At 38.1% G+C, this 72,089-nt stretch overlaps 1 protein-coding gene across 1 annotated transcript; it reads right to left on the reverse strand.

Annotated features, from left to right (window-relative positions):
• Positions 1 to 19,670: 19,670 nt before the first annotated feature.
• On the reverse strand, positions 19,671 to 20,339 carry LOC145140958 (small ribosomal subunit protein uS9-like). The gene has a single exon (XM_079074329.1). The coding sequence runs from the start codon at positions 20,260 to 20,262 to the stop codon at positions 19,822 to 19,824; it is 441 nt and encodes a 146-aa protein (XP_078930455.1). The 5' UTR covers positions 20,263 to 20,339; the 3' UTR covers positions 19,671 to 19,821.
• Positions 20,340 to 72,089: the final 51,750 nt, after the last annotated feature.

A 72,089-nucleotide genomic window follows, 5' to 3' on the forward strand; every position in this document is an offset into this window, starting at 1 on the left:
GCTTTACCTCCAGTTGTGTACAGTTACGTTAGGAGTTGTACAACTGCAAAGGAGGTCTGCAACAATCTGAAAGATAAGTTTCAAGGAAGTGAGAAGACGAAAATCAATTCAGTCAAACAGTGTTTGGTTGAGCTGAAAGTTTCAGACAAAAAGAAGGTGAAACAATCGAAGTCTACTATGATCGACTGAACGAGTTAATCTATCGTTGTAATCGCTATGGAATTACCAGGACTTCAATGAAATTCAATCTCATCTTTGTGATGGGTCTTCGAAAAGAATGGAGAAGTGTAAGTATGATGGTGAAGAATCAGCAAAGTTTTGATACATCAACTCTCAATGATTTGTACAATCAGTTGAAAACACACGAAACTGAGGTTAATGAAATTGCTGAAGAGACGAAGCTAAATTTGGGAGGTCCATTGGCACTTGTGTCAAAGATATCTGAGAAAGAAGCAGAAAATGGTGATTCTGAGGAAGAAGAAGGATTCATCATGAATTTGGATGATGAGGCAATAGCTTTTTACTCGAATAATCGTGTTAAGAAGTTTTTCAAAAAGCCGTTCAATCCGAAAACTAAGCTTGCTGAGGTAAAAGGAAGTGTTGTGAGTAAAACTGCTGATGAGGAGAAAAAGAAAGTTGAGAAGAAAGATTCGAAAATGTCTGAAGGAAAGATTGAGAAAAAGCTGAAAGGTGATGTTGGAATAGATTGTCATTATTGCAACGGTGCTAATCATCTTGCGAATGACTGTATGCTTCGGAAGAAGGATGAGAGGAAGAATAAAGTCAAGGATGAGGCGTATTATGCAGAGAGGCTTGAGGAGGTTCGTGCGAAAGCCAAGAATTTGTCATTGGTTGCAAAGGGTGAACATGAGGATGAAGATGGAACTTATCAAATCTGGTCATCCGGATCAAACGATGAAGAAATGAGAAATCCAACACATGGAGCGATGTATGCGAAAATGGAGGGGATTCAGATGATGAGGAATTCGAAGTGAAAGGACAATGCTTCGTATCCAAAACGGCAGACAAATCTCCAATGACAACAAAGGTACGTAAAATTCTCGAATCTTTTAATATTCCTACACATTCTTATGATTATGAACTAATATCTTTTGATGAGACGGTTACTTATTTTGATTCAATTGTTGTGTCTGCTAGCAATGAGGCCAGCAAATTGTCCATGGAGTTATTAGAGACCAAAAAGAGATTAGACTTGAAAATAAGCAAAATTGAATGTTTGGAATTACAAATAACAAATATTATGTGTGATAGGGATACTTTAACGAGTGAAGTCAAATTTTTGCTAGCACAAAGAAACATTTATTGTAATTCTGCTAAAAGACTTTATGGCAAATTAACTGATTTACATCATTCATGTGACATAAGTAAAGAGCAACATAGAAAATTACTACCTTTTCTAGCATTCGAAAGAGCTAAGGTAGATAATATTTCGTATGATTGTGAGCAAATAATAGCTGATTTTGACAAAGTTCCTGATGATAGATATAAATATGGAATTGTCAAAATTGATGAATGTCTTGATGCGAATGAATTAGTTAACATAGTGAATGATACTTTGACTAAATCTGAACAAATTCAAATTTTGAAAAAGACTGAGAATTCAACATCTGATTCTCAATCTAATTTTGCTGATATTGAAGATAATTCTGACAATATTAGTGAAATTAGTGAACTTGAGGATGTTGATTGTTCCCAGTTGCCTGTTGTTAATGTTGCATCTACATTTAAAGGAAAAGAAATAGTTAAGGATTTGATGGTTGAGAAAGAAATTGATATACCTTCAACTTCGAAAGTTTGTGATATGAACTTCGTGGATATCAAAGACAGTCAAACTGATGATAGCGATGATGAAAATGAAGAGAAAATTTCGAAGGAAAAGAAATCTTCAAAGGATGAAGAAACTCCACGAATAGTGGTTAATCAGGTGTATGGTGATACACAAAAGTTCGAACAAGTAAAGACTGAAAAAGGTGAACATTACCTTGAAACAAATACTGTGGTTTATCCAAATTTCAAGTGTACAGATGATGTCATTTTTCCAAATCAAGTTTTCGTAACAACTGGAAATGTTGAGAATATCAAACCATAATTAAAGAAATTAGTTGAGGAGGATAATTCAAAAACAACTGATGAAGGTTTTTTCGCAAATCAAAGCACAGTTGAAAACAACTTAACAAATAATTCGTACGTGTTTCAACGTCAAAAACCACAAAGAAAATGGGTTGAAAAGTCAAAAATTGAAAAAGAGAATTCAAAACAAGTTATAAAGAAAAATGAAAATGTTGTCAAACTAAACTCCAAGGAATTCAAAGATCAAATTGACAGATTTTCGAAAGAAAACAACATTTCAAAAAGACAAGCAAGAAAGAAAATATTTCGGCAAAATGTTGAGTCTCAAAAGATGTATGAATCACAATCACCCAAAAATGTTTTCAAAGCTAAAAATTCCTCTTTTTCAACAAAACCTCAACATTCATCTCAATCAAATCATTCAAAGTCAGAAGTGAAAAAACAACCAAGGTTTTCGAAAGTTTCAGAAACTAATATTCCAAAAAAAATTTCAAATAACTCAAATCCAGATCAAAAATTTCTTCAAAGTCAACATTTTAAATCAACAGTTGATAAATCATATGCTCAATCTTTTATAACAAAACCAAAAGTTGATTTTGTTCCTCAAAAGCCAAATTTTCCAAATCAAATGAAGAAAGAAACTACGAAAATTTCACGAGAAAAAGGAATGACTTCAAGGAAGAATATTGATCATTGGCTTGAAGGCAAAGGAAAGATGTATCATTCGAATACATTTTCAAAGGAGCAAATTCACGAAGCATATGAGAAGTATGTGTATACTTCATCAAACGGCAGTTCATCTTCTAAGGATTCGAACATATCAGTCAAAGCTTGGAAACCAGTAATAAAAGCAAAGAATGTTCACTCACAAACTCAGAATTCGAAGGGTAATGTCAGTGAACAATCGAAACAATCAAAAACTTATGTTTCGGTTCCTTTAAATGAAGATGTAAACTTAATTGATAGTCTCAAAACCAAAGTTTGTGATTGGGTTAAAAGTTCTTCATTTCATTCGAAATTGAAATCTAATTTCCAAGGACCCAAAAAGCCTTGGGTACCTAAATTTTTCCATTGATTGTAGGTACTATGTGACGAGCAATATGATAATAAATGGTACATCGATAGTGGTTGCTCTCGTCACATGACTGGGAAGAAGGAGAATTTACGTGATTTTCGAAGTCTAAAAAATGTTGGAGTTGTGAAGTTTGGGAACAATCAAAAATGTCAAGTCAAAGGGTATGGGAAGATCACGAACGGACAATTCACAGTGAATCGTGTGGCGTATGTTGAAGGTCTTCAACATAACTTGATAAGTGTTTCCCAACTTGTTGTGGGCACTGGCAATCAAGTTCTTTTTACCGAAGAAGGAAGTGTTATTTCGAATGTCAACACAAAAGAAGTGTTACTGAAATCCAAAAGGAAAGGTGACATGTTCACTTTGGACATCAATCCGATAGTAGGGAAACCTGCTATATGTCTTCTTTCGAAAGCAACATCAGACTTAAGTTGGCTTTGGCATCGAAGACTCTCTCATCTCAATTTGCGAAACATCAATAAACTAGTGGTACAAGATTTGGTAAGAGGTTTACCTGTACTTAAATTTGACAATGATTCTTTATGTGCAGCTTGTGAAGTTGGAAAGCAACATAAACAAGGTCATCCAATTATGATAGATTCGAAAATTGTTGCACCTTTGGAGCTCTTACATATTGATTTGTGTGGTCCTTCAACCGTTTCAACTCTCAACAAGAAAAGGTACATTTTAGTTATTGTTGATGACTTTTCCAGATTTACGTGGGTTTATTTTCTCAGGCTTAAATCCGAAGTTGCACAAATCATCATTGACTTTATCAAAAAGATGGAAACAACATTGAAGAAGATTGTTCGAAAAATTAAGAGTGATCATGGAACGGAATTTAAGAACAAGGTTTTTGATTCATTTGTGGTGGACAAAGGAATTTCGCATAACTTTTCATCTCCATACACACCACAACAAAATGGTGTTGTTGAACGAAGAAATAGGTCTCTATGCGAAGCGGCAAGGACTATGTTGGCATATGCGAATCTTCCACAATACCTTTGGGTTGAAGCAGTATCCACCGCATGTTTCACTCAAAACAGATCTTTCATTCATCGTCGTTTTAACATTACTCCATATGAAATTCTCAACAATCGAAAACCTAACGTAAAATTTTTTCATGTTTTCGGATGCAGGTGCTTCATTATGAATCTCAAGGATAATCTTACGAAATTTCAAGCTAAAGCAGATGAAGGGATTTTCTTGGTATATTCGCATAATTCAGTCGCATATCGTGTGTTGAATAAAAGAACACGAAAAGTTGAAGAAACTTTTAATCTAACATTTGATGATTACTACATTAAACAAACTACCTCACAGTTTGAAAATCATCCTATTCTGAAAAACATACAAGATGAATCTAAATCCTCACAAACCTTAGATATTGATTATGATTTAATTTTTGGAATTTCAGATCATGCTGTTGATGCTGAAATAAATGCAAATGATAATCATCTCTCTGAACTAACGAAGCTTACTGATGATTCAACATCAACTTCTCCAGAGAAAGGCGAAAGTTTGCAACACAATCCAGTGGAGGGGGAGCACTTGGATTCGAATACTTTAGATGAGGAAGAGCATTCTTTCGAGGGGGAGAAAGAAAGATTGAATGCCGATGTTGAGGGGGAGCATTAGAAAACATTGAGAATAATAATGATTTTGATGATGTTTGTTCGATTGCAGGTTCAGAGAATGATGATATATACGAAGATGCACCTTTGGAATTTGATCCAGCATATCCGCCAACGGAAAAATGGACAAGAGATCATCCGAAGAATCAAGTGATTAGGAATCCACAAGAGGGTGTTTTAACAAGAGCTCAAGTTCGTGCAAAGAATGAGGTATTGAATACTCATCAAGAATTTTGCATGTTCAATGTTTTCATCTCTAAAATTGAACCAAAAACAGTTAAGGTTGCAATGGAACACTCAGATTGGGTTGTTGCAATGCAATCTGAATTGTCTGAATTTGAACGAAACAAGGTTTGGAGATTAATTCCTAAACCTGAAAATGTTTCGATTGTCGGGTTAAAATGGATTTTTAAAAATAAAACCGACAAAGATGGAAATATTGTTCGAAACAAAGCCAGACTTGTTGTTAAAGGATATTCACAACAAGAAGGAATCGACTATGAAGAAACTTTTGCCCCTGTCGCAAGACTCGAGGCAGTTCGTATATTTCTGGCTTATGCAGCTCACAAAGATTTTGATGTTTATCAAATGGACGTAAAGTGTGCATTTTTAAATGGAGAGCTTGAAGAAACAGTTTGCGTGGAACAACCCCCAGGTTTTATAAATGAGGAATTTCCAAATCATGTTTATATTTTAGATAAGGCAGTTTATGGTTTGAAACAAGCACCACGAGCATGGTATGCAACTCTTACTTCATTTTTGAAACAATCTAAATTTAAACAAGGATCTGTTGATCCCACATTATTTCGAAAGAAAGTTAGGGATCATCTAATGTTTGTTCAAATTTATGTTGATGATATTATTTTTGGCTCAACTGACCCTTCTTTATCTAGAGAATTCGAAGATCTGATGAAAAGCAAGCTTGAAATGAGCATGATGGGAAAAATCAATAATTTTCTTGGACTGAATATTCGTCAAAACAGAGAAGGGATTTTTATTAATCAGGAAAAATATACGAAAAATATGCTAGAAAAGTTTGGATTGACGAATAGCACAAAGCTACGAGTTTCAATGGCAACTGGCATAAAATTGACACCTTCGTTAGATAAACCTGCAGTTGACATAACTCTTTATAGGAGCATGATTGGTTCATTACTTTATCTTACAGCAAGTAGACCTGATATCATGTTTTCTGTGTGTAATTGTGCAAGATATCAGTCTAATCCACGAGAACCACATCTCACTGCTGTGAAGAATATATTTCGTTATCTTAAAGGAACAATTTCGTAAGGATTGTGGTATCCTTCGAAAACTGGGTTCTTTGTACAAGCATATTCGGATGCAGACTTGGGTGGGTGTAATCTTGATCGAAAAAGCACAGGTGGTGGATGTCAATTTCTAGATGGCAAATTGGTGAGCTGGCAATCGAAAAAGCAAACATGTGTATCCATTTCAACAGCTGAAGCAGAATATGTGGCTGCTGCTGCTTGCACTTTACAAATTATATGGATTCAAAGTCAATTGCGTGATTATGCAATCAATATGAAAAAGATTCCATTATATTGTGATTCTCAAAGTGCAATAAGAATTTGTCATAATTCTGTGCAGCATTCGAAGACTAAACATATAGCACTTCGTTATCATTTCATCAAAGATCACGTGGAGGATGGAAATATTGAAGTACATTTCGTGAAAACAACTGATCAGTTAGCTGATATTTTCACGAAACCTTTAGATGAAAAATCTCTTGTGAAAATTATAGAAGGACTTGGAATGATCGATGGAAGTTCTGTTCCATGTGAAAAAGGCGAATGATGAATGACCAGGAATGATTCAGAGGCGCTGAATGAAGGACAAGGCAATATCCGTCATCATTCAAAGGTTACTGTTCATAGTCAACGCTTCGACCCCTTCGAATTCGTAAATTTGTCACTTATTTTAAGGGTTGATTCAGAGGTTACTGTTCATAGTCAACGCTTCGACCCCTTCGAATTCGTACATTTGTCACTTATAAGGGGATGATAAAATTTTGTATTTTTGCAACAATTACAGTTTATTTTCAATTTTCGAAAAATTAAAAAATCCAAACAGATTTTCTTTTGTTTTGTCATTCAATTTTCAAAAAATCAAAAATCCAAAAAGATTTTCTTTTGTTTTGTCATTCAATTTTCCAAAAATTAAAAATCCAAAAAAAAAAAGATTTTCTTTTGTTTTGTCATTCAATTTTCGAAAAATTAAAAATCCAAAAAGATTTTCTTTTGTTTTGTCATTCAATTTTCGAAAAATTAAAAAAAACAAATCCAAAAAGATTTTTGTTTGTTCTGTCTCTACTTTCAAAAAATTCAAAACAACAAAAATAGTTTGAATCTTATTTCTTTTTAGTATTTTGTTGCAGAACATCATGAAGATATACAGTGGATTATGCTTGCAGTTCTAGGGTCAGGTACATTTTTTTCGTATGAATCAATACATTTTTCATCACTTGAACTAGCTAAGTTGTCCCTAGAAGCATGCTGCTGCATGTTGTCCAAAAGCCTCCAATGACTCGATGTGTGTGTACGAAAGCGTTAATGAAATTATTCATACGAAAATTTCTTCCCAATCAGGCTTATATTCACATTAGTCTCTGAGCTACCTGACTCTTCTCAAAATGAGTTAAGAGTTTACTGTTTGGTCCAAAAATAACAGAGGTACTTTTCATGTCTTACATCAATCTTTTTCACCTATAGAGTTCTTACACGATCACACACAAATACATATGTCCGAGGGGTCTCTGATCAAACCCATCGAGACTTAGATATATCAAAAATCTGTGTTTATGATCTGAAATCATGAGACCGTGATGAAAGTGAAACCCAATTTTCAATATACTTTTAAGGAATTGACGGGGAACAATGTTCCAGATTTTCACGAAACATTTGTTTCAGTACCAAAATTCGAAACTCCAAATCATATTCATTTCTAATGAGTGGTCTTGATCAAACATTCGAAAACCATGATGTTTGTTACCCAACAAGATCCAACACAAATTTTTTTCTTGAATATGATTTCCGTGTGAGTTTCATTCGAAAGTCCATGTCACTTAAAATTTTCAAAACACACTTATCACTGACTACACTGGTTAAACAAGTAATTTCTATTACAATTTCTCACCTTATGTTTAGGATGATATGTAACGAATTTTTTTTCCTACCCACGAAGCATTATAAAAGAAACCCTTCGATACTTATCAACAAGTACTCGATTGTAATTCACGGGAACATACACAAGCTGTTGATCATTTTTCTTAATGATTAACAAAGCAATCTTTGCCCAGGATTTCATCTGCTTTTGTGTCAAATTGAAATTTTAACATCACAATATCCCAAATTTTTCTTATCTTTGTTTCTTGTCTACATTCTTTGGAACACTGCACTCACGAAATCCTTGAGGTTCTGAGTAATACCAACTCAGGCTGATGATTTCAAACATCTGGCATATGACTTCGCTTTTCATCCCAAAAGTGAAAGAGCCTTGCTTCCATACGAAGGGTTCTGACGGTTACAATCATCATGGGGATAACAATAAAGGCTGTCTATAAATGACGTATGGTATTCTGTCCGATTTTCAAGGAGATGTGACAGCTACTTTTTGACGCATGGCTACTTTTACGCAGTAATGGTCCGATTTTCAAGGTGCTACGTCGGATATCATTAAATACCTATCCTACTTCAAATTCAAACTTCAAGGTTACATATAAAAGGGCATTCAAGGGTTCATTATTAGTTTACGCGATCAAAAAGAACAATTCCCAAATTCTCTGATCTTCAAAATCTTCAAACCCTAACAATGGCGACTTCTGCTCATGTTGATTCTCATACCACTAAAGATGCCTCTTCATTACCAATAATGAAGATTCAAGCAACAAACTATCACTTGGAGGGTGATGTTTCTCAATACCCGGAAGAATTGAAGATGCTAATCGTTGCCTTGAAGAACTCTGTTTTGTCTAAGGCAATGTTCAGTTCATTATTTGTTCCAATGTCCTGGCTTTCTCAAGCAGGATCAACTGCTACTTACAACAAAGCTCTGATACCAATTGTAGAGACATAAGAACATGGTTTGGCATGCGGAATTAAAGTTTGCACAATGAACATGGTGATTTGGGTGTTCAAGAGATGTATTGATTGTATATGGTGTTACACAAAAAGGATCTAGATCTAGACTACATAAATAACACACACTTACACACTCACTTTTACATCTCTCAAGCACACCTCTACAAGTGGACTAAACCCACCTTATATAGAGGTGTTTACATGTCTCTCTCTCACTCTCTATCTCTCATTAACACATGGGTCTAAAGGCTAATGCACCACATGCAAGTGGGTCTACAAGAGTCAAACCATTACAAAGTCATACATGAAGAACTTTGCACCCCAATAACTTATCTTAATAAAAAAAATCCTAAATATGCCACTTGTATGTTTTGTTTTTTTTTTTTTTTTAATTTTCAATTTTTTTCACCTATCTCCTAGAAATTAGACATGTCCTTTATTGCTATTATTTTCCTGCTTATTTGATCTATTTTCTTGGCAATTACTTTCTTCTTCCTAAATTTCACATATCCGGTGTTTGGTTCCTAAAATTCATACTGGAATTGATTATGCATTAAAAATTTGAAATCAAGTTTCTTTCCTCCTATTCTTTGGCAATTACTTTCTTCTCCCTAACACCTAGTTCCCGAGTTGTAGCAGAGAAAAGAAAAAAAAAGATAAAACAAAGTAAGGAGGGAAAAGAAGTGAAAGGAAACGAAAAGAAATTTCTCTTTTTTGTTCCCGAGTTGGAGAGAAGTGGAAGAAAAATTAAACATTTTGTTCTTTCTATCCAAATCCTTCCATATCGGATGGAAAGTTAGGAGGAAAAGTGATCCTTTCATTTCCTTCCAGTACCTTCGTTTAATGAAACTTGGGAACACCAATTTCTTTCACTTTCTTCTCACTTCCCCCCCCCCCCCCATTTCCTTTCTTTTCTCATGTTAATTTGAACTTAGGAATGGGGTGTAAATCTCGCATATTTGGTGTCCCGTTCCTAAAAATGATATCAATGGGGTGTAAATCTCGCATATTTGGTGTCCCGTTCCTAAAAATGATATCGCCACCATCAACGTTGATACCTACTACCACTTTCGTCAACTCCATTAACCACCTCTAGTACCCTTTAAACCACCCTTATCATCACCATTGTTTTCTCTTCACTACATAAACGAGAAAACACACACACACACACACCGCAACTCAGAAGCCAGATGCATCAGGTATGGTTTCTGCTTCCATTTTCTTAGTCCCACATTTTGGCTCAATTTAGTTTTGGTTGTTGCTTTGTTGTCCTCTAGGTTTCATAAATTTCGGGCTTTAAATGGAAACATAACTATAAGGGGGTTGATGGATCCACGAAGAGAAAAGGCAATAATGGATCCCTAAAATTAGATGTCAAAAGTGTACAACCAAAAGAAGGGACATTGGTGGAGAAAATTCAAATATATTGTGGCAATAATGTTCAAGTTGTCAAAGTTGGGAAAATGTGGTGGCAAAATTCAAAAGGAGGTTTTTGTGTTGTTTATGTCAAAATGTAAAAGTTTTTAGTACAAGGACGAAAAGTGTCAAACTCATTAAACATTTGTGCAAAAACACCAAAATGTAAAACTTTTGACTGCAAGGACTAAAAGTGTCAAAGTCACTAAAGATTTGTGGCAAAAACCTAGAGGCACAAAAACTTAATCAAAACACAAAAATGTAAAAGTTTTGACTTTAGGGACGAAAAGTGTCAAATTCACCAAAGATTTGTGGCAAAAACCTAAAAACCAAATAATTACTCTTGCTAAGGTCCTTGTGATTATATATATATATATATATATATATATATATATATATATATATATATATATATATATATATATATATATATATATAATGAGTTAATTTTCAAGCTCAACCAACCCATTTTCAAAATAAAAAGTAGATGAATAAGAATCTTGAGAAAGTCTTTATTTGTCTATCATTATAGACAATCTTATTTATATTATCTATGGAATTCGAACTTGAACTCTATTTACGATTCAGTATTTCTATATAATCAGCTCTTCTTATTTCTATTGATTTAGGTCTAGCCTGGTTTTTTTTATTTATTTATTTTTATCACCTCTTGATAGAAAATTTCCATATATTTTTATATCTACGATTTACATATACAACATATATCACTGTTAAAAGGAGAATTTGTTAGTATTTTTGTGATTTTTAGTTATTTTAATTCAAAAAATAAATAAATAAGATTTGGATTGCACCATATATAAGAAAGAGTATACAATAATGATGTATTTGTCGAATCAAATACCATGGTCTAATAATCTAGTATTCTTATTAGTTAATTTTACTATTAGTTTGGAATTTTGTGAAAAAGTTTGATTTCCTATTTGATCCCTTTGAACCATCAGATGTATTCATTAAAAAGAATCGATTCAATACATTTCTTATATACCTATGGGTGTTGGGTTTGAATCAAATTTCGGATCAATCTATATTGATTTTCTGCCTCCATTATGTTGCTAGCAAATACCATTATTTTTAGTTTTGGCTCTTTTAAATCATTCCCGCAGGAGATCCGAACCCTTTTTTTTCTGATCATTCGAAACAAAAAAAGAGAGATATCGAAGTCATTTTGATTAGGGGTGTAAACGAACCGAGTCGAGCCCGAGCCTGACCAAGCTCGAGCTCGATTCGAACCTTAAAATGAAGCTCGAGCTCGGCTCGTGAACAATTTAGTGAGCTCGCGAGCCTAAACGAGCCTATATATATATATATATATATATATATATATATATATATATATATATATATATATATATTCAATCGAGAAATTTTTTTAATGCGAGAACATTTGAGAACAAATTTGAACCACTCATTTAAAAAAAAGTAGTATTTATTTCTTTAATAATTTATATATTATTTATTAATATTATAAAAAATAAAAAGATAACCCAGGCATCCCACCCTCACACCCCACACACCACGCCCCTATGTTATATTTTCATTTTTTAGAATATTACATTTCAATGCACCACCAAGCTGTCGAACCACCACCTACCGTCGTCGGACCGTCACCCGCCGTTGCCGGAGCGCCACTCGTCGTCGCCGGAGCACCACCGCATCGAATCTTCGTGAAATTCCGCCGCGAACCACCTCCAATCGTCTCTTCTTTCCTAAACCAACTCAATCTACTACTCCTCTTCCTCCGCCGGAAAGGTACCTCTCTGGATTCTACGTTGTCGCCTCCTTCTCATCTTCTTTCCGGTCTCGTTTTTTATCACTAGATCTGGTTTCATCCACCTCCATGAGTCACCGGATCTAGATTAGAAGTCGAAATCAATCCACCAGATCTGGTTTCCGATCTCCACAAAACATATCACAAATCCGAAGAAATGTCCATCGAAATGAAATATAGTAGGAGGTGTGGAGGAGGTAAGGTAGGAGGTCCGGTTCCTAGACGAGTTATAGAACATCACGGCTGAAGGTGGCGGTGACGATGAGTTTGAAAAGACTCCGCCACCAGTGGTAGTTTGCTACCTCCCATCTCGTTGTAGAGTGAGCCTGAGGGTGGCCACCGGTCGACATGTTTCATCGGATCTGAAATAAGGCCACACATTTGAAGTAAGGGTTGGACCACTATCATCGGAGAGGAAGGCGTCACCGGAAAGGAGGATCGTTCACCTGAATAATGTTTGTGAATGGATTGATGAAATTGAAGGTGTATCCATGAGAGAAGCTTCAAGGAGATGGCCGGCAAACAAATATGTTGTCTTCACATGTGTTATTTAATCACATCACTAATTTCCTCTTAAAAAGAATGTATTAATGGACAGATTGTTAGGATAGTTGACTCCATTTGGAGTTTTCCATCGTGATATGTCGGTTTCTTTCACAGTGAAGTAAGTATTTTGAAAAGTGAGAATTGAAATTGATTGGAGTTTAAAATTGAGTTCTTTATCACGAAAATTCAGATAAAGTAAATAGAGAGTAGTAGGTTTTCTGATAAATTGGGGTTGTCATATATTTTGTCATTATCCATTTTTTATGTATTATAAGTTTATAAGTGAGTTTTGATAATATGTCTATGTTTTTGCTATCTTAATCCGTTACCTTCGACAAAAAAAATTCAAGTTTTATTTCTCTTTAAAACCTCCTATGCCCTTTTTCTTTATCTATCTTTTTATCTTTTGGTTTTTGGTGTTTTAGAAAGTTATAATTTACAAATTAACATTTAAAATTCCATTATTTCATATATCTTAATTTAATTTAAATTATAATCGCTTTTGCTTTGCTTTTTATTTGATTTTCAAATTTAACTATTTCATTTGAATTATTTATTATAGAATAAATTTTCCTAATATTTTTTTGGATATTCTGTACAATTTTTTCCTACGAATTGTTTTTTTTTATAAAAAAATAGTCTCCTTTACAACTTTATTTCTCGTGTATTTTTTATAAACAATACACGAGAAAAATTATTAAGTCGATAACATGAAAAATGACAGATATAAATCATATTTGACTAAATATATAAATTCACATAAATTAAATAATATTGAATCAAAACGTTAAATAGATATTGAAAACAATTTTTTCCCACAAAAATCATATGTGATTAACTACCTATAATCGCATTTGATTAAATACATGAGATAAATTATTGAATCGAGACGCGAAAACGAAAATTTTCCATATAAATCATATATGATTAAATATATAAAAAATCACACGTGATTAAATACTCAACAAAAAATGATGTCATTAAATATATATAAAGTCACATGTGATTAAATACAAAAAAAAAAATGAATTGGTAATTCATGTTAATTAGATACATATAATTACATGTGATTAAATCCTATGTGATTAGATATATAAACTCATGTGTGATTAAATACATATAATCACATATTATTAATCACATACGATTTAATCACATATGATTAAATACATATAATCACATGTGATTTTATCACATCTGATATATGTATCTAATCACATATGATTTACCATGTATTTAATCACATATGATTTATATATTTAATCACATATAATTATATGTGATTTATATGGACAAAATTCATGTCCGCGGTTTTTATTAGATACAGATAATCACATATTATTAAATACACGAGACCAACTAATGAATCGAAAACACAAAAATAAAACTTGTCCACATAAATCCTATGTGATTAAATACATATAATCACATGTAAGTATATGTATTTAATCACATATGATTTATTTGGACTATGTTCACTTTTGTGTTTTTGATTCAATAGTTGGTCTCAGGTAATTAAATACGTGTGATTATATGTATTTAATCACATATGATTTATATGCAAAAGATTCGTTTTCGCGTTCTGGATTTAATAGTTGTTCTTTGTCCACATTAATTGTATATGATTAAATACATATAACGACATGTGATTAAATACATGAAAAAAATTGTTGAATAGAAAATGTGAAAACAAATATTGTCAATATAAATCACATGTGATTAGATACATCATAAATATAATCACATGTGATTATATATACAAGATTAACTATTGAATCAAAAACAAGAAAACAACCGTTGAATAGAAAACACGAATGCAAATAGTTTCCACATAAATCATATGTTATTAGATACATATAGTCACATATGATTAAATACACGAGACCAAATATAAAACTGAAAACGAAAAAATAAATATTGTCCACATAAATCATATGTGATTAAATACATGTAATCACATGTAATTATATGTAACTAATCACATATGATTTATTTGGAGAATATTCATTTTCACTTTCTCGATTAAATAATTTTTCTCTTGTATTTAATTAGTTATGATTATATGTATCTAATCACATATGATTTATAAGGACAAAAAAGAATATTTTCTATATAAATCATATGTTATTAGATACATATAATCACATGTGATTATATACAAGAGAATAACCATTAAATCAAAAACATGAAAACAAATCTTTGTCCACATTAATCATATGTTATTAAATACATATAATCAGATATGATTAAATACATGAGAAATTTTTTTGAATGAAAAACATGAAAACGAATCTTGTTTTTATAAATCATATGTGATGAGATACATATAATCGCACATGATTATATGTGACTATATGTATCTAATCACACATAATTTATGTGGAAAATATTCATTGTCGCGTTCTAGATTCAGTTGTTGTTCTTGTGTGTTTAATTACATGAGATTATATGTATCTAATCATATATGATTTATATCGACAATATTCGTTTTCACATTCTCGTTCAATAGTTGCTCTTGTACATTTAGTCACATATGATTTATGTACACAAGATTCATTTTCGCATTTTCGATTCGATAGTTTTTCTTTTTCCACATTAATCATATGTGATTACATACATCCAATCACATATGATTAATTACATGAGAAAAAATATTGAATAAAAAATGCAAAAACGAATATTATCAATATAAATCATATGTGATTTGATACATATAATCACGTGTGATTAAGTACATGAGTACAACTATTGAATCAAGAAAGAAATAATGAACTTGTCCATATAAATCATATGTGATTAGGTACATATAATCACATGTGATTATATGTATTTAATCACATATGATTTATGTGAAAAAAAAATTGTTTTCACGTTTTTTATTCTATAAATCATATATGATGAAATATATATAATCACATGTAATTATATACACAAGAACAACTATTGAATTGAGAACATTAAAACAAATTTATGTTCACATTAATCATATGTGATTAAATACTTATAATCACAAGTGATTAAATATATGAGAAAAATTATTGAAACGAAAACTCAAAAATTAATATTGTTCATATAAATCATATGTGATTGGATACATATAATCACATGTGATTATATGTATCTAATCACATATGATTAAAGTTGAAAAAAAAATAATTATTGAATCGAGAACGCAATAATGACATATGTGATTAAATATATCTAATCACATGTGATTATATGTATCTAATCACATGATTTATATGGAAGAAAAAGAATATTGTCCATATAAATCATATGTGATTAAATAAAAATAGTCACATGTGATTCTATACAGATAAGCACGAGTGGTGGTGGTGTGTAGTGATGTTTGGTGGTGGTAGGTGGTAGTTGGTGATGGTGGTGAAAGGTGGTGGGGGTGACATGTGGGGTGGTGATTATAGTGGGTGGAAGGTGGTGGTGGCGAGCGGTGGTGATGGGTGGTGGAGACGGGTGAAGGTGATAGGTGGTGGTAGGTGGGTGGTGCTTGGTTGTGAGGGTGGTGATGGTGTATGGTGGCGGTGGCGGGTGGTTGTGATGAGCGATGAAGGTGGGTGGTGGCCGGTGGTTGTCGGTGGTCGGTGGTGATGGTTGGTGGTGGTGGGGTGGGGTGGTGGAGGTGGGTGGTGGTTGGTGGTAATGGCGGGTGGTGATGATAGGTAGTGGTGGTCGGTGGTGATGGGCGGTGGTGGTGGGGGTGGTGGAGGTGGGTCATGGAGATAGGTGTTGGTGATGGGTGGTGGGTGGTGGTTAGTGGTAATGACAGGTGGTGGTCATAATGGTGGATATTAGGTGGGTGGTAGTGATGGGTGCTGGAGGTGGGCGGTAGTGGTTTTGGTGGGTGGTAGGTGGGGTTGATGGGGGCGAGTGGTGGTGGCGGGTGGTGGTTGTCGGTGGTGATGGATAGTGGTGGTGGGTGGTTGGTGGTGGTGATGGGTGGTGGTGGCGAGTGGTGGTGATGGGTGGTTGTAGGTGGTAGTGGCGGGTGGTGGTCATAATGATGGGTAGTTGCTAGGTGGTAGTGATGGGTGGTGGTTGTAGTGGGTGGTGGTGATGATGGTGAGTGGTGGGTGAGGGTGATGGTGGCGGGTGGTGGTGGTCGGTGGTGATGGGTGGTGGGTGGTGGTAGTGGAAGGTAGTTGTCATAGTGGTGGGTGAGTGGTAGTGATAGGTGGTGGAGGTGGACAGTGGTGGGTGGGTGGGTTGTGGTTATGGTGGGTGGTGGTGGCGGGTGGTGGTGATGGTGGCGGGTGGTGGTGATGGGTGGTGGCGGTGGATGATGGTCATGGTTGGCGATGGCGGATGGTGGTGATGATGTTGGGTGGTGGGTACGTGTGGTGGTGATGGGTAGTGGAGGTGGGTGGCGGTGACGGTGACGGTTGGTGGTGGTGGATAGTATTGTTTGGGTGGTGAGTGGTGTTGGTTAGTGGATTTTTTTTAATTTTTTTACTTATTTTTTTATTTATATTAATATTATTTGATTATTATAATTTAAAAAAATTGTGTGGTCAAAATTTGTTCTCAAATGTTCTCGCGATAAGAAATGTTCTCGATTGAATACTCCCCTATTATATATATATATATATATATATATATATATATATATATATATATATATATATATATATATATATATATATATATATATATGGTGAGTTCAATAGAGAACCATAATTAACAAGGAACCAAAGAACCAATCGTGAGCATCAGAAATCATAATTATCAACGGCCAATGAAATAGATGTACACTTTTACATTGGACGCACGCACACCGGATTATACCAAAAAATTCACTTTCTTACCAAAAACCCACATCTTTTTTTTGTTTAAAATTTTTTTTATGCCACATTTTTTATAAATAAAAAACCCGAATATACCGTTGTTCTCGATTTTTCGTCATCTTTCCATAGAGATCTATGTTGATATATAAAAAACGAACTTTTTTTTTTCTCGAAAAAAACTCACTTCATTTTGTTAGTTTTTTCAATATTTAAGTTTATTTTTATAAAAAAAAAACTATTTATACCAAAAATATTATTTTTTTGTATTCTATTAATAAACATCAACACCGGAAAAAAAAAAATCGAACAGTGTAGATTTACACTAAGAATTTAAACTGTAAATATTTCAATTTTTAACATTCACAATGTGAAAAAGTTCGAACAATTCAGATTCACATTGTGAATCTGACTTACTATTATGCACACTGTGAATCTGACTTACTATTATGCACACTGTAAATCTGAGAAGGTTCACAAAAAAAAAAAAAAAAAAAAAAAACCTCGATCAGTGTAGATTCACACTGTGAATCTCAACTGTAAATATTTCAATTTTTAACATTCACAATGTGAAAAAGCTCCGATCAGTTCAGATTCACACTGTGAATCTGACTTAGTATTATGCACACTGTAAATCTTAGAAGGTTTACAATGTGAATCTGAACAAGTTCACAATATGAATATGAACAAGTTCTCTATAAAAAAATAGACCTTAACTTTTCAAAAAAGAAAAAGAAGTGAGTTTTTTTCGAAAAAAAAATCGTTTTTTATATATCATCATTATCTCCTTGGAAAGAGGACGAAAAATCGTGAACAACGGTATACTCGGTTTTTTTTTCCGAAAAAAAAACATGGCCTAAAAAAATTTTAATCGAAAAAAAAGAAGTGAGTTTTGTTATAATCCGGTGCATGTGCGTCCATTGTAAAAGTCTACAACTCTTCATTTTGCCGTTGATCACTTTAAATTTCGACGTTTTGGATTGGTTCCTTATTTAATAATGGTTCTCTATTGAACTTATATATATATATATATATATATATATATATATATATATATATATATATATATATATATATATGTGCTTGTTTAGGCTCGCGAGTCCACTAATTGAAGCTCGGCTCGAGCTCATTTAATAAACGAGCCTCATATTTAAGCTCGAGCTCGGCTCGGGCTTGTTTAATTGGATCTCAAGTCGAGCTTTTAACGAGCCGATCCCGAGTAGCTCGGCTCACTTACACTCCTAATTTTGATGATTCAAGAATTAGCAATTATATTCCAAAATGATATGGTGTGTAAAATGTGGAATGAAATAGGTATTTACTTAAATTGTTTAGTTAATGCCGAAGAACATTAATCTTTCTACCTTTAAATTGTTTAGTTAATGCCTAAGAACAACGGATTTCATATCCTGAGTAATAAAAACGATAAGAGGATTCATACATAAATTTATAATTGTTCTGATTTGATATTTTGAAACCTTTCATTTCTCAAAAATTGCAATAAATACAAATTTATGATGCCTGGCCTTTAAAGATTTGCTTAATATTCTATCCCTCTCAGTAGTTTTACTTTGATGTTTTTTGGTTTTCACTTTTCACAAACTTAAACTCAAAAGATTCATTCATTACTTTGGAAATAAGCATTTGTTATCATCATAGACAAATAGATGTGAATCACATCTCCTTTGAAGTTGTAGTTCCTTCATATTTGAAGTTGTAGTTCCTTCATATTTGAAGGAGGAAGAAAAAAAAATTATAGTCAAGTTGATATCTAACCTATTCACTAGAAGTTAGATAAACTTTTAGCTTCAAATTTGATAACCTTTTTTTAATATATTTGAAATATCTAAATATGGTTTCCCAAAAACATCTCATTTTGTTTTTTGGGTTTATAAAGGAATAGCAAATGTTGTTCCATTTTGTTTTTTAGGGTTATATAGAAATTTTTGTTTGCAATATATATCAATTATTACCCCCCAAAAACTTATATTAATCTTTCAGTTCATAGTTTAACATAACCAAGTGGAATAACACAAATGACAAACATAATCCAAGCATCAATTTGAAAAGGATGAAGTAACAAATTTAACAATTAAAAACACTGATTTACCACAGATCAATGCCAAAACTATATTTGCATCCTCTTTCACACCAAAACACAAAAAACTGATGACATAATCCAAGAAACTCAATCATATATCTAGATAATGACATAAAGATGATGCATAGCTATAGAAGGGTGAGACATTTCTTAAAGAAAAACCAACAGGTATCCATCCATACATGATCAATATATAGTCTAACACAAAAATTCAAAGGTAACTTAACATCAAAAGCATAAAACTTTAGAGAAGACAATGAGATTACTTTAATTTGTTTAACGGTATGATTTCTGGAACCTAGCACGAGCACCACGTCCACCAAACTTCTTCGGCTCGCATCTTCTTGGATCAGCAACGAGAAGGGTTCTATCGTACCTCACAAGAATATCCTTAATCTCCTTCTTCTGCTCTTCGTCAACAAACTTCTGGTAGTAAGCTACAAGCGCTTTAGAAATGCTCTGACGAATAGCGTAAATCTGAGAGGTGTGACCACCACCTTTGACGCGAATCCTCATGTCAACGCCGGCAAATTTGTGGCGACCGAGAAGGAGGATTGGTTCGAACGCCTTGTAACGGAGGATCTCCGGCTGAACCAGTTCGATAGGAACTCCATTGATCTTGATTAGGCCACGGCCTGCTTTGCAGTGGGTGACGGCCACCGCTGTCTTCTTTCTGCCGAAGCATTGGACGGAATTCGGTGGAGCTGTGGCAGCCATTTTTGCAGAGAAACCTAGTTTGATCTCGGAACAGGAGAAAGATATTGGAGGCGAGATTTGGGACTAAGGGTTGTATTTGGTGCAATTAGGGTTTTTAAAATGAATATTGGGCCTCTTTAGCTTCAAGGACCGGTTTATTTTTGGCCCATTTTGGCATTACTCAAACTGTCTCGCATATTTAGGAGAATAATTTAGTTGTTCGGAATTAGAATATCTCTTTTTTGGAAATATCATGTAACAATGTATTATTAAACTATATGATAAGTAATTAGATAAAAGATTTTTTTGGAAAGGTTAACTTTTTTAACAAGGTTTTCAGATCAACTTTTGTTTATCGACTGACTTCGGTTGCAAGCATATTACATAAAAGGAACTTTAAGAATATAATGGTTGAAGTAAGTTTTATTATTTGAAGTAGGTTATAATCGGTAGACACCACGAGTGGGAAAGAAAAACATTATAAATAGATCATAAGTGTAACGATTGATCGATGATTAAAATTAATTTATTAAATTACAAACATAGATATTTTGCTAATAATTTTATAATGATATAATGAATAGTTCAAATTAATATGTACACTGGTTTGAATGTTCGATAGACGTTTTGTATTTGTAGATATTTGATGAAATCATGATATTTACTTCTTTTCGTACTATTTAAAATTTGTCATCTTCGTAAAGACACCCCTTACCTGGTATAGCAAGGTTGCGATTATGGGTAAAATGAACAGTTAACATTATTTATAAGGTAGAATGTTATAACCGGTTCATAGTATCTATCATTTTTAAAATAGTCTGCTATAACCTACGAAAAAGTCACATAAATAAAAAGAGTAAACATGTACTATTTATGCAATCAGTTGGGGGTAAAATATACATGGCACAAGAAAATCATATAATTGGCTCCTAATTTTAGCATTGTACTGTGAAAATTCATTGCTACAACACAACATAAATATGAAGATATAGAAAATTACCTGTTTAATTTGCATGAATGTTGTCTTTGAAGATGATAGGCAAATCAGAAGAGGTTGAAAACAAAAACTTAAAATTCATTAAGAGCGGAAAAAAGAATCAAATACCTTTTGTCACACCCTAAAACCGGAACGGCGGAAACGTTCGGGGGTGGAGGACGTCATGTTTAGTATCACAAGACATGCATCATAGTAATCAAAGTAATAAACAACCATTTCATTTAGAAAGAAAGTGTTTACAAAGTATGTGTTCACAAAACATAGAGTACATAAGCAAATAACAAAATAAGACTTGAAGTTATACTGCTCCATCTTCTGAATTCCCAGTGCGCGTACCTGTCTACTGGTCTCCTGAGAATACAAGTTATTTTGAAAGAGTTGATCAGAAATTAAGGTGGTGAGTTCATAAGATTTTAGTGATGTAGTAAGTAATAAGAAAGTTTGTAGAAAGTTGTAGTAAGTTGTAGTAAGTTCTGTTTAGAAAAGTTTGTCTGTTCCTCCAGAAAATCCTATATTTCCTGCTTTGATGAAAGATAAGTAAAAATGACTCTACAGTCCTTTCTATGAGTATTAAATGGATACAAGTTATATAAAACCCAGAGTAAACAAACAATTGATTGTGTGTATCTACCCTAAGCCCACAACCAAACAAGGAACAGGGAATGAGGCGGAAGGCACACATTCCATTGGTTGTTAGATCATCGTTGTATATAACCCTGGCGTATTCAGTTGGTACTCACGGAGTTAACTGTAATAGTTCCTTTATATTTGATGAAAAGATTCTTTAAGAAAACCCTTATTTCTTATTATAAAAATGGTAACCACAGTGACTCCTTCTATAATTACTTAGTTTATACTAGCTATATATAATCTAATATCGAACAGATAGTTAATTGTGTGAATCTTCCCTAAGCCCACAACCAAACAAGGAACAGGGAATGAGGCGGAAAGCACACATCCAACTACCTATCGGATATTAATTATATATAACCTTGATGTATAAACTAAGGTATTATAGGATTAACCCTAAGGTGCTTTAAGTTATACTGGTTTAATAAAATGGATTAAACCCTTTACTGGTTAAGTTTCTAGTTTTGAATACCAAATGTTCTATTTGAAAAGTATGTTTTGTACTAGAAAGTTGTGTATTGAATTAATGTCCTATGACCTGGCCCATACCTGGTACCCCTTATGATTACTTGGTGTATACGGAATATATATATATATATATATATATATATATATATATATATATATATAGCTAAGATCGAATAAATAGTAGGCTGGGTGATCTGCTCTAAGCCCACAACCAAACAAGGAACAGGAAATGAAGAGGAAAGCACACATCCTACTACTTGTCGGATCCGATTAATATATATATATATATATATATATATATATATATATATATATATATATCCCTGAATGCATACACTAAGGAATCATAAAGTTAGCATTATAGGCCCCCTTTCTACTGAATGTACTAGACTCGACTGTTCTGTTTGTCGTTTGTAAAATGTAAGTTTTCCCTAGTTTATAACTATCTTGACTCGAAAATAGTTTGCATTAACTTTCAAGTGGAACTGTCACAAAATGAAAGTAATAGGAAAATATAAGTACCCAGTTGTCTTTTGAATTGACATCCTGACGTACTGATTACCTTAAAACATGTTTGTTTTAGTAAGGTCATAATGTGAAGGCTAGTACCCATACTATACGCTCTCCCTGTCAAGAGATTCTGGGAACCAAACGCGACTTCCGCAACCCAGTTGCTAGGCCGTATAATCCACATTAAGGTTATGTGATCATGTATACCCAATATAACTATCACCTTTTGTTTAGAAAAATGAGTTAGTGATTCATTGGTATAGTTAGATCCTGTAGTTGTCCCATGCTATAGCACCTTATTATGTTTGTTCTGTTATATTATCTTAGTATGTTCTTGTTATAGTATCTTAGTATGTTCTCGTTATAGTATCTTAGTATGTTCTCGTTATAGTATCTTAGTATCTTCTCTTGTTATAGCATCTTAGTAATCTCTAGTATCTAGCATGAACTGAAACCCCTAAACTATACCCCTTATAGTTTACTAGTATTTTACTTGAACTGTTATTGAAAAGACTCATTTTCTACCAAGTTATGCTTGTACTTTAAAAACGGAGTTTTGTTAAACTATAAAGTAACATAACTTTAAAAGAGTTTTTGAAGTGTTTTGATCACTTATAAAAGACATAAGCAATCTTTTGAAAGATGTTTATAACAAGCAGCTACACAATTATCATTGTGTTCAACTTGTATCCCCCCCCTAAATCATTTAAAACAGTTTAAAAGATTCATTACGGGGTATGAACTCACCTGATGTGGGTGATTCAACGAATATGCGCGTAAGGATGAGAAGTTCCACGAATGAAGTCCCGAGACACAACAAGTCCTAAATGACATATAATGGCATAAATATAGTGTTTAGAAGCAACCAAATGCAAGGAAACACCTCACGGGACTAGGAAACACTTTGACCAAGTGTTGGAATCACATGTGATTGATCAAGGGAGAGTTCACGGCCACCAATGGAGTTTACAGCCATGAGTTTACGGCCAAGGGAGTTTACGGCCGTAAACTCATGGTAAAAGGTGCACAAGAGGGTGTTTGAATGCTAGGGAAACTTGAGGGACCATTGCTCTACACATGGATGAGAAAAACCAACTTAATGGAGGGTGTTGAGGTGTTTACGGCCACACCATAAACTCTATGGCCGTAAACTCACAAAATGTACTTATTTTGGGTCTTAATGGCAAGGAGTTTCAAAGGTTAGAGTGTTCTAAGGGTTAGCAAGGGTATAGAAGTGTTTAAGGCTCAAAACACCACAATTACAAGGGTTTACGACCAAGGTGTAAACTCCTGGCCGTAAACTCTCTTTGATGACGAGTTTGATGAAGTTTTAAGGCTATGATCTAGTGTTTAACATGCACTACTAGATGATAGATGGAAGGAATCACTTACATTTTGAGGGTTTTGAAGCAAGATCCTATGATACTTGAGAGAGTTTTCGAGTTCCAAGCCTTGGAAATGGAAAAAGTGAAGAAAATGGTCCAAGCTTCATACTTATAGGCTGGAGTTTACGGCCAGGAGTTTACACCTTGGCCGTAAACTTCTCATTTGAGGGTTTATGGCTTGCTTAATGGTTTGGAACTTTAGCTGAACCATTCATACACTTAATCCTTAAGTGTACTTGGTTAAAACTCCTTAGAATGACCCTTAACAATGCTATAAGTCATTAGAAATGAGTCTGACTCACGGTTGAATTGAATGGCTGAACTTACAAGGCAAAAAATTTCGGGTTGTCACACCTTTGCAATTTTTCTGTGAGCATTCGTTTAAATTTTGAAATTTGAAAATGCTATATATTAGCCTACATTTTATGCAAACTATTAATCTGATTAATATGAGTAAATAAGATATTTATTTTGTTCGATATACCTTCTAAATTAAACATGTGTGTTTCAATCATGTTTCAATTAGAAAACCACGAAAGCAACCACCATCATATGGGCAAAACAGTAAAAAAAAGCATAAAACACTCCAAAGCAGCCACAATCAAACGATTCATGTAATCTGCATGGATTATGGCAACCTATTTGGTGATTATGGAATCTGTGAGGTTAGAGGTATCTCTTATGCGTCATTCTCCATGGTAGTAAGCATTCACCATTACTCAAATCTCTAAAATTCCTTTAAAATAAAAATATGTAACAACTACTTTTTGGATGTTTCTATTATCGGGATAGCGGGTGGTAAATGGATCGAGTAAAGGTCATGGGCTTTTAAGGAATAGAGTTTAGACCCTATCAGACGTATAAGAGGTATCTATTATGTGTCATTCTCCATGGTAGTAAGCATTCACCATTACTCAAATCTCTAAAATTCCTTTAAAATAAAAATATGTAACACCTACTTTTTGGATGTTTCTATTATCGGGATAGCGGGTGGTAAATGGATCGAGTAAAGGTCTTGGGCTTTTAAGGAATAGAGTTTAGACCCTATCGGATGTTGACAATGTTGGGTTAAGTGATTAAAGCTATCGAATTATGCTTCGAAGAAAAAGGGTAAAATGAGAAAAGTTATATATTGGGTTTCTTGCATGGATTATGGTTTTAGTTCGCAATGTATTAAGCCAAAAGTAATTATATAGGGTTGTGGGGCTCGTCAATACATTTTCGTGCATATAAAGATCGTCAAAAACAAAGTTGAAACAAAGAAGTTATGACACTTTGAAGTTGGAGTGGAATTTGGGGAAAAACCGTTCTCACGAGGTGACAGGAAGGCTGTCACGAGGTGAAAACTATACACCCCAAGCCCATGGAATTTTTAGGATTTTCAAGGTATTTAAAGGTAAGGATTCATGTTTAGGGGTATTTTCTTAGCCTCCATTATATCCAAAACCCCTTAGGAGACCCTAGCCTCCCTTTACTACTTTGAGCCTCCCTTCTTCTCTCTCATCTATTTTTGGAGATCTTCGTGGATTTTGGAAAGAAGCTCTTTCAATATGGAGTTTTGGAACCTTGCTTAAGAAGATCTCAGCTTCCAACTATCTTATGGACCTTGGGTATGATTTAAGTTTCCACCTTTATGATTATAAGTTGCTAGATCTAGATTCTAAGCTTGTTTTGGTCCATTAAATGAAGATTGTGTTGTGGGATGTGATAAAGTTTGCAACTTTACAATTCTACCATGTCACAAGAGTATTTTGGTCTATGGATATGATCTTTTGGGCACCATGCTTGAAGTTAGGATCTTATTTTGGTCATTTTGACCTAGCTTATGTTTAAGACATGCATTGGACAAACATGTCTAAATAAACAATGATTTTTATGGTTTTGTAGAATGGATAAAGCCTTTTGGAACATTGGAATTAATGACTTAATGGATTAAGGACTTAAACCATTAGGAGTATGCGTCAAATTGTGGTCACGTTGGGACTTGGAGAGTGTCATGATGTGACGATGAAGGATCCCATGATTATCTTGCCATTTTGTGTTCACGACGTGACCAACGAGGGTTCACATCGTGGTGCGTTCTCACGACGTGACCAAGGGTTGGTCATAACGGGAGGGTCGACTGTTAGTATTGTTGGTTGTTGACTTTGAATTTGAACATTGACTTTTGGCATGGGTTGACGTTTGGTCAAACTAAGGGTTTAGAGTTTAGACTGAGAGGGTACTATTTATTACTGTTAGGTGGATCAGTCTTTTTTGGGTGAGAGTTGTGGTGTTTACCTACTACTTGCGAGGTGAGTCTTCTCACTATACTTACATGTGTGGTGGTATATGCATGTTGACCGGCTAGGTTTTATTTGTTAGTTTATGTTATATGTGAAATGATTTGTTGATAACTCTTGGATTGCTGTAAGTCCATGGGACAGATGATAGTGCCCAGGGTTGCTGATAACATGTGAGGTGTGCTGTTAATCCACCGGGCATGCTGTTAGCCCATTAGGACCACTTATAGCTCCAGACTTTGCTGATATCCTTTAGCTGATTATTATGATGTGTTGTATGTGGTATTTTTCGGAACTCACTAAGCTTTGTGCTTACAGTTGTGGATAAAATATTTTGCAGGTACTCATCAGATTATGAAGGCATGATTGTACACATATATCAACAACTTTATAAATCGAGATTCTGTATTGTCTTCATTATAACTCTAATTTCTGAATAATGGTTGATGAACAAATGATTTATCCTGAATGTAACTTTATTAAAAATGGATGTTATATTATGTTATAAAAAAATTAGTCTGGGTTTTTGAGAGGTTACAAGTTGGTATCAGAGCCCTGGTTTGAGGGATTTGGATGAACATTCGTGGGATCCCAAACTCAAACTATGGAACTGAGAGTTTTACTAAGCATTTTTAGAAAAAAATTCATTTCAAGAGAAGAAAAGATAAAATGCGATGTGTTCAATCATCCAGAGCTTGTAACGTGATTTCCCAAAATATCCATACTTGCTTTATATATTGTGATTGACTCATTATATGTATTATAGTATGATGTGTATGTTATAAGATAGGCTAAAGATCTACTTAGGGTTGCATGCTAGAGTGCCTGCTAGGAGAGATGCCTTTATGTATGTGGTATGTCAGCTGCTAGTGATGAATGTATAGGCCAAGGATCCTCAGGAATTATGTGTTAGAATTCCCTGGTCTTTATGATGCCTTTTGCCTATTGGATTTTCTGCTTGATTGCTGCTTGCTTTGTGCTATGTGAAACTTATATTAATGTTAGTTAGCTATTAAGCCAATATGTTATGTTACATTCCAAAATAATTAAATAGTTTTAGAATGTTTGATTTAGCCTATTGTACAACTCTTGTTTGAGTCCAACCGTGGTAGTGCATGATCTTTCAGTCGAAGGGTTGTTTAATCCTTGCTACATGTAATTATATCCGTAAGATAGCTAGTTGACATTGGTAGAAGTTTCTTTCATAACTAATGGCAGGGTGGGGGTGAGTATTCTTAGTGATCTCGGGGGAGTGCTAGAGTGTGTTCATGGGAGCACTTGTGAACGAGGAAGTCTAAGTTGGGAATCTAGGCAGTTTGTGATGGCTTTCTAATCTTTTGGGTGTGCTGATACACCTGGAAGTGATAGGGTATCTAGAAAAACATTTTAGTGCATGCTCATATGTGAGAAGAATCCTAGAGGAAGAGAGTCTAGGATGAGTGGTAGTGTGTGCCTGTAGTGGCACGGGTATCTGAGATTGATAGTGGTCTGGTGTAGCGACTTAGGGACTTTGAGACACTTCTTGGCACACGTATGGATAAGTGTAGAAGGTAGTACGGTCCTATATTACTAAAAGCACAAGATCCATACACGGATCAAGAAGGGTCGAAAAGGTTTCTAAGAAGCTAGTGGAGGGTAGATAGTGTAGTATAACAATAGCATTAATTGTAGTCATCCCCGTCATTGTCGGCCTGTCGGCTATGATTGTGCAGAATGAGATCGGTAATCGTTTGGGACTGAGTGTCCATGGCAGTTTGGGTCTGGTTGGTGCAGACGTGTGATGTTTAGCTGATTCAAAGACATCAAGGGCATTGCTCGAAGTAGTGTCAGTCTGAGTCGCGGGACTCAAGAAGGAAGTTGTGGTGATGATCAACTCGAGGATTGCAACCTGAAGCTAAGTGGTTAGCCTATGGAAAGGGATTTTATGAAATGGGGTTGTGTTTTCCTGCCTCCCATGCTCAAGGTATGAGAGATTGGTTGTGGGTCAGTCGATGGTTAAGATAGGATATGGTGATCTCCTCATCGGTTCTGCTGAAGGAATTGAATTTTGGTTCGCGGTAAATTGTCTTTGTATCACAACGAAGGAATATTTAAGACTAGGTGGTTCTTTTGGTTCGATGGCCAAAGTGAAGGCCATGTAACAGGTGGAATATGTAATGCATATTCTGGGAGATCGGGTGTATCTGGGGAGACATCGAATTGATCCTGTTCGGGGCAGAAGAGTTATGTGGAGGTGTTGAGTTTGTCAGAGTTGTGTTTTGAGCATCTATAAGGGGATTCTTGAAGTTTCAAGGGGAGGATGAGATTGTGGATCAACTCTCCAAGTGTAAGGTTTCTTGTGCGTAAGTTCAGTGCGGAAGGTGCTAAGTCTATCCAATGGTGTTCTGTCCAATTTCGCTAAGTTTAATTGGCGATGCTGGGAGAAAGGTCTCTGAAGTCTCCATTAGAGATTTGGAGATTTATTTTTCTAAGGATCATCTTGCATTATGATATGCATCCTAAGAGTCAAGTCGGGTATGTTCATGGTTAATTCGGTCTGAGGCTTTTGATAGGTTTTACATGTAATAATGCAGGAAATACCTTAAACACCTAAGGGTACATGCAACCTAATTGGATCTATGTTATAAATCTATTGAAGCAACATACCATTGAACAACAAAATTCTAAACCCTAGTTAAAATCGAAATTCACAAGGATGATAACATACCTCTGATTTGTTATTGTAAACAAACCCTTTGATCAATCTAATAGTCTCTTGAAAACTAGCTTCAATTGTGTGCAAGCCTCTAATGGTTCACACCTACTACACAAGAACCGTAGAAGATTTAGAAGAGAGGGAAGAAGTAGGCAATTTTCGGCTATGATATGTCTAATTGCATTGGCCGAAAATTCCAAGCCATAAGGCTCTATTTATAGCTGATTAGGAAACACCTAGAAACCCTAATTTGAACATAAAATAATATTATTTCAAATAAGGTAATTATCTAGTTCCTTAATTATCTTTATGAAGGCCTCTAGAAGACTCCAAAGGAGCCTCCAAATCGTCCCACACAGGAGGGTTCTAGAACCTGTCCTTTGCTTAATTTTTGAACAATTACAGCTATAGTCCTTCAACTTTTAATTAATTCTAATTAATGAAGAATTAATTCCAAATTAATTCTAAATTAATTATAACTATTTGTAATTAATATATTAGTCATATAGTATAATAATAAAATATTTATATCTCTCTAAATCAATCTAGACAATTTCTTGGTTATGAAGGCAACCTAAAAAGGACTTTACTTTTATTCATCAACATCATACCAATTTAGTTAGGACCTTAGACACCTTAATCCAACAGTATCGCACTTGGATAAGTCGTTAATTATAATTGCTCGTATAACTCCGAATAACCAGTAACGAGTGTTTTCAAGACACTACCAGACTCTGTTGGTCCTAATATAAGTGATCACCTATTCCTTAGTTCTTCTCGATATCGTATGAACATAAGACATGGATTAGAATCAATCTCTTGTCCAAGATTCTATTTCCCGATAATCTCGTTTTGTGATGACGTCATAAGACTACCAATCAAACACATCAATGTAGTTCTGGTTGGGCCTAACACTATAATGTCAACATCAAAACACTGAGGGCCCCAAAGATATCACTTTTCCTATTAAGGCAAAAGGAATGAATAAACTTCAACTATAAAATCATACAATTTTACTCATCGAGTCATACATGGAATTACACTTTATAGCACCCAGTTACGAGATGCGTTGGAGTAAACTGATGTGAAACCAATTCGTAAAATATGACTTAAATATATATGTTTTAAGAATAAAGGATATTAGCATCTTAGAATTACTTGTGATTAAATCCATGAAGTAAACTCTAAGCGTGGGTTTAACCAATACTCAAAATCTTTATTTCTAAGTACTCATGAATTCTGTAGCAATCCAAATGTAATGTCCGGTCTCTATGGACAATCTACAAACAATTCATGATAGTTTTAAATCAATACTTACTTCCACAGTATGACCGACTGTGGTACTTCGAATAACTTAATATTCAGGAAGTAAAACATGCAAAGCGAAACACAATAATAAACTAATTGACAAATAACATCATACACATTGAATATAAAGAAATATCTATTTAATTAATCACTATTCAATTACAATTTTAATTGCTATATAGTTTCAAAATAACATCAACACTAACATTTAAAATCTAATATCATCTCTCAGTCCAATGCTCCTAGCATGCTCAAAGTGCTTGACCTTGCTCAGACCCTTCGTGAGAGGATCAACAAGATTCTCTTCCAATGATACAAGATTTACCATGAGTGCGCCTTGTTCAACCTTATGTCTAATATAGTGATATTTCCTCTCGATGTGCCTAGAGCTACCATGATCTTTAGGTTCTTTTGTCAAAGCTACTTTACCCTTGTTGTCATAAAAAATCTCCATTGGTTCTTGGATTGATGGAACGACTCCAAGATCCCCAATAAAATTCTTTAACCATTAGCCTCCTTTGCTGCCTCGCTTGCTGCGATATACTCTGATTAACAAGTAAAGTCATCCACCGTTTGTTGCTTGGAACTTTCCAAGTTACCGCTCCACCATTTAATCATAAAACCCAACCAGATTGAGAATAATTGTTATCTCGTTCTGTTTGAAAACTGGTGTCACTATATCCACTCACCTTAAGTTCATCTTTGTCATAAAAAACTAAGATCATATGTTTTGTTTTTTCGTAAATACTTAAGAATGGTCTTCATTGCTATCCAATGAGCTAAACCGGGATTTCCTTAATATATTCTAACCATGCTTAAAGCATACGCCATATCATGTCGAGTACATGTCATAACATACATGATCGATCCTATAGCCGAAGCATATTGAAGTGAGATAGAATCGAGTAACAAATACGTAACCAATCAAAGAAAACATAAAGAACACATCATGTAAATAAGATCTGATTGGATCGTATTTGTCTGTAAAGAGTACAAGAAGTTGAGAGTGTTTACAAACAATGAAGAGCACAAAAGTTACTCTCAACTCTAATACTTACCCTATTTATAGGGTGTTATAGACTCAACATAAAATACAAGGTCTATACATTCTATTTTGAATTTGAATGTGCCTTGTAAATACATATAGAGTCGAAACCACTGGGATTTCAAATCCTTATAGAATCATTTTATTTCGACTCCTCACTATCTACATTTCGACCCTTACAATCTCCCTCTTAGTGAGAGCAGTCAAAATTATGCCAAAAGCTTCAAAAGTATATAGAAGTACATTGTGAACCTCCATATACCACAAAATCGTCTTTCGAATCTCTGCCTTATCTTAAACTTCATTCCTCTTGCAGTTGCTGATGCAAATAAGGATATTGGTATATTGAGTATTCATATACCTCTCTAAATCACAAACTTGAAACAAGAATTTTGTTAATCTCCCATTCTTTTTCTTCCCACGAAATACTACTCCAAGTGGTTGATGTATAATCTCCCCATCTTCATACTTGTCAATATTGATCTTCCCCTTCAGCAAAGATTGAGGAACTTTCGAAGGCTTATTGACAGCTAAAGCAAGCTCAATATCAGTTTTTGCTAGGCAATCATAACAGTTGTCGATGAAAATGTTGATATGAGAAAAACCAATGATAAATCATCTTTGATGGTTTCATTAAGCTTCAAAACATCCACATTATTTAAATCCTTATCATAGTGACCAAGTCATTTAAGTTCATCAGTGGGAAATCTGCAACGAGAATTCACAAACAACATTGTTTGCTCTTAAAACCAAATATGGAAAATTCTACAGTAGACCTTCAAACAAGTTTTCTCGCACAATAGTCATCACTTTCACAATCTTCACTGATGACCATACTTCTTCTTCGTTCTTCCCCAAGACTGAATGAAAACGTATCTTCGGTCTTTTGAACTCTTCTATATCATTGGAGTTTTCAACGATCTTGAACTGGGAAGATGTGAACAACATGTGGTTAATTGGGAAGTCAAGCTAATTGAAATCAGTATTCTCAATATCATAGCTCTTTTTAGGCACTTTGTGAAAATAGTCATTTAGCCCAATCGAAACAATGTCCTCAATTGTTTCATAACACCACTGCTTGTTGGGATCTTATTCAAGCCAGGTGGGTCATTTTGTCTTCGCCTCATGATACTGCTAATTTGCCTTTGCTTTTCGATTTCTAGAGCTTGTTGCCTTTTCTTCTCTTATACTAAAGGAATCAATGAGATAGCTTTCCCTTTATCACTTTGATCATTTTTCGAAGTTGGTGGCATAATACTCAAACTTTAACCTCCAGCTCCATTGTTTATAGTGATCCCTTTTGTCATTGGTCTTGTTGTTGCTGTTGTAGAAGTTGTGGTCAATGAAATGGGAAGTGAAGTCGGTATTTGAGTCGAAATCACTTTTCCAACAACAACTCCTTTCTCACAATCTTTCGAAGAACCAACACCTCCACATCCTTTATCTCCCCCTTGTGACACTTGCACAGCACGTGGAACATTCGTTGGTAATCGAAGAACCAACTCAAGGATGGGAGAAAGCTTTGCTTTGATATTAGTCTTAATGGTCGAAATCAATTGAGAAATTGACTCTTAAGAAACCGATGATTGATTCGAAAGATCAGCTTTCGAAATTGACTCCTTGATTCTGGATAAAAATTCTTCCATCTTTGCGAACACTTGAGAATCCTTCTCTAATTTGACTTCAAGCTTGTTCGAATAGTCTGTATTAAGATCAACCAACTTTGTGACAACAGTTGCAACAACATCAACTTTTTTATGCAACAAAGTATAATTCTTCTCCATCTTTTCAACCTCTTTGGCAATCTCCGAATTGAGTTCAGCCACCTTAAGATCCACAAACTCTTTCATCTTCATCACTTGTTCAACAAAGATATCATGCCGCTCCTTTGCAACATCACGAAGCTTCTGAATTTCGTAATCAAATATTTTGGAATAAACAGACAACCTTTCGACCTGTTTTTGTTCAAGGATTTCAACTAAGCTACGAAAATGATTCCCCTGAGATCTCAACAAGTACTCCATCTCTACCCTAGTAATGAAATTCCTTCCCCAGTATCTGCTTGTAATTGAAGAAGAGAATTGATTTTGTTGTTGAGGATTTTGAATTGTTTACCTGACATGATCATGTTATTAGGTACATTATCCTCCTCAAGATCGAACTGAAGATCAACAAATGATACCATGATCTCATCATCATCATTTGGTTCATCTTCTTGAATCACTCTCTCTACTTCAATGGATTAAGAAGAGAAGAGGGTAGCAATGGGTTCATTCATGATCGTGGAGTATGTTGGTGAAATGGTTGAAACTGGTAGTGAAGTTGAGATAGGTGATGAAATTAGTGGTAAAGAAGTGAATGTTTCAAATGTAGAAGTTTTGATGGTAGATGAGAAGATGGTTGAAGTGGGAATGGTTGGTGTTTCAATAGTAGAAGTAACAAAGGCTTCTTTGTTCTGCACCCCTTCACCCATGTTGACATTTGTGTCCTTATCTGATAAGTCCACAGTGATGTCTGGTGTTCGAGCCTCCTCCGTATAAGACTCAGTATGCGAAAACCCGAGTGGTATGACCTTAGTCTTCTCAGGGATGGATGTAGTTGTTTGATCATTCAAATTGATATTTGTATCCGTATTAGATACGTTTACATTGACATCAGGATCTCATGTCTCCTCGAAATTCGACTTGAGTGGAGAATCCCTTTGAGGTGACCCAAGTCCAAAATCATCATGTCAAATATCAAATCTCCCATTATCACTGTCATTATCAGTTTCGACAGTGACTTGATCAAGTAGATCTTGATGCTTACTTTTCTTTTGTTGCAATTTCTAAGCCATATCCAATGCTTGACGTTTCTATGAGGCCGGTGAGACAGGTTCAAGAACTTATCTAAACAATACACCTCTCCTGTGGAACTGAGGCTTTCTAATCTTCTTGATACCCTTATAAGAAGAATGAGTATACGAAGAATCAAATTGTGTTTGCTTAGTTGTCTTGATTTCGGATTCTTAAACAAATGGCTTGACTGGAGAATCACGAGGCCTCTTGGTTGGTTTCTTGGTACGCTTGATGTAATGCCCACATATTCGGGCTAGTCAATTTAGAGATAATAAGCGTTAAAAATGATTTTTTGATAGAAGATTATTTAGCAAAAATAATCTTAACCAAAGTTATAGCATATGTCACAAGGATTTTGTACATATAAAGAACGCTGAAATCCGAATTAAAACGAAGTAATTTTTAGCTTTAGCAATCTGAACAAAAGTCGTAGTATATGTTAAACCGAGAGCGTGCATATAGAGAACGTCCAAATCTGACTTCGTTTGAGGAAGTTACGATTTTTCTAAGATTTTCCATAGCAGTATACAGCCCGAAAATCGAATTTTAGATCGATCGATTATTAGCCAACACAACCTAAATGAGAATTGAATATCTCGTTAATAAGAGCTCAACGATATAAAGACAGTCGAAAACGGATGTCAGATGACAAAGTTATGAATTTTTAACGGACTTTAACTGTCTAAGCCTGTTAAAATATAAATTTAAAAATAAAGTCAAAATTATCCGACGGAGTCTAAAGAAAGTTGTAGATCACGTCGCTACCTACGCGTGGATATAAAGAACGTCAAAAATGGAGCTCGTATGCGAAAGTTACTAATTTTAGAAGATAATTAATTTTTGGATTAAACCCCGGAGTGATACGTGGCAAGATCTGGGCCACTACTTCTTCCCCACGGCTTGGAACGAGATTGCAACACATGGCAAATTGCACCCAGCGTACCTCTTAGGTACACCTAGCATACTGCTGTTTTACCCATTACGCCCCGCGTAATGTTGAGTACGCCCAGCGTACTGGGCATTGGGCAGCCTATAAATAGAGCTCGTTTTTTCACTCTTTTCTCCACACCTTCTAAACCAATTCTCTCTCAAACATCCCAAATCCTCTATTCTTTCACCTAGCACATCCTAGGTGTGAGAAACGAGTCCCATAGCACCAGAAGGCCCCGAGAAGAAGAGTTTTCGGCTCAGAAGTTCTGCCCGCGCAGAACTTGGTTTCTCGCTAAACCACCTGTTACGTTGACGGAAAAGACAATTGCTAGAAGCGAAGCACTGTCCCAATTACGAATCATAACTTTAACAAGTGAGTGCATAATTACTTTCATCTTACACATAGATATGAAGTATTTAATATTAATACATGCTATACGTGCATGTTATCTGTGTTCCTGATATCTATGCTAGATGAACGATTTATACATGTTTTACTTGATTTAAACTGTATATGTATTTTTATACCTATAAATATATTGGGTAAAGATGGGTGGATGAAAGATGACATGGATGATGAGAGATGAAAGATGATATAGATGTTGAGAGGTGTAAAATGATGGGAAGCCTTGACTTTAAAGTTGATCCAGTCATCTAGCAGAGTATAGATGACGACCACGGACTATTCTAGACAGTCCAGTGGAACGCTGGCAGGCTCGCAACCTGTAGGAGTTTGTGAACGATGTGTTCACCAGATGTACTCTAAAAACCCTGACAGCTATGGACTTAGTGCCTTATGAATGAACATTGGCAGCTATGGACTTGGTGCATAATGGATAACATTGGCAACTGTAACATCCATAAAAATTCACAAAAATCAAGCCAATTTAAAACTTTTTAAAACATTTGAAACTATTAAGTTATTACAATTTGTTTTCAAAATAGTTTAAACATCAGAGTATCCCGAGAATCAAATCATGAAAATATAAGGAGGTGCACGATCGCGCCTTCGCCTTCCCGCAATCATTAGAAGTACCTGAAACATAATCGACAACCGTAAGCCCGAAGCTTAGTAAGTTCCCCCAAAATACCAACGCCATAAAAATATAACCATATCATATAAACAACAACATGCATAATGAGCCATCAGCCTGACCGGACCGCCTCACAGGCCATCAATCTATCTGGACCACTCTCCGAGCCATCAGCACGTCTGGACCGCCTCTTAGGGCCTTCAGCCTATCCGGACCGCTCGCCGGGCCTTCGGCCTGACTAGTATTACCTAAGTGGGTCTGCAATCTATCCGGTCCGCCCTGGGTCTGTTGGCATAAGCACAAAGCATGACCGCCTCAACCCAAACCCCCAATCAAACAATCATGTGCACATAAATATCATACGCTAGCTAGCATGTACAGATAGTCATATAAATATAACAGGTCACTAACATGGCAACCATCCTATAACCAGGATACCATCTAACCAATCACTAACATAACAACCATCCTATAACCAGGATACCGTCTAACCAATCACTAACATAGCAACCATCTTATAACCAAGATACAAATCATAAAGGGCCGACCTTGGTGCCTTGGACCCTGTTGATATAGTGAGAAGAACTCATCTCACAAGTAGCTCGGATGATAAACTCAACTCCTCCAAGTACATCTCCAAATCAAACACCTACATCCACCAACGATCCATTTCCATAAATTCCCAAATTACTAAAATACCCTCAGAAGTCCAACTGGTCAACCATTGGTCAAAGTCAGAGTCAACAGTCAAGGTCAACAATCCATGTTGACCCGACTCGTCGAGTGTAGCTAGCAACTCGTCGAGTTCCTCAAGAACTCGAGAAACCGTGAAAACCCTAATTGACTCGCCGAGTTTCCAGACAACTCGCCAAGTCCATGCGGGGTCTAAATGTCGGGAAAAACCCTAACTGACTCGTTGAGTCATCTCCCTGACTCGCCGAGTCCATGCAGAAACCAATACAGGTAATCTTCATCTGACTCGTCGAGTTAACCATGCAACTCGTCGAGTTTCTTCAGTCCATTTCTCATTCAGACATTTTTTAGCTATTCCAACACTCCAAATTATAGATCTAGCTTCCCAAGGCATGTTTACCATGTAAAGTTGCAAACTGTACGTGCATGAAAGGTCTCAAAGGCCAAAACCAAGCTAAGGAAGAGGTTTAACCCAAAGAGAAGGGCCAATGCTTGCTAAAGCTGATAACTTTATGACTATGGGGACCTAGAGGAGTCGAGATCTGAAGTTACAACTTCAGATCATGAACAATACCCGAAATGACTCACAAATATGATAAGAATGGCCCTAAACCTATTCTTGAACAGATCTAGCTAAAGATAAGCCAAGGTAATGACTTGTTACATTCCAGATGATGCTAAGGTGAGATAGAAATCAGATCCACAAACTTATCCTTGCTCCAAGCTCCTTAGACCTCAAACCCTCTTCAGAAAATCCACCAAAACACTCTCTAAGCCTCACAAACACTCAAGAACAAGGTTTAGACTGATTAGGGTTCCTTTTGGCCGTCAAAAGGTGGTAAGGGGCTGGAGGAAAGGACTTAAGGTCCTTTAAATAGGGTGAAAATCCTAAAAATTAAGGTTTCCATGCACAACCCCTACTCGTCGAGTCGGGGTCCTCCGACTCGTCGAGTAGGAGTCATAAACAACACGGGCCAACAAGGTTCGACACGACGAGTTAGGGCCTCCAACTCGTCGAGTTCCCTCAGTAAAATGAATATAAAGCTTTTGAAAATTATACCTGGGATTCAGGGTGTTATAACAGCTGTGCCTAACATATAACATTGGCATCTATGGATTTAGTGCCTCTTAGATAAACCCTTGCAGCAATGGACTTCGTGCCTATTCCTTAAGAATAAATATTGAAGAATAAATGATTCTTAGGGTAGATCCTTAAGAATAAAGAAGATAATGGGGATGGGTAATCAGGTTAATTGTTAGACATGAAGTATGTGAATAAACAAATTAAGTATATTAGTGTGGGTTTAAAGTCCTATGTACTCACTAGGTTTCCCAACCTGACCCACTCAGTTTATTGGTATCACAGGTATCAATGCAAAGATACATTACACTGAGAGATTAAAGGAGATGTAAATCATTAGTGTAAATGAATGTAGGGTCTGTTTATGATTATGTTTTTATATTGACGACGACATCACAATGTTTTAATATAAATAAAATACATTTCTTCGGAAATGATTTGATAATATATATATATATATATATATATATATATATATATATATATATATATATATATATATATATATATATATATATATATATATATATATATATATCATATTTTTGGGGACAAATTCAGCAATAATATTCTTCAAAAAGGATACTCTGATTTTAAAATAAGCATACATAAAATTTTGAAAATGACCGTGAATTTGGGGATGCCACGGTTGGTATCAGAGCATTAGTTTATGCAAACTAGGAGTAAGGATTTATTTCTATATTTAAACTTAGAATGCTAAGCGATGATTGTGAGATGAGTGTCTGCTATATTTAGGCTGTAAGCCTTAATAGACACGAATACTAGCTTATTTAGGGGAAATGCCTAAGTTGCTTTTATGTGCTAAATGATTTATGCTATAATATGTGTTATATGCTTTATGATGCTATCAAATCTATTGTCTATTTCCGACCGGATCTGGAAATTTTATGTGTTCAGATTTCTAAACGTTTAATTATGGTATTAGAATTGACATGTAAAGTTTCGGAGTGATAAGGAGATTTATACGTCTACCATAAATAAATATTTCCCTATCTTAATTCTCGTCGCTGTACACTGAACATCTGATAGAGTGTATAGATCGAAATGGTAAGAACTCGCAGCGGATTAGGAAATGCTAATGGAAACCAACAGCCTGAACCATGAATGATTGAGCATGCACTAGAGGTATCAGCTACACCCGAGCCAATCACGATGGCAGGAGTCCAAGCAATGATTCGGGCTAGGATGACCAAACAAAGGGAGGAGATGAGGCATATGTTGCTTAACAATAAGGATGAACCTACTATACCCATTGTACAACCTGAACTGAACATTGAACAGTCAGATGAAGGAAACTATAGTCAGACTGTCAGTCAAGCTGAGCCACGTATGGTTAGAAGAAACGAAACCAATGGAAGAAATGATGGACATGGATGCAAGTACAAGGATTTCATGGCATCCAAGCCACCAAGTCTTTTTGGAAGCCCAACACCAGTGGAAGTCATGGATTGGATCTCCGAGATGGAGATGATGTTTGAAAGTTGCGACTGCAGCAACAAACAGAAGACCACTCTCGCGGTTACACTGTTGAAGACTGGGGTATTAAGCTGGTGGAAGCTACTAGCTGATACCATGCCCAAGGGAGAAGCTAGCAAGATGTCTTGGGAAGACTTTTTGGTGCAACTGAAAATACAGTACTTCTCTGAGCAGGATCTTCTGGAGATCAACAATGAGTTCCAGAATCTGAAGAAGGGAAGGATGAGCGTTAACGAGTATGCTGCAAGTTTTACGGAGAAAATGAAGCTTATTCCTTATTTTTTTCCAACTGAACTCTCCAAGGTCAACAAATTTGCTAATGGGTTATCAGCAGACTTCGGTCCAATGGTAAACAAGCAACCACCTTGATAGCCGCCATATGGGCAACTAAGAATGTAGAGACCCAGATAAGAGAAAAGGGTTTCAAAAAAGATAAGGCTGGAGAGAAGAGGAAGATTGAGGTATCCTCAAGATCCGATAAGAAAGGAAGATTCTCAAAGTCCCACCTGGACGACCAAAAGTATGGGGGTAGTGGTGGAGCCAAGTAGTGTGAGAAGTGCAAGAAGAAGCATTATGGGAGATGCAATGAATAAGTAACTTGTTATAAATATGGGAGGATCGATCAATATTCCAAGGATTGTAAGTTTAATGATATGGTATGCTATGGATGTGGGGACAAGGGGAATATGTCAAAAGATTGCCCGAAGAAAAATGAAGCAGCAAGACCAAATGTGCCAAAGCCAAAGGCAAGAGCATTCCAGATGATCCTTGATGAAGCAGGTGATGATGCAAGGGATTAGGATTAAGGATCTATAAAGTATCCATATAGATAGTATCATGTGGTGTAGCCTAATATAAGAAGCATAGTGTAGGGTGAACTCGAATACCTATGTAATCGTTTCAAGAAATAATATAAACCTTAGTTATGTTATCCGATGTGTTAAAGGACTATATGAAATTCTTGTATGGTGACTTGGAGAATTGCGAGACAATACTTGGGACGAGTATGAGTAGGTGTGAAAGGTAGTAGAGGCCTATACTACTGGAAGCACATGGCTCGCACTTGGATCAAGAAAAGTCACAAGGTTAACAAGGCACTAGTAATTGATTCCGTTTTGTTCATGTCTGTCCTTATCATCGTTTCGGTAATGACTAAGAAGATGATTGTTATTTCGACCCTAGTGGTCATATCAAATCGAGTCCTACTAAGATGAGTATGTTACGTGGTTCAGAGAACCAAGTTCGATGTAGCATCTGACTTAAGCCAGAAGATTGAAGTGAAAGATAATCGAAGCGATCAATAGAAGTGTCGCGATCGTTGCTAAAGTAAGAAGCTTGTAGCTAGAAGTGCTACATGCTAGAATGTGATTATATCACATTAGAACATGAAGGAAGGTATATTCCAATTTAGAATTTGACTCTAAAAGACCTAAGTCTAAGCATTGAATCATACGATGAGAGATCATTAGAACAACCCATCAGTTTATTACGATATTCGAAGTAAAGAACTTATCTTAAGATAAGTCTATTTACGAAGGAGCAGGAGTCTCCAATTAGGATCGAGTTTATAACTCGAAGATTACAATTGAAAGTCCAACATAGTATTAAGAGTGGGTGGAAGATTGAGCACCGCCAACAGTCAAGAAATCCAAGACTTAGATACTCATTTGAAAGGACATAAGAGTTACGGTTATTATCTAGGATGAAAAGATAACGTGTGGAGTCATTATACAAGCCCTGTTTCGTTGATTATTACTGGACGTCATCATCCTAAGGAGGAGATAATTGTAACGCCCGCAGATTCGGGCTAGTCAACTTAGAGATAATAAGCGTTAAATATAACTTTTTGAAAGAAGTTTATTTCTATAAATAATCCTAAACAAAGTTATTGTAACATCCGGACTCCCAGGTATATTATCTATTTACTCATTTTGAGATCTATTGAGCAACTCGACGAGTTGGTGCCTCAACTCGTCGCGTAGAGACGAATTGGACACGTGGGTTTAGTAATGGACTCGACGAGTCAGGGAGCCGACTCGCCGAGTAGGCGCTGTGAGATGAAAAACCTAATCTTCGGGGTTGGGGCCTATTTAAGAGAACTTATGTTCTCATTTCCGTCTCACCAGCTGCCCAACTCCCCTGTGTGAAACCCTAAACATTTGTAGTGAACTAAAAGAGTTATAGAGATAATCCTTGAGTATTCTAGTGCATCTTTTGAGGAGAAGAGGAGATTATCCAACAAGGATCAAGGAGAAACTGTTGGATCTAGTGCTATTTCGTCCTGAGCTGCTGTGGAAGGTAAAAAGCCTACACCTTTCTCATCTTATTGGTTAGATCTCATGATTATGGAAGTTAGGGCTTTTATCATCTTTTATTGGGACTTTGAGTTCATTGAGCTTATCAGGAGGTCTAGACTTCAGATCTGGACCTTGTGAGGTCCATAGTGTCCAAAGGTCCCAACTTTATCCAGCCATAAAAGAGTTCTTGTGCTTAAACACCTTAGTTAGAGCTTGTAGTGGCATTATGGAGGAAATATGCCATGCATGCACGTAAAGATCGAAGCTTTACGTTACATTCGAACCTTAGGAGTCTATATCTAGAGTTTGGAGTAGCAGATCAGCCTTAAAACGTTTGAATGAGAAGTCGACTTAAGGGAATCGACGACTCGATGAGCTGACTCGACGAGTCGGCTAGGGTTTTCCCCGATGAGTCTGGATATGGGTAACTCGACGAGTCGAAGAGATGACTCGACGAGTTAAGTTGGGTTTTCGTGATGTTCTGAGGAAAAATGGGGACTCGGCGAGTCACATATGTGCACTCGGCGAGTCAGGTCAACATGGACAGTTGACTCGAGTGTTAACTTTTGTTGACTTTAGGGTTTGGTCAAGGCATGACTTATGGAGACCATGGAGGGGTAAAATGGTCTTTTACCCATCCTAGGAGCTAAGGAGGGACTATGATGAGTTTATTTGGAATTGTGATCTTTAAGTGTTAATTAGAGATGCTTGTTACATGTAGGCTAGATTTGGTGATTCGTGTTCAAGGAGTACACATTTTCTTAGCCTACTTACGAGGTGTGTCTTCTCACTATACTTACCATTAGTGGTATCTTTGTGAGACCGGAGGGTCCTATGTGCTTACTTGAGTTATGTGATATTATGCATTTTGTCTCTGTGATATATATGCTATATTCTGTGTCTACTGAGATAGGACAGAAGGGTCTAAACCGAGTTGTGGGACTGGAGGGTCTTCACTAAGATACTGGAATGGAGGGTCCAACCGAGCTGTGAGACCAGAGGGTTCTCACTGAGACACATGACCAGAGGGTCCACACCAAGACGCATGAGACCGGAGGGTCCATGCCGAGTTATAGCCATGAGAGGCTTATTATTTGTATATGTGGTATTTTGGGGAATTCACTAAGCTTCGTGCTTACCATGTTATGTGTGATGTGTTTCAGGTACCTCTCAGGACCGCGGGAAGGCGTCGGCATGATTGTACACACTTGTTCGAGGCTATGATGAAGATTCTGGGATTTGACTTATTTTTGGATTTATGTTGACATTTTGAGATACATGTGGTTTTATGAAATACAATATATGAGTTTTATGTGTTTTTAAAATGAAAAATTTGGTTTGAAAATTTACGGTGTTACAAGTTGGTATCAGAGCCTTGGTTTGAGGGATTCGGATGCACCTTCGGGTATGTCTGGACTCAAACTGAGGATTTGAGAAAAATTTTCAAAAGAAATGATTTTTCTAAACCGAGTAAGAGTTTCTAAGAGAAAAACGAGAAGGAGCAGTGCGTACAATCAGCCAGAGCCCAAACGGTGGTTTCCCAAAATACCCTTAGTTGTTTACTTATGAGATATTTATGAGACGTTTATGAGATATTAGAATTGCATGCTCGAGAGTAGGCTAGGTATTTCATATTCTAAGGCTAGAGTTGCCTGATTTGTGATGCCTTAGCCTAGGAGATGCTTTTGATCAGTGTTATCTGTTATTTGCTCTGAGTATGTGCTGAGTTCTGAGTCGAGAGATAATCTAGGAAGAGATACCTAGATGAGCATATGAGTAGCCAACTGAGAGAGTAGCCTGATAATTGTGAGAGATAAAGTACTTGTGAATTAGAATCCTAGGAGGAGGACTTGGGATGACTACAGGTTGGTGTGGAAGGTAGTATTGGGCCCGTACTACTGAAAGCACCAGATGTGTATGCCACCCAAGTAAGAATCCTTAGGATGTTAAGGAACAAGTAGGGATGAGTGATCGAGTGTGAGTATGCTCGATCGAGTCTCTGATGATTTTTGTGTTGTGTTTCAGAGACATCATGGTGGGTACACGCCACAACCCCGAGGGCAGTGGGACTAGTGATGATGAGATTCACAGGATGATTCACGAGGAGGTGGCCGCAGCTATTCGAGCGGAGATTTCTGAGATGTTTGGGTATATTAAGACCACCCTGATTGAGACGTTTGACGAGCGATACGCTGCTGTTACTGAGGCTGCTGCTGCTGCAGCCATTACAGCTGTTGTTGCTGCTAGGCCATAGGGAGGTGACTCGTTGTTGTTTCGGGAGTTCAGCAACACGAAGCCACCAGAGTTTGATGGGAAATAGGATCCGATTGCTGCCATGAGATGGATCACTGACATTGAGGGATGCTTTTACACGTGTTCATGTACAGAGCATCTGAGAGTCCGGTTCGCTCTGAACCAGCTTCGCTTGGGAGCGAAGGACTGGTGGAAGTTTGTGACGACTGATTTTACCCCTGCAGATCATGCTGCAGTGAATTGGGAGAGGTTCACCAAGTTGTTTCGAGATGAGTATGTTCCCCAGGTGGAGAGGGAGCGTTTGGAACAGGAGTTTCTGTCTCTCAAGCAGAAGACAGAGTCAGTGACTGAGATTATGAGGATGTTCCATGAGAGGGCATTGTTCTGCCCTATGCACGTGTCCACTGAGCAGGTACGTGTGAGTCGGTATTTGAGCATTTTGAGAAGAGACATTCGGGAGTTCGTGGCGAACTCGCCTTATCGTACACTGGCTAAGTTGCAGACCAATTCCCGGAGGAGGGAGATTGAGTCCATGGAGGAGGGAGAGCAGCAGGGGAGAGATAGGAGACTGACACAGTCGCAACCAGCGGCTAAGCGGGCTAAGCCCGCTGATACGACGACTGGAGGTCAGAGGGGCCGTGCTTGTAGCAAGTGTGGAAAGACCCACGAGGGATCTTTCCGGGTAAGGATTTGTTACAAATGCGGCAAGGAGGGGCACATGGCTAAGGATTGCCCCAAGGGATTTTCTGTTTGCTTTCACTGCAACCAAACAGGCCATCGGAAGGCCGAGTGTCCCCAGCTTACACAGGGATCAGCCCAGACTACCAGTCCTGCTGCTTTACGTGTTACTGATGGCCGGCCAGGGAAGGCCGAGCCTCCGAGGGCTCGTGGGAGAGCATTTCAGCTGACAGCGGAAGAGGTCCGCGCCGCGCCTGATGTTGTTGCTGGTACGTATCTCCTTATATATGGTTTTTTGAGATTTGTTTATACTTACATTGTGCTGTGTATAGGTACTTTTCTTGTGAATTCTATACCTGCTTTAGTATTGTTTGACTCGGGTGCGAGTCGATCTTTCGTGTCCTTAGCTTTTAGTCGCCACATCAGTATTCAACGTGAGGCGTTGAGTCGAACTCTGAGAGTTTCTATAGCCGACGAGCATATGGTCTTCGCTACTGATGTATTCTGAGGGTGTCTACTAGAGATTTTCGGTGTTGAGTTCCCGATAGACTTGGTACCGATCGCGATGGTGATGTCTGTGTCATAGTGGGCATGGACTGGTTGAGTCGGTTTGGAGCTGTGATCGACAGTGAGCGTCAGATGGTTACTATACGAGACACTAGTGGGGGAGTGCTTACAGTGTATGGAGAGGGTACTAGATCTGGATCAGCTTTTTGCTCTGCTGCCAGAGCGAGACAAAGTCTACAGCAGGGTTGTATGGGTTTTCTGGCGTACGTGATGGATACGCGGGTTGCTACAGAGAGGTCGAGTCCTATCTCCGAGGTTCCGATAGTGTGCGAGTTTCCGGATGTTTTCCCCGAGGAGTTACCGGGTGTGCCTCCCGAGAGGCAGGTAGAGTTCCGGATTGATTTGGTTCAGGGTGCGGCGCCTATTGCCAAGGCACCTTATCGCCTTGCGCCGCCAGAGATGCAGGAGTTATCCTCACAGCTCCAGGAGCTGCTGGGGAAGGGGTTCATCAGACCGAGTAGCTTACCGTGGGGAGCTCCGATCGTTTTTGTCAAGAAAAAGGATGGTTCACACCGGATGTGCAATGATTACCGGGAGTTGAACAAGCTGACGGTCAAAAACCGTTATCCACTTCCGAGGATCGACGATTTATTCGATCAGTTGCAGGGGGAATCTTGGTTCTCCAAGATAGATTTGAGATCTGGATATCATCAGATGAGAGTTTACGAGGAGGATATTCCGAAGACGACCTTTAGGAGTCATTATGGGCAATACGAGTTTGTGGTGATGCCTTTCGGGCTCACCAACGCACCGACGACGTTCATGGACCTCATGAACCGGGTGGGCAGGCCCATGTTGGATCGATCGGTGATCATGTTCATCAACAATATTCTAGTGTACTCGAGGTCCAGAGAGCAGCACAAGGAACATCTTAGAGAGATTCTTGGAGTATTGAGGTCGGGGAGGCTATATGCTAAATTCTCCAAGTGTGATTTCTGGTTACGAAAGGTCCAGTTCCTGGGACATCTCGTTAATCAGAATGGGATATTGGTCGACCCGGCCAAGATTGAGGCAGTCATGAGTTGGGAGGTGCCGAGATCTCCGTCTGAGATTAGGAGTTTTCTGGGTTTGGCCGGATACTATCGGAGATTTATCAGAGACTTCTCCAAGATTGCTGTTCCTCTCACCAGGTTGACCTGGAAGGGTGTTACATTTTCTTGGGGGCCCGAGCAGCAGGCCTCATTTGAGACTCTTCGCCAGAGATTGTGCGAAGCCCCGGTGTTAGCCCTTCCAGAGGGAGTGGAGGATTTCGTAGTTTACTATGATGGCTCTATATCAGGGATGGGAGCGGTGTTGATGCAGAGGGGACACGTGATCGCATATGCATCGAGGCAGTTGAAGCCTCATGAGACGAGGTATCCCACCCACGATTTGGAGTTGGGGGAGGTGGTGTTCGCCCTCAATATCTGGCGTCACTATCTGTATGGAGTCCGGCGTACCATACATACGGACCACAAGAGCCTGAAGTATCTCATGGATCAGCCCAACCTGAATATGAGACAGAGGAGGTGGTTAGATGTAGTGAAAGACTACGACTGCGAGATCTTATATCACCCAGGCAAGGCTAATGTGGTAGCCGACGCCCCGAGCCACAGAGCAGAAAGTGCTCCGATCCGAGATGTGTGTATGAGGATAACATTGATGACTCCAGTCTTGGATACCATTCGAGAGGCCCAGGTGGAGGCCGTGAGACCGGAGAACTGCAAGAGGGAGCGGGTGATTGGGCAGGTTTCCAATTTTGAGACGGATGGTCGTGGGCTTATGACCTTCCGAGGGCGGATCTGGGTGCCCTATACGGGTGGATCTCGGCGTATACTGATGGAGGAGGCACATAGATCGAGATTCTCGATCCACCCAGGGGCCACTAAGATGTATTTGGACATGAAAAGAGATTATTGGTGGCCCTGTATGAAGAGGGACGTGGCATGGGTGGTTGAGAGGTGCTTGACCTGTTGCCGGGTTAAGGCGGAGCACCAGCATCCACATGGCCCGTTACAGCCTCTAGAGATTCCCCAGTGGAAGTGGGAACAGATCACCATGGATTTTATCACCAAGTTACCAAGGACTGCGCGCGGAGTAGACGCGATATGGGTGATTGTAGACCGGCTGACAAAGAGTGCTCATTTTCTCGCTATCAGTGAGAGCTCTTCTGCAGAGAAGTTGGCCGAGATCTACGTGAGAGATGTAGTGACACGGCATGGGGTGCCGACTTCGATAGTGTCAGATTGGGATGTACGTTTTACTTCCAGGTTCTGGAAGAAGTTTCATGAGGAGTTGGGTACTCGGTTGCACTTCAGTACAACTTACCACCCACAGACAGACGGACAGAGTGAGCGGACGATTCAGACGCTTGAGGACATGCTGCGTGCATGTGTTATGGATTTCGGTGGAAGTTGGGACACTTATTTGCCCTTGGCTGAGTTTTCTTACAACAACAACCATCATTCCAGTATTGGCATGCCACCCTTCGAGCTTCTATATGGGAGAAGATGTCGAACTCCCATCTGTTGGGGGGAGGTGGGGCAGAGAGTGATGGGGAGCACTGAGATAATGCTCAAGACGACCGAGCAGATTCAACAAGTCAGACAGCGGTTACTGATGGCCCAGAGTCATCAGAAGAGTTATGCAAACTGAAGACGATCCGAGTTAGAGTTCCAGGTCGGAGATTATGTTCTCCTGAAAGTATCCCCATGGAAAGGGGTGATCCGATTCAGGAAACGGGGCAAGTTGGGCCCTTGATACATTGTTCCTTTCAGAGTGATCGCCAGGGTGGGTAAGGTAGCTTATCGGTTGGAGCTACCTACAGAGTTGAGTCAGATTCATAAAACCTTCCACGTGTCTCAGTTGAGGAAGTGTGTGTCCGATGAGACGGCGGTGGTACCACTAGAGGACATTCAGGTGGATACGAGCCTGAATTATATTGAGAGGTCGATCGCGATCCTGGATCAGAATGTAAAGGTTCTGAGGAACAAGGAGGTGCCCCTACTGCAGGTTCAGTGGCAACATCGGAAGGGATCCGAGTGGACTTGGGAGCCGGAGTTCGAGATGCGCAAGCAGTACCCAGAGTTATTTACGGAGCATGACTTCGAGGGCGAAGTCTGATTCTAATGGGGGAGAACTGTAACATCCAGACTCCCAGGTATATTATCTATTTATTTATTTTGAGATCTATTGAGAAACTCAACGAGTTGGTGCCTCAACTCATTGAGTAGAGATGAATTGACCACATGGGTTTAGTAATGGACTCGGCGAGTCAGGGAGCCGACTCGCCGAGTAGGCACTGTGAGATGAAAACCCTAATCTCCGAGGTTGGGGCCTATTTAAGAGAACTTATGTTCTCATTTCCGCCTCACCAGCTGCCCAACTCCCCTGTGTGAAACCCTAAACGTTTGTAGTGAGCTAAGAGAGTTATAGAGCTAATCCTTGAGTATTCTAGTGCATCTTTTGAGGAGAAGAGGAGATTATCCAGCAAGTAGCAAGGAGAAACTGTTGGATCTAGTGCTATTTCGTCCAAAGCTGTTGTGGAAGGTAAAAAGCCTACACCTTTCTCATCTTATTGGTTAGATCTCATGATTATGGAAGTTAGGGCTTTTATCACCTTTTATTGGGACTTTGAGTGCATTGAGCTTATCAGGAGGTCTAGACTTCAGATCTGGACCTTGTGAGGTCTATAGAGTCCATAGGTCTTGGCTTTATCCAGCCATAAAAGAGTTCTTGTGCTTAAACACCTTAGTTAGAGCTTGTAGTGGCATTATGGAGCAAATATGCCATGCATGCACGTAAAGATCGAAGCTTTACGTTACATTCGAACCTTAGGAGTCTACATCTAGAGTTTGGAGTAGCAGATATGCCTTAAAACGTCTGAATGAGAAGTTGACTTAAGGGACTCGACGAGTCGATGAGCTGACTCGACGAGTCAGCTAGGGTTTTCCCCGATAAGTCTGGATATGGGTAACTCGACGAGTCGACGAGACGAATCGACGAGACGAATCGACGAGTTAAGTTGGGTTTTCACGATGTTCCGAGGAACAATGGGGACTAGGCGAGTCACATATGTGTACTCGGCGAGTCAGGTCAACATGGACAGTTGACTCGAGTGTTGACTTTTGTTGACTTTAGGGTTTGGTCAAGGCAGGACTTATGGAGACCATGGAGGGTAAAATGGTCTTTTACCCATCCTAGGAGCTAAGGAGGTACTATCATGAGTTTATTTGGAATTGTGATCTTTAGGTGGTAATTAGAGATGCTTGTTACATGTAGGCTAGATTTGGTGATTCGTGTTCGAGGAGTACACATTTTCTTAGCCTACTTACGAGGTGAGTCTTCTCACTATACTTACCATGAGTGGTATCTTTGTGCGATCGGAGGGTCCTATGTGCTTACTTGAGTTATGTGATATTATGCATTTTGTCTGTGTGATATATATGGTATATTCCGTGTCTACTGAGATAGGACCGGAAGGTCCAAACTGAGTTGTGGGACCGGAGGGTCTTCACTGAGATACTGGACTGGAGGGTCCAACCGAGCTGTGAGACCGGAGGGTTCTCACTGAGACACATGACCGGAGGGTCCACACCGAGACGCATGAGACCGGAGGTTCCATGCCGAGTTATAGTCATGAAAGGCTTATTATTTGTGTATGTGGTATTTTGGGGAACTCACTAAGCTTCGTGCTTACCGTGTTATCTGTGATGTGTTTCAGGTACCTCTCAGGACCGCAGGAAGGTGTCGGCATGATTGTACACACTTGTTCGAGACTATGATGAGGATTCTGGGATTTGACTTATTTGTGGATTTATGTTGACATTTTAAGATACATGTGGTTTTATGAAATACAATATACGAGTTTTATGTGTTTTTGAAATGAAAAATTTGGTTTGAAAATTTACGGTGTTACAGTTATAGTATATGTCGCAAGGATTCCATACATATAAAGAACGCTGAAATTTGACTTAAAACGAAGAAGTTATGACCCATCGAAGTTTCACGTATCGTAAAAAGTAAATTTTTGACGAAATACTTTTTAGCCTTAGCAATCTGAACGAAAGTTGTAGTATACGTTAAACTGAGAGCGTGCATATAGAGAACGTCCAAATCTGACTTCGTTTGAGGAAGTTACGATTTTTCTAAGATTTTGCATAACAGTATACAACCCAGAAATCGAATTTTAGATAAATCGATTATTAGCCGACACAACCTAAACGAGAATTGAAGATCTCGTTAATAAGAGATCAACGATATAAAGACAGTAAAAAATGGAAGTCGGATGACAAAGTTATGAAATTTTAATGGACTTTAACTGTTTAAGTCTGCTAAAATATAACTTTAAAAATAAAGTCAAAACATTAGCCAACGGAGTCTAAACGAAAGTTGTAGATCACGTTGCTACCAATGCGTGGATATAAAAAATGTCAAAAATGGAGCTCATATGAGAAAGTTACGGATTTTAGAAGATAATTATTTTTTGGATTAAACTCCGGAGTGACACGTGGCAAGATCTGGGCCACTAATTCTTCCCCATAGCTTGGAACGAGATTGCAACATATGGGAAATTACGCCCAACGTACTGCTGTTTTACCCATTACGCCCTGCGTAATGTTGAGTACGCCCAATGTACTGGGCACTGGGCAGCCTATAAATAGAGCTCGTTTTTCACTCTTAACTGTCTAATCCTGTTAAATTATAAATTTAAAAATAAAGTCAAAATTATCCGACGGAGTCTAGAGAAAGTTGTAGATCACGTCGCTACCTACGTGTGGATATAAAGAACGTCAAAAATGGAGCTCGTATGCGGAAGTTACTAATTTTAGAAGATAATTAATTTTTGGATTAAACCCCGGAGTGACACGTGGCAAGATCTGGGCCACTACTTCTTCCCCATGGCTTGGAACGAGATTGCAACACATGGCAAATTGCACCCAACGTACCTCTTAGGTATGCCTAGCATACTGCTATTTTACCCATTACGCCCCACGTAATGTTGAGTACGCCCAACGTACTGGGCAATGGGCAACCTATAAATAGAGCTCGTTTTTTCACTCTTTTCTCCACACCTTCTCAACCAATTCTCTCTCAAACACCCCAAACCCTCTATTCTTTCCCCTAGCACATCCTAGGTGTGAGAAACGAGTCACAGAGCGCCAGAAGGCCCCGAGAAGAAGAGCTTTCACCTCAGAAGTTCTGCCCGCGCAGAACCCGGTTTCTCGCTACACCACCTTTTACGTCGACGGAAAAGACAATTGCTAGAAGCGAAGCGTTGTACGAATTACGAATCATCACTTTAATAAGTGAGGGCATAGTTACTTTCATCTTAAACATAGATATGAAGTATTTAATATTAATACATGTTATACATGCTTATTATCTATGTTCCTGATATTTATGCTGGATGAATGATTTATACATGTTTTACTTGATTTAAAATGTATATGTATTTTTATACCTATAAATATATTGGGTAAAGATGGGTAGATGAAAGAGGATATGGACGATGAGAGATGAAAGATGATATAGTTGTTGAGAGGTGTAAAATGATAAGAAGCCTTGACTTTAAAATTGATCCAGACATCTAGCAGAGTATAGATGACGACCACAGACTATTCTAGACAATCCAGTGGAACGCTAGCAGACTCGCAACCAATAGGTGTTTGTGAACGACATATTCACCAGATGTACTGTAAAAACCTTGGCATATATGGACTTAGTGCCTTATGAATGAACATTGGAAACTATGGACTTGGTGCCTAATGGATAACATTTGAAGTTGTGCCTAACAGATAACATCGACAACGATGGACTTAGTGCCTGTTAGATAAACCCTGGCAGCAGTGGACTTCGTGGCTCTTCCTTAGGAAAATCCTTAGAAACAAATATTGATGAATAAATGATTCTTAGGGTAGATCCTTAAGAATAAAGAAGATAATGGGGATGGATAATCGGGTTAATTGTTGGACATGAAGTATGTGAAGAAAAAAATTAACTATATTATTGTGGCTTGAAAACCTATGTACTCACCAGGTTTCCCAACCTGACCCACTCAGTTTATTTGTATCACAGGTATCGATGCGAAGTTACATTACACTGAGAGATTAATGGAGATGTAAATCATAAGTGTAAATGAATGTAAGGTCTGTTTATACTTATGTTTATGTATTGACGATGACATCCCATTGTTTTAATATAAATAAAATACATTTCTTCAGAAATGTTTTGATAATATATTTATCATATTTTTGGGGAAAAATTCCGCAATAATATTCTTCAAAAGGGATACTCTGATTTTAAAATAAGCATAAATAAAATTTTTATAATGACCGTGAATTTGGGGATGTCACACTTGAGAATGCCAGTTTTCAAAGGAATAATTTCTTTAGAAACCTCCTACACCAGTTGGTGGTTTCTCAGTTTGCTTCTTCTTCTTTGGTACTTTAGAAGCTTTCGAAGAACTCTCAGTCCCTTTCGATGGAAGAACACCAACTGAAACACTAGAATCAATTGGCGCCAAGTACTGTACAAGAAGTTGATTATGCGGATCAACACGCCTTAGCATCGCATCTGGAATGCGAGAAATAGTAGGAAATATGACTGGATGATGAACAAAAATTTATGGAGCAGCGATCATCGAAAACTCAACAGTTTCGACACCAGAAGGAACCAAAATCCCTTCTTGTTGATAAACCTATTTCAGGATCAAACTCCAGTATCGAGCATACGAAACACCATTTGTCAGATTGGTGTGAGTAATTGCTATGACAAATTCTTCTCAGAGATATGTGGTATAATCCACATCTAGACCATAGTAAAGCCCAACAATAATGGAATAGATTTCCAATTTGAGTTTCTCTAACCCTGAAATTCGACCTGTCAAGCATCTTAATACGATTCCAAATAGAAAACTCCATATGCAGGGTATAATCGACTTTTTAAAGAGACTTATTCCAGTCAGAACTGGTTGATGCCCCATCTCATTGAACATGTGAACAACTTGATCATTAGTAACTTCATAGAAAGTACCTGAGACATGCAACTTCATGATTTGGGAAAAGTGTTTGCTCGTGAGCTTTTTTGTTTTTGAATTTTTCAGTTGAAACATGACAACCTTTGTGGTTTTTTTGAACACCGCTATAGAACCAGCAAGAGAAATCCAAGTCATTGGAACTGCAAAATGAAGAAGATAACACGGAGGATAAAACATAGTTATTTAATGCTTGAATCATCATTCGTAATTGTTCTGGATACCGAACAACCGTTGGAAGCAATCGGAGATTCGTATTCTGGATCTTCATCAGAGGTTGTGAGATTTCTTCTTCATTAGTTGTGTTTGTGGGATCAACATTGGTTTGAGGATCAGCCATTGTTGTGATTGCAAGGATTGTTGAAGAAGATGAACAGTTGGTGATTTTGGAAAAAAAAAATTGAGAGCATAAAGTCTGAGAAAGATACTACCAATTTCCTTTTATAATCGACGGTATTTTTGATATTAAACCGATAACCAATAATACACTGCCACATATTGCGTTGGTTACTTAACCGACACTGTAAAAAGCTCCACGCCATAAAAAGTGATCATCACGTTTTCCTTGAATCTCTTGAAAATCTTGAATCGTCATGTCCATCTGATCTTTTGCTGTTCCCAACTGGATAAGAACCGCCACGTATTTCGAACTAAGATCAAGTATATCTTGTTGTTTCGATACCAAGAGAACAACATTCCTTCGCATTGAGATTAGGCTCATTCAATTTTGGGATTTGAAAGCGAAATCATATGCCAGACTTTGCAAAATCTTGGTTTCGAGTTGGTATTACCCAAAACCTCAAGGATTCCAGTGCAATTGTGTGCCAAAAAATGAGAGAGAAGCAAATTAAAAAAAATGTGGGTTTTGTGATATCAAATTGCATTTGATACAAAAGTAGTTGGATCCTAGTCAAAGATCTCTTCATTTGACATCAAAAGTGATGACGAACTGCTTGTGTGGTTTCCAGTGAATTACAATCGAATACTCATTGATGAGTATCGAAGGGCTACTTTTCCATTGGTTTCGAAGGGAGGCTCAACTTTTCTCAACACCACAACTTAACATAATGTAACATCCATAAAATTCGAGCCAATTTAAAACTTTTTCAAAATCAACCAAAGTTCATAAGTTGTTTGCAAAATCATCCAAAACCAGTATTGTTCACAAAGTATTTTCAAAATAAATCTATATCAGAGTTTTCCCAGAAATTACAATCATAAGACGAGGAAGTGTACGGTCACGCCTTCGCCTTCCAGCGGTCATCTAAAGTACTTGAAACAAAATCAACAACTGTAAGCCTGAAGCTTAATGAGTTCCCCCAAAATACCCGCACAAGATATAACACATATACAATAACAACATACTACGGGCCCAATCAACCATCAGGTTGGAATGCCCCAGGCCCTCAACCATCGGGTTGGAATGCCAACATACTATGGGTCTAATCATCCTCGGGATGGTATACCCTCGGCCCACAACCATCGGGTTGGAATGCCTACATACTAAGAGTCCATCATCCTCGGGATGGAATACTCTCGGCCCAAAACCATTGGGTTGGAATGCCCAGGTCTGTTGGCTCATGCTCAAGCAGATGCCTCAACCACCAATCAAACATGTGCATACATATCAAATAACCACATAACAGTTAGTCAAGCCGATCTACAGATCACTAAGCATAGCAACATCCTATCTACCATGATACCGATCTAACAGCTCATAATCACATAGAAACATCCTATCTACTAGGATACCGATCTAACATATCATAACAGTAGCAATACATAATAACAATCCAAAGGGCCGGCCTTGGTGTCACACCCCCAGACCAGGATGGCGAAAACGTCCAGGGGTGGATGACTTTCATGTATTGTATCATAACAATTGAGTAATAGTAAAGAAAGCAAACATGACCATCATATATATAATTGAAAAAGTTACATCATTTTAAGTGTTACATGTTTCAAAAGTCAATTACAATATGATGACAAAAGACTTGTTTGACGCCTTAGCGCCCCATCCTCAAAAGCTGGTGTTTACCTGTTTTACTGATTTCCTGAGAAGACAAGTGGTTTGAAAAAGTGTCAACAATTAAGTTTGTGAGTTCATAAGAGTTTGTTACAAAAAATAGTAAGCCTTTCCGTGAAAAAGATATCGTGTTTGTTTCCAGAAAATTTGATATTTTCTAATAAATGAAATGTAAGCGTTCACTTGTAAAATCAGTGTGTTTGTTCCAGAAAATCCAATATTTTCTAAAGAATGACATGTAATCCATTTATTTGTAAAATGATAATGTTTATTCTAGAAAATCCGATATTTTCTAATGAATGAGATGTACGCCGTAAAAGTTCCAAAATCGAAATGTACCGGTGTTTTCCATACTTAAGAGTAGTAATACGCAGTTTTATTCGTATATAAAACCGTTTGAAGGAATGTGTTTTCATGTAAAATAAATGTATCGTCGTTTCATTATGTGAGTTTTTATAACCGTGCTAACCATGACTTGCCTGCCTCGACGTTCTTCAGGCGTTGAGATATTTATGACATTTGTCACCCATAACCTGCCGATCTGGCTGTAGCTAACAACCAGGGTGTGGGATCATCAGTCCCGTATAGATCTATACACAAGTATCACGCTCTCGTATCGGAGATTCCGGTTATAAATACAGGACTTTCTGTATACCTCAATTAGGTACGATGAAGACAGTGTCTCACAAATTCATTCAACGAGTGTACATGTTTTTGAAATGCAAATGTTTGTATATGACATTATCCCATATTTCCAAGATAACGTCTAAAATGTCGTAAAATAATAATATAATTTTACCCCTTGCTCAACGGGTTACAAAGGGGTAAAGTTTTAACGAAATGAACGTTTTGTGCACAATATATATATATATATATATATATATATATATATATATATATATATATATATATATATATATATATATATATAAGGAATAATGTAATGTAGTTTGTAATCATTTTTCACATTTTTACGTTTTTATCCAAAACGTTGTGTGTAAAAATATATAGGTTGGTAGTAAAACTGTTTCACGTGTTTAACACTTCTTGTAAAAACAGTAACATATTTAAATGTTTGCATTATAACGAAAATAACATTATGTGTTACTTGTATTCGCCACCCCCCCCCCCCAAAAAAAAAACATTGAAAAAGTGTTGAAAAATATAGGGGTATGAACTCACCTTATGTGTAGTTGCGGTTAAATGCCGAGAATACAAGTGGTTTGAAAAATTGTCAACAATTAAGTTGGTGAGTTCATAAGAGTTTGTTACAAAAAATAGTAAGCCTTTCCGTGAAAAAGATATCGTGTTTGTTTCCAGAAAATTCGATATTTTCTAATAAATGAAATGTAAGCCATTCACTTGTAAAATAAGTGTGTTTGTTCCAGAAAATCCAATATTTTCTAAAGAATAACATGTAATCCATTTATTTGTAAAATGATAATGTTTATTCCAGAAAATCCGATATTTTCTAATGAATGAGATGTACGCCGTAAAAGTTCCAAAATCGAAAGAATGACATGTAATCCATTTATTTGTAAAATGATAATGTTTATTCCAGAAAATCCGATATTTTCTAATGAATGAGATGTACGCCGTAAAAGTTCCAAAATCGAAATGTACCAGTGTTTTCTATACTTAAGAGTAGTAATACGCAGTTTTATTCGTATATAAAACCGTTTGAAGGAATGTGTTTTCGTGTAAAATAAACGTATCGTCGTTTCATTATGTGAGTTTTTATAACCGTGCTAACCATGACTTCCCTGCCTCAATGTTCTTCAGGTGTCGAGATATTTATGACATTTGTCACCCATAACCTACCGGTCTGGCTGTAGCTAACGACCAGGGTGTGGGATCATCAGTCTCGTATAGATCTATACACAAGTATCACGCTCTCGTATCGGAGATTCCGGTTAATGAAGACAGTGTCTCACAAATTCATTAAACGAGTGTACGTGTTTTTGGAATGAAAATTTTTGTATATGACATTATCCCATATTTCCAGGATAACGTCGAAAATGTCGTAAAATAATTATATATGCATTTTATATAATTTTACCCTTTACTCAATAGGTTACAAAGGGGTAAAGTTTCGTAAACTATATTTTTAAAGTTTTAACGAAATGAATGTTTTGTGCACAATATATATATATATATATATATATATATACACATATATGAGGAATAATGTAATGTAGTTTGTAATCGTTTTTCATATTTTTACGTTTTTATCCAAAACGTTGTGTGTAAAAATATATATAGGTTGGTAGTAAAACCGTTTCGCGTATTTAACAATTCTTGTAAAAGCAGTAATGTATTTAAATGTTTGCGTTATAACGAAAATAACATTGTGTGTCACTTGTATTCCCCCCCCCCCTCCCCAAAACATAGAAAAAGTCTTGAAAAATATAGGGGTATGAACTCACCTTATGTGTAGTTGCGGTTATATGCTGAGATAAAAACGGTGATCCTCGAGTTTAGAATACAGAAAGCTAGTTGTATCCTAATAGTTTAAACACATAATAATGTGTGAATATATGAATTAACAATAAAGTGTTTGTAAAAGCACTAGATAATAAGAACTTACAATATATCCTAAGGAAATAGCTTGAAGTATAAGTTCTTGAGTTTGGAAGGAAATGAGTTTCAGTTCTTGAGAGAATAATGATGTGGAAGATTGTTTACTTTGAAAGAAGTTTGGAAAGGTCTCCAATTCGTGTGTGTGTGTGTATATATATATATATATATATATATATATATATATATATATATATATATATATATATATATATATATATATATATATGAAGGAAGGATGAGATGAGGTAAATGAGAAGTGACATTTACCTTGGTATGCGTATTTTATCACCTAGGGGAGCTAAACTACCAAATCAAGTGGCACAATATCTAGATATTTTAGGAGATTTCTTCATGATTAAGATAATATAATATCTTTATAAATCTCAAATATTATTTTATGCAAAATGTGTTTTAAAGCCTTTAATTTGGCATAAAATAGGAGTTTAGAGGGTTTAAGTTATGAAAAATACGAGTTTGATGGAATTCCCGACATCAAAATCTCTCAAAATGGAGAAAAAGTCCGAAATGGACAAAATTCCGGAGTGGGTCTGAAGTCGCGAGGGGTTACGGAGTCAAACAACAAGTTCCGGAGTCAATCAACAAGTTTTGGAGTCAAGGTGCGGAGTGGATTGATCTTCTGAGATGCGAAGCTTTCCGAGGCTGCGAGATAGTCCGGAGCATGTGAGATCTTCCAGAGTATGCGAGGTTCCGAAGCAAATCAGAAGGTTCCGGAGCGAGATTGTCCGGTTCTTGAAAAGATCCGAAGTCAGGAGAAGTTCCGGGGTCGATCAGAAGGTCCGGAGTCAGAAGGTGTTTCAGACCAAGTGGGTTCTAGACCAAGAAGAGAGGCTCCGAGAATGAATAGTGTATTCCGAAATGGGCTCTTTCTTTTGGGTTTTCTCCTTCTGTTTTGAGCTGTTTTCAACAAAGGAAGGGATGGAATGATGTTGGTGTTTATAGGAAAGGTTAGAAATGCGGTTTTTGTTATCAAGAGAGATTTGGGAGAGAGAGATGTAGAGAGATTTGGGAGAGATTTGAGATATGGAGAGAGATTAGAAAGAGAGATTTACTTTGTATTATAATTGCAAGAAACATATTAGGAAACATACTTTAAACCCTAACATATTAGTACAAGTCGAGTTGACCGAGTTGACTTGTTGACTTTGTTTGACCTAAATTTTGATGGTTGTCACATCATCCTCCCTTTAGAAAGAATTTCGTCCCGAAATTATTATTTTGAGTGGGAGTTCAAGGGTTGGGGAATAGATGTGGGTATTTTTTTTCATCTGGTACTCTCGTTCCCAAGTAAAATTCCGATCCTCGCTTGTCGTTTGAACAGACCTTCATTATGGGTATACGGCTCTGTTTCGTTCTCTTGATCTCTCTATCCATGATTTCCACAGGTTCTTTTATGAAGTGTAGACTTTTGTTTATTTCGATTTCATCGAGCGGGATTACAAGAGTCTCGTCGGATAGATATTTCTTTAAGTTAGACACATGAAAGGTGGGATGCACATTACTGAGCTCCTGCGGTAGTTGAAGTCTGTAAACGTATCATTTCCTTCCAAGGTGAGACCTTTAATAGAACGCGGTCACCACCCTGGAACTCCAAAGGCTTGCGTTGTTTATCTGCATAGCTCTTTTGCCGGTCCCTAGATGCTTTCAGTCGTTCATGGATTTGAACAATCTTCTCAGTAGTTTCCCGTACGATCTCGGGGCCGGTGAGAGTGCTATTGGGAACTTGCCTCTTTTCTAGTTGTGTGTCACCACTTCAGCCCAGCACAGATGTGATCTACATTTGCGGCCATAGAGGGCTTCGAATGGGGCAACTCTCATGTTAGTGTGTTAGCTGTTGTCGTATGAGAACTCGACGAGTGGTAAATGGGTATCCCAAGCTTTACCAAAGTCTAACACGCAAGCTTTCAACATAACTTCAAATGTTTGGATGTTTCGCTCATTCTGACTGTTTATTTAGGGATGGTAAGCTATACTCAAGACGAGTTGGGTTTTCAAAGACTTCTGTAATGACGGTCAAAAGAGCGTGGCGAATTGATTGTCTCTTATCCGTAATAATTAATAGTGGTATACTGTGCAGTCTCATAGCTTCCTTGTGGTATGTTCTTGTCGGCCTTTCTATTTTATCTGTTCCTTTGTTCGGTAGGAAGTGTATGGGTTTGGTTCGTCACTCAAATAGTAGCGTGTCCACCCGCAGTCCCGACAGTTTTGTCTTGGGGTTCGTGGTATGACTCATACTTGGTTCATCTATCATTGCTTTGTGTATACAAGTCTAATATAATTAAGATTAGAAGGGCAGCCGAAAAAGTGATTCTGCCCTAAGCCCACAACCAAACAAAGAACAGGATTTAAGGCGAAATCACACATCCTAAGTCTGTAGAATCTTAATTATGTACAACTCTAACGTATGCACTCAATAGTGATAAATTACTAGTATGGGTCTTTAGTTCCTACATGAGTGATGCGATTACCTTACGTGAGAAGGTAGTTACAATTACTTTTTCCACTGCTACTGCGTATTAGTTCGATTCTTGAACTTGACTTGTTGTACGAGTGGTATTCTTGGGAGGTCTGCTGGGAATGCATCAGGAAGTTTACAGACTTCTGGAACATCCTTGATGTTTTACGCTTCCTGTTTCTCATCTACTGCGTAGGCTAGGAAAGGCATGGTATCTCTCGTGTGGGTACTTCCGGGAGCGAGAGACAATTCGGAGGTTTGTGTCGAGTTTTTTATTTATAGATTACAAGTGTTTTTGTTAAGGCGAACGACCCTTTTCGTAGAACATGATATTGGTATGGTTAGGACTTAATCAGTCCGTGCCAATAATGATGTCAAAGCTGTTTATTGTGACCGACACTAAGTTGATTTGGACAGAATAGTTGTGTTGAGTGAGGGTATATCCTACGTATCTATCACTAGTGCTCTTTGCCTTTCCGTATTCCATTTCTACGGTGAACGTGTCATTAGTTATTTAGGATTTTCGTTTAAGTAAGTGTTTAAATTTATGGTTGATGAAATTTTTCTCCACCCCAATATCAAAAAGTATGCATGCATAAGAATTGTCGAGGAAGAAAGTACCGGTAACTACGGTAGGATCATCCTCGTGCTTTATTGTTAGAACTCTGCCCACACTTCCGACATTCCTTACTTTCGGACATTCCCTCTTGAAATGACCTGTTTCACCACATCCGTAGCAAATTCGGCTTACTCCGACATTGGTGGTTTAAGTGGTTTGTTGGGTCGGTGTCCTACAGAAACGGGCGGTATGCCCATTTTTGTTGCAATTCTTGTAGTGCATCACCCGACAGGCTCCACGGTGATTGTAAGTCCCCAAATCTGCTTGTGTATCAATCAGATCCGTTTGATGGTGTGGAATCCCAATCAAACGGATGATGCCAGATCAAAATAGAAGAGAAGGAGAAGAAGAAGATGATGAATCTAATGTATTGAAGATATGAATGAAGATCCTTACAAGAGATTCACACACACACACACTAATCTTCTCTCTAGTTTCTCTCTCTACAATATGCTCTCCTTCTCTATAGTCTTGGCCGTACACTCTCATGCACCCCTCACCCTATATATATGAGACAAGGGCCGTGAACAGGTTCACGGCCGTGAACGGGTTTACAGCCGTAAACCCGTTTACGGCCGTACACACCAACCTGGCCGTGAACACAACCGCAAACACATATTACACTACATAAAAATACAGTTGTCTAGAAAAGCAAAGTATAAACCATAATTTTAGACCCAACAGTGATGAAAGTTGCACTTGTTGTAATTTGGAAGGTTTCCAACATATGGTTTAGTCCGTACTGAGGTAGTAGGGACAGTGGTGGTATGGGCTGCCATAGTTTGTTGTCTTTTGGTGGGTCCTTGAGTCGGACGACCCTTTCTCTTGTTCTAGGGCTTTCGTTTCTAGGGTAATACTCCTCCATTTTCGTGGGAGTTCTTAGGTTCATAATTTGGAGAGTTCTTGCAGGGGCACACTCACTGGTGTCGTTGGTTTTCACCACGGTTAGAATTGTCGGCACCGTTCCTGTTTTCGATCGTGTTGGTAGCGCTAAGTTGTGTCATGGCGGCTGTCACGGTGGCTGCTATAGCGGCTTGGAATGTGGCGTGGTCCATTTGTAGAACGGGTGTTGCGCTGGGGTGCTGGTTACTTCCGTGTGATGGCATGATTCTTGCTGTATGGTATAAACGAGTTCGTAAGTGACTATGGTCATTGCTAGTTGTATCCCAACTATATTTATAAGCATATAGATATCATGCTTTGTTGTACGATTCCAATATTTCAACCAACATCCTCGTGATGTACCTATGGTAGTGAGTAGTAGTAGGTATTATATAATGTTATGTTATCAAAATAACACATAGATGTCAAAACCTTAAGTTGGTTTAGGTTTCATGGATTTTGGCAGGGCGTATCTTGCTTGATTTACTACTACTAGTTGTGATGAAAGGTGCAATAAGTCTACCACGTAGTGTGAGTAATATAGTTACTAACTCATTAGACTATACTAGTCTATCCTATTCCAAAATGATACACAAGGTGCCCTGCTACCTTACACATCTTGCGAGTGGCTTCCTTCGTTTCATGTTCTGCTATGATTGCTCTAGTTTCAACTGCAAGGATTTGTCGTCTTATGGCGGTTATCTCCTCCTCTACTCATTTGTTGGCTGTTGCGGTGTGGTAGTAGGGGTTGTCGAGGTGAGATCCGATCATGTTGTCTGTGCGAGAATGGAGGTACCTAGAGAATCTAAGTGTGTGTTTCTATAGTATCATAAAATACTCCTATATTATTTTAACTTTATGTTCTGTTCTAGTGTTTCTTGGTATGTAGTGTTGGTAAGTTTTAGACTCCTTGTTCACCACGACTATTCCCAAACACACGTTGGTCGTATCTTAAATAAATATAATTGATCAGGCTATATTTATCCCAGATATGATTACATAACTGTCTAGACTTAACCGCAGTGTTCAGCTTATCTAAATACTTTTTATATGGTACTCATTATGACACTGTTCCTAGTATGTATGTATATACGTAGACTTTTATAAAAATACTTATAATATTCCAAAGTATACTGGTACGAAAATGTTACGTCAGAGAGTTTTAGTCTCATTGTATTTATAGTTTGTATATCTTATGTGGTCTGATATACTTAGTTCACTATAAACAATGCTCTGATACCAATCTGTCACACCCCCAGACCAGGATGGCGGAAACGTCCGGGGGTGGATGACTTTCATGTATTGTATCATAACAATTGAGTAATAGTAAAGAAAGCAAACATGACCATCATATATATAATTGAAAAAGTTACATCATTGTAAGTGTTACATGTTTCAAAAGTCAATTATAATATGATGACAAAAGACTTGATTGACGCCTTAGCGCCCCATCCTCAAAAGCTGGTGTTTACCTGTTTTACTGATTTCCTGAGAAGACAAGTGGTTTGAAAAAGTGTCAACAATTAAGTTGGTGAGTTCATAAGAGTTTGTTACAAAAAATAGTAAGCCTTTCCGTGAAAAAGATATCGTGTTTGTTTCCAGAAAATTCGATATTTTCTAATAAATGAAATGTAAGCCGTTCACTTGTAAAATAAGTGTGTTTGTTCCAGAAAATCCAATATCTTCTAAAGAATGACATGTAATCCATTTATTTGTAAAATGATAATGTTTATTTCAGAAAATCCAATATTTTCTAATGAATGAGATGTACGCCGTAAAAGTTCCAAAATCGAAATGTACCGGTGTTTTCCATACTTAAGAGTAGTAATACGCAGTTTTATTCGTATATAAAACCGTTTGAAGGAATGTGTTTTCATGTAAAATAAATGTATCGTCGTTTCATTATGTGAGTTTTTATAACCGTGCTAACCATGACTTGCCTGCCTCGACGTTCTTCAGGCGTTGAGATATTTATGACATTTGTCACCCATAACCTGCCGATCTGGCTGTAGCTAACAACCAGTGTGTGGGATCATCAGTCCCGTATAGATCTATACACAAGTATCACGCTCTCGTATCGGAGATTCCGGTTATAAATACAGGACTTTCTGTATACCTCAATTAGGTACGATGAAGACAGTGTCTCACAAATTCATTCAACGAGTGTACGTGTTTTTGGAATGAAAATGTTCGTATATGACATTATCCCATATTTCCAAGATAACGCCTAAAATGTCGTAAAATAATAATATAATTTTACCCTTTGCTCAACGGGTTACAAAGGGTAAAGTTTTAACGAAACGAACGTTTTGTGCACAATATATATATATATATATATATATATATATATATATATATATATATATATATATATATATTTATAAGGAATAATGTAATGTAGTTTGTAATCATTTTTCACATTTTTACGTTTTTATCCAAAACGTTGTGTGTAAAAATATATAGGTTGGTAGTAAAGCCGTTTCGCGTATTTAACACTTCTTGTAAAAACAGTAACATATTTAAATGTTTGCGTTATAACGAAAATAACATTATGTGTTACTTGTATCCCCCCCCCCCAAACATTGAAAAAGTGTTGAAAAATATAGGGGTATGAACTCACCTTATGTGTAGTTGCGGTTAAATGCCGAGATAAAAACGGTGATCCTCGAGTTTAGAATACAGAAAGCTAGTTGTATCCTAATAGTTTAAACAGATGATAATGTGTGAGGATATGAGTTAACAATAAAGTGTTTGTAAAAGCATTACATAATAAGAACTTACAATATTTCCTAAGGAAATAGCTTGAAGTATAAGTTCTTGAGTTTGGAAGGAAATGAGTTTTAGTTCTTGAGAAAATAATGATGTGGAAGATTATTTACTGTGAAAGAAGTTTGGAAAGGTCTCGAATTCGTATATATATATATATATATATATATATATATATATATATATATATATATATATATATATATATATATATATATATATATATATATATATATATATATATATGAAAGAAGGATGAGATGAGGTAAATGAGAAGTGACATTTACCTTGGTATGCATATTTTATCACCTAGGGAAGCTAAACTACTAAATCAAGTGGCACAATATCTAGATATTGTAGGAGATTTCTTCGTGATTAAGATAATATAATATCTTTATAAATCTTAGATATTATTTTATGCAAAATGTGTTTTAAAGCCTTAAATTTGGCATAAAATAAGAGTTTAGAGGGTTTAAGTTATGAAAAATACAAGCTTGATGGAATTCCCGACGTCAAAATCTCTCCAAATGGAGAAAAAGTCCTAAATGGCCAAAATTACGGAGTGGGCCCGAAGTCGCGAGGGCTTACGGAGTAAAACAGCAAGTTCCGGAGTCAAACAACAAGTTCCAGAGTCGAGGTGCGGAGTCAGCAGGTCCGGAGTGGATTGATCTTCCGAGATACGAAGCTTTCCGAGGCTACGAGATAGTCCGGAGCATGCGATATCTTCCAAAGTATGCGAGGTTCCGAAGCAAATCAGAAGGTTCCGGAGCGAGATTGTCCAGTTCTTGAGAAGGTCCAAAGTCAGGAGAAGTTTCGGGGTCGATCAGAAGGTCCGGAGTCAGAAGATGTTTTGGACCAAGAGGGTTCCGGACCAAGAAGAGAGGCTCCGAGAATGAATAGTGTATTCCGAAATGGGCTCGTTCTTTTGGGTTTTCTCCTTCTGTTTTGAGCTGTTTTCAACAAAGGAAGGGATGGAATGATGTTGGTGTTTATGGGAAAGGTTAGAAATGCGATTTTTGTTATCAAGAGAGATTTGGGAGAGATTTAGGAGAGAGAGATGTAGAGAGATTTGGGAGAGATTTGAGATATGGAGAGAGATTAGAGAGATAGAGAGAGAGATTTACTTTGTATTATAATTGCAAGAAGCATATTAGGAAACATAGTTTAAACCCTAACATATTAGTACAAGTCAAGTTGACCGAGTTGACTTGTTGATTTTGTTTGACCTAAATTTTGATGGTTGTCACACTTGGTGCCTTAGATCCTCTAGTGTAGTGAGGCAAACTCACCTCACAAGTAGCTCTAGATGATAATGTCAACTCCCTAAATACAGTTCCAACTCACACACCTACAGTTAGCATGGATCCAATTCTATAAAGCCCAATTTACCAAAATACCCTTAAAGTCAAACTTGGTCAAAGTCAACAGTCCTTGTTGACCCAACTCGTCGAGTGCACCTAGCAACTCGTCGAGTTTCTTTAGAACTCAGAGACTGAAAACCCGAGCCAACTTGCCGAGTTTCCTAACAACTCGTCGAGTTCATGCAATGTCCAAAAGACAGGGAAAACCCTAACCAACTCGTCGAGTCATCTTACTGACTCACCGAGCCCATGCAAAACCAAAAACATGCAATCTTCGTCCGACTCGTCGAGTTGGCCATGCAACTCGTCGAGTCCCTTCAGTCCTTTTCTTATTCAGACACATTTAAGCAATACCAAGGCTCCAAATTGTAGATCTAGCCTCCTAGGGAATGGTTACCACGTAAAGTTGCAAACTGTACGTGCATGCAAGGCCTTAAATGCCAAAACTAAGCTAAGGAAGGGGTTTAAGCCAAAGAGGAGGGCTAAATCATGATAATTTCGATAATTTTATGACTATGAGGGCTTAAAGGAGTCCAGATCTGTAGTTACAACTTCAGATCATGGTCAATACCAGAAATGGCCCACAAACTTTCTAGAAATAGTAACAACGTAAATTTTCAAACCAAAATTTTCAATTTAAAAACACATTTATCATAGTAATAAAACCTCAAAATGTCACAATGTCAATCATCAAATCTCATAATCAAAGACTGTATATATATATATATATATATATATATATATATATATATATATATATATATATATATATATATATATATATATATCAAACTCCAGGATCCTCTAAATCATAAATCAAACTCTGATGTGTGTGTAAAATCATGCCGACGCCTTCCCATGATCCTGAGAAGTACCTGAAACACATAACACGGTAAGCACGAAGCTTAGTGAGGTCCCCGAAATACCATATACACAGATAATAAGCCTCTCATGGCTATAGCTCGTTGGACCCTCCGATCCGGTCTCAGTGTGGACCCTCCGGTCCGGTCTCAGTGTGGACCCTCCGGTCCGGTCTCAGTAACATATAATATAGCATACATATATCACACAGACAAGATGCATAACTCAAGTAAACACATAAGACCCTCCGGTCACTCATATCTACCACTCGTGGTAAGTATAGTGAGAAGACTCACCTAGTAAGAATTGGACAACCACGAGCTCGAATCACCAGTCTAGCCTCCGCCTAACACACACAATAAGTATCCCTAATTAATAGCTGCTCTCATGAAGCTAGACTAACCCTTCCATACACTTACAGAAGGGTAAAAGACCATTTTACCCCTCCATGGGCTCAATAGACCACACGTTGACCAAAACCCTAAAAGTCAACCAAAGTCAACAGCAGGGAGTACGCTGCGCGTACCAGCTCTCTACACTGGGCGTACTAAGCTACCATGCAGATATCGGGGATGCTCGACCCCTACGCTGCGCGTACTAGGATTACGCCCATCGTAAGTCCCAGTTTCACTCTTCTCACATATTTGGTCTTAATCAGTTAAGACCTTGGCTCATATCACAGATCTGGACTCCCTAATATCTCTTAATCCATAAAGTCAGTGACTTTAAGCCTTTGCATGGCTGTTTAGGTCATAAACACTCAAAACACTCATCCTCTTTCCTCATAAAGCTCATATCTCATGCATGGCTTGCTTCTAACGTCCAAGATTGGATTTTTATGACTTTACTTCACAAAATACACTAAAAGGGGTTGATCAAGGTCTCTGGAGCTCATTATCTCATAAAGTCTCCATCTTTTGGGACAAAACCCTAAAACACTCCATATAAATGCATAATTCAAAAAAGTGAGAAAGCTTGAAGCTTTATACCTCTATGTGACGCTTTCCACACAGCTAAGCTCAGATCCAAAAGCCTGGAATCTCACTCCTTCTTCTCCAAGGCTTCTTCTCAACTTCAAGAACACAAGATTACACCCACAAGCCCTCAAATGCACTCAAAATCTATAAGAACGATGATTTAGGGTTAGGAGGGTTTGGTGTCTGGGAATGGTGGCCAGGAATGAGGCCATCATATCCTTTATATAGGGGACTCACCAACAAGTAGGGTTTTCATTCTGGGCCTAGTACGCCCAGCGTACCCTATGGTACGCCCCGCGTACTAGGTGGTCTCCGCGTTAAATGCACGCATATGAGTACGCTGAGCATACACTCTAGTACACCCCGCGTACTCATTTACCACTTTTTTTCTAAAAGGGCCAAAATGGACAAATGCTCAAAAGATCAAGGTTTACAAGGTGTACCTGGACTTGGGATGTTACAATTCTCCCCCACTAGAATCAGACTTCGCCCTCGAAGTCATGCTCCGCAAATAACTCTGGATGCTGCTCCCGCATCTCCGACTCTGGCTCCCCAGTCGACTCAGACCCTTTCCGATGCTGCCACTAGACCTGAACCAGGGGCACCTCTTTGTTCCTCAGAACCTTCACCTTTCGATCTAAAATCGCGATTGGTCTCTCAATGTAATTCAGACTCGCATCCACCTTAATGTCCTCTAGGGGTACCACTACCGTCTCATCAGCTACACACTTCCTCAACTGAGATATGTGGAAGGTGTTATGAATCTGACTCAACTCTGCTGGTAGCTCCAACCGGTAGGCTACTCTGCCTACTCTGGCGGTTACTCTAAAAGGACCGATGTATCTGGGTCCCAGCTTGTCCCGCTTCCTGAATTGGATCACCCCTTTCCATGGGGATTCGTTCAGGAGGACAAAATCTCCGACCTGGAATTCTAGCTCGGATCGTCGCCTGTCTGCATAACTTTTCTGGCGACTCTGGGCCGTCAGTAATCTCTGTCTAACCTGCTGAATCTGCTCAGTCGTCTTTAGCACTATCTCAGTGCCACCCATCACTCTCTGTCCCACCTTTCCCCAATAGATAGGAGTCCAACACCTCCTCCCATATAAAAGCTCAAAGGGAGGCATACCAATACTCGAATGGTGGCTGTTGTTGTAGGAAAACGCAGCCAGGGGTAAGTAAGTGTCCCAACTTCCTCCGAAGTCTACGACACAGGCACACAACATGTCCTCAAGCGTCTGAATCGTCCGCTCGCTCTGCCCGTCCGTCTGCGGGTGGTACGCAGTACTAAAGTGCAAGCGCGTGCCCAACTCCTCATAATTTCTTCCAGAATCTGGAAGTAAAGCGCACGTCTCGATCTGACACTATCGAGATCGGCACTCCATGCCGAGATACCACCTATCTCACATAAATCTCGGCCAATATCCTTGCAGAAGAGCTCTCACTAATAGCAAGGAAGTGAGCACTCTTCGTCAGTCGGTCCACAATCACCTAAATCGCGTCAACTCCACGCGCAGTCCTTGGTAACTTGGTGATAAAGTCCATAGAGATATGTTCCCACTTCCACTGGGGAATCTCCAGAGGCTGTAATGGACCATGTGGACGTTGGTGCTCTGCCTTGACCCAGTGGCAGGTCAAGCACCTCTCAACTACCCAAGCCACATCCCGCTTCATACAGGGCCACCAGTAATCTCTCTGCAGGTCCAAATACATCTTAGTAGCCCCGGGATGGATCGAGAATCTCGATCTATATGCCTCCTCCATCAGTATACGTCGAGCTCCGCCCATAAAGGGCACCCAAATCCGCCCTCGGAAAGTCATAAGCCCTCGGCTATCCGTCGCAAACTCGGACACCTGTCCAATCACCCGCTCCCTCTTGCGGTTTTACAGTCTCACGGCCTCCACCTGAGCCTCTCGAATGTTATCTAAGACTGAAGTCATCACCGTCATCCTCATACACACAGCTCGGATCGGAGCACTCTCTGCTCTGCGGCTCAGGGCGTCGGCTATCACATTAGCCTTGCCTGGATGATACAGGATCTCACAGTCATAGTCTTTCACCACATCCAACCATCTCCTCTGTATCGTGTTTAGGTTGGGCTGATCCATGAGATACTTCAGGCTCTTGTGGTCCGTGTATATGGTACACCGGACCCCGCACAAATAGTGGCGCCAGATCTTGAGGGTGAACACCACCGCCCCCAGCTCCAGATCGTGGGTGGGATATCTCGTCTCATGAGGCTTCAAATGCCTCGATGTGTATTCTATCACGTGCCCTCTCTACATCAACACTGCACCCAACCCGGATATAGATGCATCACAAAAAACCACAAAGTCCTCAACTCCCTCGGGAAGGGCTAACACCGGGGCTTCGCACAATCTCTGGCGAAGAGTCTCAAATGAGGTCTGCTGCTCGGGACCCCAAGTAAAAGTAACGCCCTTTCGGGTCAACCTGATGAGGGGGACGACAATTTGGAGAAATGTCTGATAAATCTCCGATAATAGCCGGCCAATCCCAGAAAACTCCTGATCTCGGCACCTCCCATCGCATAACCGCCTCAATCTTGGCCGGGTCGACCAGTATCCCATTCTGATTAATGAGATGTCCTAGGAACTGGACCTCTCGTAACCAAAATTCACACTTGGAGAATTCGGCATACAGCCTCTCCGATCTCAAAACTCCAAGAATCTCTCTCAGGTGCTCCTCGTGCTGCTCGCTGGATCTCGAATACACCAAGATATCGTCGATGAACACGATCACCGATCGATCCAACATAGGCCTGCACCCGGTTCATGAGATCCATGAATGTTGTCGGTGCGTTGGTGAGCCCAAAAGGCATCACCACGAACTCGTAATGCCCACAACGAGTACTAAAGGCCATCTTCTGGATATCCTCGTCACGGACTCTCATCTGATGATATGCAGACCTCAAATCGATCTTGGAAAACCAAGACACGCCCTGCAACTAGTCGAACAAATCGTCGATCCTCGAAAGTGGATAACGGTTCTTGACCGTCAGCTTGTTCAACTCCCGGTAGTCAATGCACATCCGGTGTGAACCATCCTTTTTCTTGACAAAAAGGATCGGCGCTCCCCACGGCGAGCTACTCGGTCTGATAAATCCCTTCCCCAACAGCTCCTGGAGCTGTGAGGATAAATCCTGCATCTCTGGTGGCGCAAGGCGATAAGGTGCCTTGGCGATTGGCGCCGCTCCCGGAACCAAATCAATCCGGAACTCCACTTGCCTCTCGGGAGGCACACCCGATAACTCCACGGGAAAGACATCCGGGAACTCACACACTATTGGAACCTCGGCGGTAGAACTCAGTCTCTTAGTAGCAGCTCGTGTATCCATCACATACGCTAAAAAGCCTCTGCAACCCTGTTGTAGACTCTGCCTTGCTCAGGTAGCCGAACAGAATGCTGAACCAGATCGGGTATCCTCGCCATATACTATAAGCACTCCCCCACTAGGGTATCGTATGGTCACCAACTGACGCTCGCAGTTGATTACAGCTCCGAACCGGCTAAACCAATCCATGCCCACAATGACACAGACATCACCCATCGCGATCGGTACCAGATCTATCGGAAACTCAACACCAAAAATCTCGAGCACACATCCCCGGATCACATCAGTGGAAAACACCGCATGCTCATCGGCTATAGAAACTCTCAGAGGTCGACTCAAGGACTTACGACGAATACTGATGTGGCGAATAAATGCTAATGACACGAAGGATCGACTCGCACCCGAGTCAAATAACACCAAGGCAGGTACAGAACTCACAAGAAAAGTACCTAAGAATATCACAATATAAGCACAAATAACTCAAAATAAAAGAAATAAAGGAATACATACCGTCCACGAGATCAGGTGCTGCGCGGACCTCCTCCGCTGTGAGCTGGAAGTCTCTCCCACGAACCTTCGGCGCCTTGGCCTTCACGGGCCAACTCTCGGTAGCTCGTATAGCAGCGGGTGCAGATCCATGTGCTGATCCCTGTAGCAGCTGGGGGAACTCGGCCTTCCGATGGCCGGTCTGGTTGCAGTGAAAGCTGACTGCAAACCCCTTGGGGCAATCCCTCGCGATATGCCCCTCCTTG

The sequence above is a fragment of the Lactuca virosa genome, chromosome 9 (genome assembly GCF_052849685.1).
Source record: "Lactuca virosa cultivar CGN04683 chromosome 9, Lactuca_virosa_CGN04683_v6, whole genome shotgun sequence".
NCBI lineage: Eukaryota > Viridiplantae > Streptophyta > Magnoliopsida > Asterales > Asteraceae > Lactuca > Lactuca virosa.

Excerpts from the sequence above, each read along its gene's own strand:
- LOC145140958 (XM_079074329.1), bottom strand. The coding sequence starts at position 20,262 with ATGGCTGCCACAGCTCCACCGAATTCCGTCCAATGCTTCGGCAGAAAG.